The sequence below is a fragment of the Haliotis rufescens genome, unplaced genomic scaffold (genome assembly GCF_023055435.1).
Source record: "Haliotis rufescens isolate VD_foot unplaced genomic scaffold, xgHalRufe1.0.p SCAF_13, whole genome shotgun sequence".
NCBI classification, from domain to species: Eukaryota; Metazoa; Mollusca; class Gastropoda; order Lepetellida; family Haliotidae; genus Haliotis; species Haliotis rufescens.
The window spans coordinates 39,793,792-39,865,880 of NW_025963813.1; the positions used below are offsets into that span (position 1 = coordinate 39,793,792).

The 72,089-nt window shown below is 43.0% G+C and overlaps 3 protein-coding genes across 3 annotated transcripts; 1 reads left to right on the plus strand and 2 right to left on the minus strand.

Annotated features, from left to right (window-relative positions):
- Nucleotides 1-487: 487 nt before the first annotated feature.
- LOC125378678 (ankyrin repeat, PH and SEC7 domain containing protein secG-like) lies at nucleotides 488-2,177 on the minus strand. Its single transcript, XM_048394602.1, has one exon. The coding sequence runs from the start codon at nucleotides 2,158-2,160 to the stop codon at nucleotides 871-873; it is 1,290 nt and encodes a 429-aa protein (XP_048250559.1). The 5' UTR covers nucleotides 2,161-2,177; the 3' UTR covers nucleotides 488-870.
- A 560-nt stretch (nucleotides 2,178-2,737) lies between these two features.
- LOC124121787 (serine/threonine-protein phosphatase 6 regulatory ankyrin repeat subunit A-like) lies at nucleotides 2,738-31,712 on the minus strand. The gene is made up of 6 exons (XM_048394601.1): nucleotides 31,599-31,712; nucleotides 10,983-11,336; nucleotides 10,293-10,442; nucleotides 9,025-9,192; nucleotides 4,649-8,056; nucleotides 2,738-4,357 (listed from the first exon to the last, which is right to left on the minus strand). Exons 2-6 carry the CDS (start codon nucleotides 11,188-11,190, stop codon nucleotides 2,745-2,747), a joined length of 5,547 nt encoding a protein of 1,848 aa, XP_048250558.1. The 5' UTR covers nucleotides 11,191-11,336; nucleotides 31,599-31,712; the 3' UTR covers nucleotides 2,738-2,744.
- A 579-nt stretch (nucleotides 31,713-32,291) lies between these two features.
- Nucleotides 32,292-40,196, plus strand: LOC124121783 (heparanase-like). The gene is made up of 10 exons (XM_048394708.1): nucleotides 32,292-32,516; nucleotides 32,946-33,073; nucleotides 33,930-34,103; nucleotides 34,843-35,017; nucleotides 35,825-35,875; nucleotides 37,075-37,275; nucleotides 37,731-37,851; nucleotides 38,539-38,651; nucleotides 39,314-39,457; nucleotides 40,034-40,196. Exons 1-10 carry the CDS (start codon nucleotides 32,332-32,334, stop codon nucleotides 40,194-40,196), a joined length of 1,455 nt encoding a protein of 484 aa, XP_048250665.1. The 5' UTR covers nucleotides 32,292-32,331.
- The last annotated feature ends 31,893 nt before the right edge of the window (nucleotides 40,197-72,089 follow it).

Sequence of the window (72,089 nt, forward strand, 5' to 3'; positions counted from 1 at the left end):
GATCCACGCCTTGATGCTCTATGAAGTGAAGTGTCGCCTGTTTTATTCTCAACATTCACATCAGCTGCAACCTTCAGTAAAATATCAACCCACGTTTGAGATCTACACCCTGATGCCTGTCTCGTTTTGTGCTATGAGTTATGAAGTGGTGTGTCGCCCGATCTATTCGGTACCTGTATATCAGCCCAAGCCTTCAGTATCAGGTCAACACAGTCTTTCGATCCATGGATTGATGCTGCATGGAGTGCCGTGTAGCCTGAACAACACACTTTTGAGATCCACACCTGGATGCTTCATGAAGTGGAGTGTCGCCTGTCTCGTTTCGTACTTTAACATCAGCTCCAGCCTTCAGTAACATATCAACACACTTTTGAGATCCAAACATTGATGCGATATGAAGTGGTGTGTCGCCTGTTCTATTCTGTACCTGTATGTCAGCCCCAGCCTTCAGTAACAGGTTAACACAGTCTTTAGATCCATACATTGATGCTGCATGGAGTGCTGTGTAGCCTGAGTTGTTTTGTACTTTTACATCAGCCCCAGCCTTCAGTAACAGGTAAACACACTTTTTCGATCCATGGATTGATGCTGCATGGAGTGCTGTGTAGCCTGAGTTGTTTTGTACTTTTACATCAGCTCCAGCCTTCAGTAACAGATCAACACACTTTTGAAATCCACACCTGGATGCTTCATGAAGTGGAGCGTCGCCTGTCTCGTTTTGTACTTTTACATCAGCCCCAGCCTTCGGTAACAGATCAACACATTTTCAGATCCACATCTCGATGCTTCATGAAGTGGAGTGTCGCCTGTCTCGTTTTGTACTTTTACATCAGCCCCAGCCTTCAGTAACAGATCAACACACTTTTGAGATCAACACCTGGATGCTTCAGGAAGTGGAGTGTCGCCCGTCTCCTTTTGTACTTTTACATCAGCTCCAGCCTTCAGTAACAGATCAACAAACTTTTGAGATCGATACCTCAATACTTTATGAAGTGGTGTGTCGCCTGTTCTATTCTGTACCTGTATATCAGCCCCTGCCTTCAGTAACAGGTCAACACACTCTTTCGATCCATACATTAATGTTCTACAGAGCGGCGCGAGTCCTATCTGATCCCCGACATTCAGGCCAGCCTTCTGTAGCAGGTAAATACGCTCTTCCAATCCGAGCCCTAATACGTTATGAAGTGGAGTGTCGCCTGCCTCGTTTTGTACTTTAACATCAGCTCCAGCCTTCAGTAACATATCAACACACTTTTCAGATCTGCACATTGATGCGTTATGAAGTGGTGTTTCGCCTGTCTTGTTTTGTACTTTTACATCAGCTCCAGCCTTCAGTAACAGGTCAACACACTTATGAGATCCACATCTGGATGCTTCATGAAGTGGAGAGTAGCCTGTCTTGTTTTGTACTTTTACATCAGCCCCAGCCTTCAGTAACATATCAACACATTTTTGAGATCCACATCTGGATGCATCATGAAGTGGAGTGTCGCCTGTCTCGTTTTGTACTTTCACATCAGCTCCAGCCTTCAGTAACAGATCAACACACTTTTGAGATCCGCACATTGATGCTGCATGGAGTGCTGTGTAGCCTGATTTGTTTTGTACTTTTACATCAGCCCCAGCCTTTAGTAACAGATCAACACACTTTTGAGATCCGCACATTGATGCTGCATGGAGTGCTGTGTAGCCTGATTTGTTTTGTACTTTTACATCAGCCCCAGCCTTCAGTAACAGATCGACACACTTTTGAGATCTACACCTGGATGCTTCATGAAGTGGAGTGTAGCTTGTCTCGTTTTGTACTTTTACATCAGCCCCAGCCTTCAGTAACAGGTCAACACACTTTTCAGATCCACACCTGGATGCTTTATGAAGTGGAGTGTCGCCTGTCTCGTTTTGTACTTTTACATCAGCCCCAGCCTTCAGTAACAGGTCAACACACTTTTGAGATCCAAACATTGATGCTGCATGGAGTGCTGTGCAGCCTGATTTGTTTTGTACTTTTACATCAGCCCCAGCCTCCAGTAACAGATCAACACACTTTTCAGATCCACACCTGGATGCTTCATGAAGTGGAGTGTCGCTTGTCTCGTTTTGTACTTTTACATCAGCCCCAGCCTTCAGTAACAGGTCAACACACTTTTGAGATCCGCACATTGATGTTGCATGGAGTGCTGAGCAGCCTGATTTGTTTTGTACTTTTACATCAGCCCAAGCCTTCAGTATCAGATCAACACACTTTTCAGATCAACACCTGGATGCTTCAAGAAGTGGAGTGTCGCCTGTCTCGTTTTGTACTTTTACATCAGCTCAAGCCTGCAGTAACAGATCAACACACCTTTGACATCCATACCTCAATACTTTATGAAGTGGTGTGTCGCCTGTTCTATTCTGTACCTGTATATCAGCCCCAGCCTTCAGTAACAGGTAAACACACTTTTTCGATCCATGGATTGATGCTGCATGGAGTGCTGTGTAGCCTGAGTTGTTTTGTACTTTTACATCAGCTCCAGCCTTCAGTAACAGATCAACACACTTTTGAAATCCACACCTGGATGCTTCATGAAGTGGAGCGTCGCCTGTCTCGTTTTGTACTTTTACATCAGCCCCAGCCTTCGGTAACAGATCAACACATTTTCAGATCCACATCTCGATGCTTCATGAAGTGGAGTGTCGCCTGTCTCGTTTTGTACTTTTACATCAGCCCCAGCCTTCAGTAACAGATCAACACACTTTTGAGATCAACACCTGGATGCTTCAGGAAGTGGAGTGTCGCCCGTCTCCTTTTGTACTTTTACATCAGCTCCAGCCTTCAGTAACAGATCAACAAACTTTTGAGATCGATACCTCAATACTTTATGAAGTGGTGTGTCGCCTGTTCTATTCTGTACCTGTATATCAGCCCCTGCCTTCAGTAACAGGTCAACACACTCTTTCGATCCATACATTAATGTTCTACAGAGCGGCGCGAGTCCTATCTGATCCCCGACATTCAGGCCAGCCTTCTGTAACAGGTAAATACGCTCTTCCAATCCGAGCCCTAATACGTTATGAAGTGGAGTGTCGCCTGCCTCGTTTTGTACTTTAACATCAGCTCCAGCCTTCAGTAACATATCAACACACTTTTCAGATCTGCACATTGATGCGTTATGAAGTGGTGTTTCGCCTGTCTTGTTTTGTACTTTTACATCAGCTCCAGCCTTCAGTAACAGGTCAACACACTTATGAGATCCACATCTGGATGCTTCATGAAGTGGAGAGTAGCCTGTCTTGTTTTGTACTTTTACATCAGCCCCAGCCTTCAGTAACATATCAACACATTTTTGAGATCCACATCTGGATGCATCATGAAGTGGAGTGTCGCCTGTCTCGTTTTGTACTTTCACATCAGCCCCAGCCTTCAGTAACAGATCAACACACTTTTGAGATCCGCACATTGATGCTGCATGGAGTGCTGTGTAGCCTGATTTGTTTTGTACTTTTACATCAGCCCCAGCCTTTAGTAACAGATCAACACACTTTTGAGATCCGCACATTGATGCTGCATGGAGTGCTGTGTAGCCTGATTTGTTTTGTACTTTTACATCAGCCCCAGCCTTCAGTAACAGATCGACACACTTTTGAGATCTACACCTGGATGCTTCATGAAGTGGAGTGTAGCTTGTCTCGTTTTGTACTTTTACATCAGCCCCAGCCTTCAGTAACAGGTCAACACACTTTTCAGATCCACACCTGGATGCTTTATGAAGTGGAGTGTCGCCTGTCTCGTTTTGTACTTTTACATCAGCCCCAGCCTTCAGTAACAGATCAACACACCTTTCAGATCCACGCCTGGATGCTTCATGAAGTGAAGTGTCGCCTGTCTCGTTTTGTACTTTTACATCAGCCCCAGCCTTCAGTAACAGGTCAACACACTTTTGAGATCCAAACATTGATGCTGCATGGAGTGCTGTGCAGCCTGATTTGTTTTGTACTTTTACATCAGCCCCAGCCTCCAGTAACAGATCAACACACTTTTCAGATCCACACCTGGATGCTTCATGAAGTGGAGTGTCGCTTGTCTCGTTTTGTACTTTTACATCAGCCCCAGCCTTCAGTAACAGGTCAACACACTTTTGAGATCCGCACATTGATGTTGCATGGAGTGCTGAGCAGCCTGATTTGTTTTGTACTTTTACATCAGCCCAAGCCTTCAGTATCAGATCAACACACTTTTCAGATCCACACCTGGATGCTTCAAGAAGTGGAGTGTCGCCTGTCTCGTTTTGTACTTTTACATCAGCCCCAGCCTTCAGTAACAGATCAACACACTTTTCAGATCCACACCTGGATGCTTCATGAAGTGGAGTGTCGCCTGTCTCGTTTTGTACTTTTACATCAGCTCAAGCCTGCAGTAACAGATCAACACACCTTTGACATCCATACCTCAATACTTTATGAAGTGGTGTGTCGCCTGTTCTATTCTGTACCTGTATATCAGCCCCAGCCTTCAGTAACAGGACAACACACTCTTTCGATCCATACATTGATGCTCTATGGAGTGTCGCGAGTCCTCTCTGATCCCCGACATTCAGGCCAGCCTTCCGAAACAGGTAAAAACGCTCTTCAGATCCGAGCCCTGATACGTTATGAAGTGGAGTATCGCCTGTCTCGTTTTGTACTTTAACATCAGCTCCAGCCTTCAGTAACATATCAACACAATTGTGAGATCTGCACATTGATGCGATATGAAGTGGTGTGTCGCCTGTTCTATTCTGTACCTGTATATCAGCCCCAGCCTTCAGAAACAGGTCAACACAGTCTTTAGATCCATACATTGATGCTGCATGGAGTGCTGTGTAGCCTGAGTTGTTTTGTACTCTAACATCAGCCCCAGCCTTCAGTAACAGGTAAACACTCTTTTGAGATCCGCACATTGATGCTGCATGGAGTGCTGTGCAACCTGAGTCGTTTTGTACTTTTACATCAGCCCCAGCCTTCAGTAACAGATCAACACACTTTTGAGATCCAAACATTGATGCGTTATGAAGTGGTGTGTCGCCTGTCTCGTTTTGTAATTTTACATCAGCTCCAGCCTTCAGTAACAGGTCAACACACTTTTGAGATCCATACCTCAATGCGTTATGAAGTGGTGTGTCGCCTGTCTCGTTTTTTACTTTTACATCAGCTCCAGCCTTCAGTAACAGGTCAACACACTTCTGAGATCCATACCTCAATGCGGTATGAAGTGGAGTGTCGCCTGTCTCGTTTTGTACTTTTACATCAGCTCCAGCCTTCAATAACATATCAACACACTTTTGAGATCCAAACATTGATGCGATATGAAGTGGTGTGAAGCCTCGTCTATTCTGTGCCTGTATATCAGCCCCAGCCTTCAGTAACAGGTCAACACACTCGTTCGATGCATGGATTGATGCTCTATGGAGTGCTGTGTAGCTTGAGTTGTTTTGTACTTTTACATCAGCCCCAGCCTTCAGTAACAGATCAACACACTTTTCAGATCCACACCTGGATGCATCATGAAGTGGAGTGTCGGCTGTCTCGTTTTGTACTTTCACATCAGCTCCAGCCTTCAGTAACATATCAACACACTCTTTCGATCCATGGATTGATGCTACATGGAGTGCTGTGTTTCCTGTGTTATCCTCTATATTTACTCTAGCTGCAGCTGCCGGGTTGTCTCTTGACTTGATATTTGAATTATTGTCAGCTTTCTGCTTTCTGAAACCTTCAGCCGATTCACCAACTTCTCTTTCGTCTTCTTCGTGAGACGTATAAAGCTTTTCAAGTAAAAATAGAACAACCTCTTGGCTTCCTCCCTTACACGCTGAGTGCAGTGTAGTATTTCCATTTGGAGCCACCATGCTGACATTTGCTCCTTTCCCCGTCACAACTCTCACGACATCCATCTTTCCACTTTCGCATGCTGCATGAAGAGGGAGTTGTCCATCCTTCGATATCATATTGACTGAGGCTCCTTTATCAAACAGCATCTCAACAACATCCAGATTCCCACTTTTACATGCAGCACACACTTCATCGCCACTAAGTTCTGCTCCTGCCACAAGTAAAGTCTTAACAATGTTTGCATGTCCATGTGTACATGCTTGATACAGAGGCTTAAAATGGATATCCCGACCAGCAATATTTGCTCCTCCCTCCAACAAAGCTTTTACTATTCCCTCAATGCCGCAAGCACATGCCCAACCCAGAGACCTATCCTTCCATTCACAATTAACATCAGTTCTATCCAGCACCAGTTTTACAACTTCTTCCTTGCCATTGAGACAAGCCGCAAGTAGAGGAGACTTATGATAGTTATCCACATAACCTACTGCTCCTCTATCGAGTAACAGTTTCACTAGGCCCTTGTGACCAGACAAACACGCTAGAAAAAGTGAAGATTGACCCATCTGATCTGGTACATCAATATCTACACCCTTGTCAATGACATACTCCACAGCTGACACAAGACCATGTTCACACAGGTAATGCAGCACAGTTCTGTCATAGCTGTCAGATGCATTCAGATCAGGAAGAAGGCGAAGTATCTGGTGTACAAAGTTACAATCTCCAGTCTCAGTTGCTATCATCAGCGGGGTCTGCTCACGGTGTCTGTATGTAGCATTGATGTCCAGTTTTAAATGTTTTGTAAGATATGTCAACACATCACCTGCAGCATGTTTGCACACACCAAATAAGATCTCATCTATCTCCGTCTGATGCAGTGTAATGTTTCCCTTCTCCAGTATGTATTTCACCATGGTTGAAGATTTGTTGCTTGGCAGCAACTCCAAACAGGATTCTAGTGTTTCTTCATCAGTCTTCCTCAGAAATGTATTTACAGATATTTGATATTGTTCTTTCAGTATGTTCATCAGTTTATCAATGAAGTCTGGATCACAACAGATTTGATGTGAGATTACATATGCCAGGTTGCCCCGCTGAATCGCCAAGGCAAATCTCTGCACCAAGTTGTCAATGCAGAAAGGTGGGATTTCTGCAACCAAACCTTGGGTTTCAACAGTCCCATGTCTAAGTCGCTGGTTGATGAATGAGAGACTACAATTCTCAATGACAAATACTGGATCTTTTTCAGTCAGAAGAAATGCAACACTGTCATAGATTGATGGATGGTCAAACATGTATGTACCATCTTCCAGCTTCAGATATGACCCAACAAGCTCATTGGCAGATGATACACAGTCATGCATCTTGTATTTGTCTTTATACAATTCAGACTGCGACACTTTCCCATCTCCTTGGATCATTGCCTTCAGGAGTTGACACTTTGATTTATTGTTTATTAATTTCTGCAACGTTTGGTTTAGAAATTCAAGAGGACTCACGAAAAACTCCTTTGCTGATACCTTGTCATTCTGTTTAAAGGCTGTGACAAATAGTCTACAGACATGTGGAAACCCATGTGGACACGCGATGTGACTTAATTTAAAAATGACTTTTTTCTCAATGTCAACACCTTCCATTTGAAAAATTGATTTCAAAATATTCAGTTTTTCTTCATGATCTCTGGTTGGTGAGAGTTCGACTAGATGTTTACTGCTTGTAACATATTCCCTCGCTCTTCCAAGGTCTGGTAAAGAGGATTTTAGTACATAATCACGTCCCACAAGAATAAATAAAGATTGTTTCTTTCGATTTTGCTCTGGATTGATGTCAGTTGAACCATTTAAAGTTAGCTCCAAGTCAGGATTTTGCAAATCAAGAATGGGACGAAGAGAGGGTCTCCACTTGGTCCACTCTGCAACGTCAAATTCCAGATCACCAAATATATCATCCATCATAATCACAGGGTTGGTACAAGTCCTGGTTACCTCATTGAATTCGTCTGGGGACACAACTTGGAATACTTGTCTCCCTTGGCTGTGCAGATCTCCGAGGGCCATGTAGGCAACTGTAGACTTCCCCTCTCCTGGTCTTCCCTTTATTGTCACCCATGTTGCTCCCCTGTCAATCTTCTCCATCACCTCCTTATGTGCCTGTGTCTTAACCATACCTTGGGTCCATGACTGTATCCTTGATTCTGTTCGTTCTGAAAAAATATAATACAATCGATTGAACTGTACAAATCCGATCCACCTTTCACACATACTGACCTAGTGGTATTTTTACAAACAACCTCTCCTTATTGTGTAAATACATTTCACATTTGCTCCACTTGATAATAAATTATTAATACTAAGAACTGATCACTGTGATATATATCAGTAAATGAGCTGAGAAACTGTGTTAACAAATCTGAGAGTTATTATTTTTTGCTACTCAAAAGTAAATTTGTAAAACAACAAAAAAGAAAGAAACAAGAACATTTTCTTCAGACAAAACTTGTTAACAAATTAAGCATGCCATTAATGGTCATATTGTTTTACATTGACATCCGTTATCTACTATTCCTATCATTTTCATGTTAACTTCTACGTTCGAGAAATTAATGGCTCAGTGAGTTAGTGAGTTGGGTTCAACGCCACTTTTAACAGTATTCCAGTTACATCATGGCGTGTCAGCTTAATGTGGTTAGGAAAGCCTGAAGTGATGCAGGTCTCAGACGTTTAGCACATCGGTGAAACCCACGAGCACGGGTATGGTGCTGACAAACCTAGAAACATAATCGGGACGAACCGGGATTCGAACCCACAATCAAAGGTTTCTGGCGTGCCTAAGGGACGTAACTCTGCACAGCAAATCGCGGCGCCTCAGACGACTGTAATGGCTCAGAATTGTCGAAATAGTACGTGATGAAGAAATGGAACACGTTTCAAGAAAATTAAAAATAACATTTACTATATAGTGCACATATATTATATTGCAGAAGATACACGTAGCGTAAGTCTCTTGTCCCTGTTTCTGCATATACCTCTTGCATCACTGTATTGACCCTTTCATCATGTGCACGGTCTAATACTTGACGACTATTTTATCCAAAAAAATATAACTCTAAATTACTACAATGATGCTTGTACATGAAGAATCATCTATCTTGCTTTATCCACTGGAACTCACTCCTGATCTTCTGTACTGTAGTCAGCGGTTTCTCCTCCTCCTCCTCCTCCTGGGGACAGGGCTGCGATTTACCGATGTTTTGAGTCCCTCCGATGGTCAGATTCCTGCCGCCCTTCACCGTCATTTCTCCAATGTGCTGTTGGACTTGGAGAACGTTATACTGAATTGCTGTAAAGTACATAATTATTTAGTAACCTGACACTTGTGAAACGGCAATTTCAAGGAACAAGGCCACAACCATTCAGATATCAGAACTTCTAATTATATAACTTGAGTGTTTAAAACAATTTAATTGCCAACATGTTATATTACTCATATATGGAGGGAGAAACGAAACACAAATGAAGCCTTATTGTAATTAATTATTTATCAGGTTTATGATTATAATGTAAAACGTATTCATTGATGAAAACGAATTATGAACAAGCGTCTGAATGTGTTCATGTATGATGACAAGTTGACGGCTTGCCATATGTTGATCTGTCAAATTGTGGTATGTAAATAGCTCAACTTACTTTGTTTACAACATAGACAAAATTACGTACTTAGCATATCAGTTACTTGATTGTTGTACAAGCATGTTACAATTTACCTTCAATATTACGGTTGTTACGGGAAAATGTTTTTTCTATCATTTGAAAATACTGCCTCCGTGGTTGTTCGATCCCGGCGCCAACGTAAGAATATGTTACTTGTTGTTTCCCTGCCTGGTGCGTTATCATTAAGACATAAAACATCGATTTTGTGAGTATCTGAGTGGGTTATCCATGTTAAACTGCTGGGTGATATCTCAATGGGTTCGCAATATAAATCCGGCATCAGCCGGACTAGTACAAACAGCCTCAAACATGCATCAAAGTCCCTATATATATATGCAATTACTTTGAACGCAACATCATACCCCATTCATTTCATGATGATGTTAGGCCATGTAATATTCAGGAGTAGGATATGTGTGTTGGGGCGTGGGGGTACATATTTCTGTTAACTGAACGATATATACTTTTTTTAAAGTAAATCCTTAGGTCAAATAATTTTGCAGCATTTTCGGGAAAAGATTATATTTTTTCGAGAATATGAATTACCCTAAAATATACACAAGGGGCATTGAATGCTAGATGAATAAATGTTTTCCTCATTTTATGTTAACCTAAATGTTCTTGATTACATACGCTCAGAGGTTTTGTTAACGTCTTTAAGTGAAGATACTTTATCTTCATCAATGTCAGCATCTAGTGTGACTAAGTCAAGAAGGCAAATCTTCTTACTTGAAGCAGCACCAGATGATGGTGCTGTCTCAGGCACCCAGTTTGTGTCCATCTCCTGTGTATTGGATTGTGAAGGCATCAATGCCATGCTGGAATCCTGGCAGGTAGATGAGCCTTGTGTGGCAATATGATGCGTCAGCGTTTTTAATGCTGTGGGAAAACAAGGCATACTTATTGTGAAGTATTCTTAAAAGAGAACCGCCTCCGTGGTCTAGTGGTAGAGCGCCCGCCCGGAGAGCGGAAGGTCCGGGGTTCGATGCCCGGCGGTATTCATGTTAAATTGCGGCATGGTATATCAGTGAGCATCAGTCCAGACTAGTACAAGCAGCCACACAAACACACACACGTACATGCACGTCGCTGTATAAGTGCAATAATCTTGGACCCGACATTAAACCCCATTTCACCTCACCTCGCCTGTTAGAAGTGAGCATTCGTTGGAAGCTTCGAAACTGTCATGAGGATCTGATTTGATGAACTGTCTTGGCGCCCACATGGTTAATAAGAACAATGTTTAGAGGGGTATTATTAAACGTGACACGTCAGTCAAGACAATAATACTTGACTTTGGACTGAATACCACAAAGCATTCTATGTAGCTACATGCCAAGTACATAAGAAGAAAACCACTTTACAAAAGTGCCGGAATCTTCTGGAAAATATATCTACATCACGGTTCCCATTCCTTACCATCATGGATACTGTGAGAGTTCTGACGCTGGCCAGTCTCAAGCACGACTTTTGAAAAAGTTGCTGCCCCCAATGTAACATTCCCGCCTTCCTCATCATTTTCATCTGTTTCTCCTTCTTCTTCCTCCAGATTGTCCGCTATTTGAACGTCCTCTGTCGCAACACCATCAACATCGTGTTGTTTTCCCTTGACTACTGTGTTATTCATCCTTACTCACTGCACTTTGTAATCGTTTTCCTTTGACCGGGATATTTCTATTTCTGGTGCTTGTTGTTTCCTTCAGTACCACCAGAGTGAATAAATACATTCATATCAAGACCTATCTCATTATTGAACCGTGAATTCTCGGACACCTGCACGAATAATAAAAAAAACACAATTTAGTTTGTAAAGAGACCTCTGCAGAAATAGTCTGAAGAAGTGTGATGGGTCTTGGTTCCATTCCCCTTTGGTAAAAAAGAATTCAACTGCTGTACACATATCCAAACATATTTAACATCTAAGAAATGAATATATACGGTTTTCAAAGTAGCAACATCAACCTTTTTAGTAAATGCAATCAGACCACCACAGGGAAGAGATAGTCCAGGGTGTAGTGGGGGCTGTTTCCAATGTGTCGGGGAGAGTGAAGAGGGTGCATTGGAGGTAATGTGTATTGGAGAGAACATCCAGTGTGAAGAGAGCGTCCAAGGTATAGTTGGGGCTCTTTTCAGTGTAGGGGTGTAGTGGAGGCAGTGTTCAGTGTGTATTGGAGAGAACTCCAGTGTGAAGAGAGCGTCCAAGGTATAGTGGGGGCTGTTTTCAGTGTGTATTGGAGAGAGCGTCCATGGTGTAGTGGAGGCAGTGTTCAGGGTGCATTGGAGAGAACTCCAGTGTGAAGAGAGCGTCCAATGTATAGTGGGGTCTGTTTTCAGGGTGTAGGTGAGAGAACGACCAGGGTGTAGTGGAGGCAGTGTTCAGGGTGTAGGTGAGAGAATGACCAGGGTGTAGTGGAGGCAGTGTTCAGGGTGTAGGTGAGAGAGTGACCAGGGTGTAGTGGAGGCTGTGTTCAGGGTGTAGGTGAGAGAGTGACCAGGGTGTAGTTGAGGCAGTATTCAGGGTGTAGGTGAGAGAATGACCAGGGTGTAGTGGAGGCAGTGTTCAGGGTATAGGTGAGGGAGTGACCAGGGTGTAGTGGAGGCAGTGTTCAGGGTGTAGGTGAGAGAGTGACCAGGGTGTAGTGGAGGCAGTGTTCAGGGTGTAGGTGAGAGAGTGACCAGGGTGTAGTGGAGGCAGTGTTCGGAATGTAGGTGAGAGAATGACCAGGGTGTAGTGAAGGCAGTATTCAGGGTTTAGGTGAGAGAATGACCAGGGTGTAGTGGAGGCAGTGTTCAGGGTGTAGGTGAGAGAGTGACCAGGGTGTAGTGGAGGAAGTGTTCGGAATGTAGGTGAGAGAGTGACCAGGGTGTAGTGGAGGCAGTGTTCAGGGTGTAGGTGAGAGAATGACCAGGGTGTAGTGGAGGCAGTGTTCAGGGTGTAGGTGAGAGAGTGACCAGGGTGTAGTGGAGGCAGTGTTAAGGATGTAGGTGAGAGAATGACCAGGGTGTAGTGGAGGCAGTGTTCAGGGTGTAGGTGAGAGAGTGACCAGGGTGTAGTGGAGGCAGTGTTCGGAATGTAGGTGAGAGAGTGACCAGGGTGTAGTGGAGGCAGTGTTCAGGGTGTAGGTGAGAGAGTGACCAGGGGGTAGTGGAGGCAGTGTTCGGAATGTAGGTGAGAGAGTGACCAGGGTGTAGTGGAGGCAGTATTCAGGGTTTAGGTGAGAGAATGACCAGGGTGTAGTGGAGGCAGTGTTCGGAATGTAGGTGAGAGAGTGACCAGGGTGTAGTGGAGGCAGTGTTCAGGGTGTAGGTGAGAGAGTGACCAGGGTGTAGTGGAGGCAGTGTTCAGGGTGTAGGTGAGCGAGTGACCAGGGTGTAGTGGAGGCAGTGTTCAGGGTGTAGGTGAGAGAGTGACCAGGGTGTAGTGGAGGCAGTGTTCGGAATGTAGGTGAGAGAGTGACCAGGGTGTAGTGGAGGCAGTGTTCAGGGTGTAGGTGAGAGAATGACCAGGGTGTAGTGGAGGCAGTGTTCAGGGTGTAGGTGAGAGAGTGACCAGGGTGTAGTGGAGGCAGTGTTCAGGGTGTAGGTGAGAGAGTGACCAGGGTGTAGTGGAGGCAGTGTTCAGGGTGTAGGTGAGAGAGTGACCAGGGTGTAGTGGAGGCAGTGTTAAGGGTGTAGGTGAGGGAGTGACCAGGGTGTAGTGGAGGCAGTGTTCAGGGTGTAGGTGAGAGAGTGACCAGGGTGTAGTGGAGGCAGTGTTCGGAATGTAGGTGAGAGAGTGACCAGGGTGTAGTGGAGGCAGTATTCAGGGTTTAGGTGAGAGAGTGACCAGGGTGTAGTGGAGGCAGTGTTCAGGGTGTAGGTGAGAGAGTGACCAGGGTGTAGTTGAGGCAGTATTCAGGGTGTAGGTGAGAGAGTGACCAGGGTGTAGTGGAGGCAGTGTTCAGGGTGTAGGTGAGAGAGTGACCAGGGTGTTGTGAGGCAGTATTCAGGGTGTAGGTGAGAGAGTGACCAGGGTGTAGTGGAGGCAGTGTTCAGGGTGTAGGTGAGAGAGTGACCAGGGTGTAGTGGAGGCAGTGTTCGGAATGTAGGTGAGAGAGTGACCAGGGTGTAGTGGAGGCAGTGGTCAGGGTGTAGGTGAGATAGTGGCCAGGGTGTAGTGGAGGCAGTGTTCAGGGTGTAGGTGAGAGAGTGACCAGGGTGTAGTTGAGGCTGTGTTCAGGGGGCAGGTGAGAGAGTGACCAGGGTGTAGTTGAGGCAGTGTTCAGGGTGTAGGTGAGAGAGTGACCAGGGTGAAGTGGAGGCAGTGTTCAGGGTGTAGTGGAGGCAGTGTTCAGGGTGTAGTGGAGGCAGTGTTCAGGGTGTAGGTGGGAGAGTGACCAGGGTGTAGTGGAGGCAGTGTTCAGGGTGTAGTGGAGGCAGTGCCTTTACTCTGGGAACACAACCGTTATACATAAATACCCAGGTTTGAAAAGTGATTGTAATTACACATTTGAACCTGCGTATCTCATAAGCAATATAATCAACTTAAACCTAGTTTTGGTTTCGCCAGGGCTCCATTTTCGTGAAATAAACAACATTCAGCATGGTATAGCATATTATACACAAGCACATCTATACATATACCGCGTTCTCAAATTAATTAGAATTGCTAGCTACTTTAGATTTACATACTGTCAATGAAGTCACTGATACATTGCCTCGGAACAGGCCAACTGTAGGGGTGTGTGCAAACCCATCTTATCTGTGACTATAAGGGAACAGGGCTCCTCGCAGGGAAGATATGTCTATGCTGTGTATGTGAGTTTTATAATGCGCTACAATGCAATGTGGATTTCGTGTTGATTCATATAACAACAGCTCGGTAACATATAACTACCGCTTGGAGTAATGATCTGAAGAGTTACTTGCCTTGACTGCGAAGACAGTCTCTAAGGATTAAATTTCTTCGAATAATTATCATATACACAGGTGGGGATGGGGGATTTGGGGTGGGGGGTGGATGCGGGAGGGGGGGGGGGGGGGGAGGGTAGTCCTCCGAGTCATTTTCGGAGGCAGTATTCAGGATGTTGGGGAGTGAAGGGTGTAGTGAAGGTTGTGTTCAGGGTGTAGACGGGTGCGTCCAGGGTGTAGTCGAGGCAGTGTTCAGGGTGCAGGGAAGAGAGAGTCCAGGGTATAGTGGAGGCAGTTCTCAGGGTGCAGGGAAGAGAGAGTCCAGGGTGTCGTGGAGGCAGTACTCAGTGTGCAGGGTAGAGAGAGTCCATGGAAAAGTGGCGGCAGTATTCAGGGTGTAAGGGAGAGATTAACCAGGGTATAGTGGAGGCAGTATTCAGGGTGTAGAGGAGTGTGCGTTCACGATGTTGTGACGGTTGTTTTCAGGTTGTTGGGGAGAACCTTACTCCGGTGTATCGGAGGCAGTATTCAGAGTGTATGGGAGAGATCGTCCAGGGTGTATTGGCCGCTGTTTTCAGGGTGTAGATGAGAGAGTTCAGGATATGGTGGAGGCAGTATTCAGTGTGCAGGGGAGTGTCCAGGGTGTAGTGGAGGCAGTGTTCAGGGTGGGTGTATGGGAGAGAGCGTCCAGGATGTAGTGACGGACGTGTTCAGGGTGTTGGGGAGAGATTTACCAGGGTGTTGTGAAGGCAGTGTCGGGGTGTAAGAGGGTAAGAGGTATGTTTATGACCCCCATGTCAACATATTGACACTGAAATATAAAATGAACGAGATGGGTCTACGGCTTGGGTAATAGTGTTATGACATACATGTATATCTGCATCTGCATGTATAGGGTGTATATGACCATATCTATTTTTCAGGCATACATCTATAGGAGGTATCTTTATCAAAATCTCAAGAATGCACGAGGGGTAATCACCACGATATGCATAGTAATGAAGGAAGTATTCTCCGCCGTAATCTCGAGTCATGCCTTCTCCGTCCGTTCACATCGATTCTCGGCTCTCGTCTACCACCTGACCTAGATAAATGTCCGCCATGTTTTAAGTTGTGTATTCATTCTTCCGGGTTTGTACTCCGGACAAGACATAGCTACAGGTTGTTCCATAGGATTATATACATTAATATCCCGATTTGAAATGAGATTATTAATACACATTTGAACCTGCGCGTCTCATAAGCAATATAATCAACTTAAACCTAGTTTCGGTATCGTCAGGGCTTCAATTTCGTGACATAAACAACATTCAGCATCGTATAGCATATTATAGACTAGTACATCTATACATACGCCGTTCTCTCAAATCAATTAGAATTGCTAGCTACTTTAGATTTACTTACAGTCAATGAAGTCACTGATACATTGCCTCGGAACAGACCAACTGGAGGAGTGTGGACAAACCCAACTGATCTATGACTATAAGAGAACGGGAAGATCGCAGGGAAGATATGTCTATGCTGTGCATGTGAGTTTTGTAATGCGTTACAATGCATTGTGGATTTCGTGTTGATTTATATGACCATAGCTCGGTAACTCATAACTACCGCTTGGTGTTATGCTCTGAAGAGTTACTTGCCTTGACTGCGAAGACAGACTGTTAGGATCGTCGGGGCAACTTTCTTCATATAATTATCCTATATACATGTGGTCGACCAAAGCGGTGCAGCTTGGGTGGATGGGGGTTGGGGTGCGGTGGAGTGTGTGTGTGTGTGTGTGTGTGCGGCGGAGTGGTGGGGGTGGTGGGGGGGGGGGGGGGGGGAGGAGAGAGGGGGGGGGGGGGGGAGGGGGGATCCACACGCCATCATATTCGGAGGAAGTATTCAGGGTGTTGGGGACGGATTTACCTGGGTGTAGTAGAGGCAGTGTTCAGGGTGTAGGGAAGAGAGAGTCCTGGGTGTAATGGAGACAGTATTCAGTGTGTAGTGAAGGCAGTGTTCGGGGTGTAGGTGAATGATTGACCAGGGTGTAGTTGAGGCAGTGTTCAGGGTGTAGGGAAGAGAGAGTCCTGGGTGTAATGGAGACAGTATTCAGTGTGTAGTGAAGGCAGTGTTCGGGGTGTAGGTGAATGATTGACCAGGGTGTAGTTGAGGCAGTGTTCAGGGTGTAATTGAGAGATTGATCAGGGTGTAGTTGAGGCAGTGTTGGGGGTGTAGGTGAGAGAGTGACCAGGGTTTCAGAGGAGGCAGTTTTCAGGGAGTAGGTGAGAGAGTGACCAGGGTGTAGTTGAGGCAGTGTTCTGGGTGTAGATGAGAGAGTCCAGGGGGATAGTGAAGGCTGTGTTCAGGGTGTAGGGACGAGAGAGTCCAGGGTATAGTGGATGCAGTGCTCAGAGTGGAGATGAGAGAGTGACCAGGGTTTTAGAGGAGGCAGTGTTCATGGTGTAGATGAGAGAGTGACCAGGGTGTAGTGGATGCAATGTTCAGAGTGTAGGTGAGAGAGTGACCAGGTAGTAGTGGAGGCAGTGTTCAGAGTGGAGATGAGAGAGTGACCTGGGTTTTAGAGGAGACAGTGCTCAGAGTGGAGATGAGAGAGTGACCAGGGTGTGGTGGATGCAATGTTCAGAGTGTAGGTGAGAGAGTGACCAGGTAGTAGTGGAGGCAGTGTTCAGAGTGGAGATGAGAGAGTGACCTGGGTTTTAGAGGAGGCAGTGCTCAGAGTGGAGATGAGAGAGTGACCAGGGTGTAGTTGAGGCAGTGTTGAGGGTGTAGGTGAGAGAGTGACCGGGGTGTAGTGGATGCAATGTTCAGAGTGTAGGTGAGAGAGTGACAAGGTAGTAGTGGAGGCAGTGTTCAGAGTGGAGATGAGAGAGTGACCGGGATGTAGTGGATGCAATGTTTAGAGTGTAGGTGAGAGAGTGACCAGGTAGTAGTGGAAGCAGTGTACCGAGTGGAGATGAGAGAGTGACCGGGGTGTAGTGGAGGCAGTGTTCAGAGTGTAGGCGAGAGAGTGACCGGGGTGTAGTGGAGGCAGTGTTCAGAGTGTAGGTGATAGAGTGACCAGGTAGTATTGGAGAAAGTTTTCAGGGTGAAGGTGAGAGAGTGACCAGTGTGTAGTTGAGGCAGTGTTCTGGGTGTAGATGAGAGAGTCCAGGGGGATAGTGAAGGCTGTGTTCAGGGTGTAGGGAAGAGAGAGTCCAGGGTATAGTTGATGCAGTGCTCAGAGTGGAGATGAGAGATTGACCAGTGTGTAGTGGAGGCAGTGTTCAGGGTGTGGGTGAGAGAGTGACCAGGGTTTTAGAGGAGGCAGTGTTCAGGGTGTGGGTGAGAGAGTGACCGGGGTGTAGTGGATGCAGTGTTCAGGGGGTGGGTGAGAGAGTGACCAGGGTTTTAGAGCAGGCAGTGTTCAGGGTGTGGGTGAGAGACTGACCAGTGTGTAGTGGAGACAGTGTTCAGGGTGTAGGTGAGAGAGTGACCAGGGTTTTAGAGCAGGCAGTGTTCAGGGTGTGGGTGAGAGAGTGACCGGGATGTAGTGGATGCAGTGTTCAGAGTGGCGATGAGAGAGTGACCAGGTAGTAGTGGAGGCAGTGTTCAGAGTGTGGATGAGAGAGTGACCAGGGTGTAGTGGAGGCAGTGTTCAGTGTGGAGATGAGAGAGTGACCGGGGTATAGTGGATGCAGTGTTAAGAGTGTAGGTGAGAGAGTGACCAGGTAGTAGTGGAGGGAGTGTTCAGAGTGGAGATGAGAGAGTGACCAGGGTGTAGTTGAGGCAGTGTTGAGGGTGTAGGTGAGAGAGTGACCGGGGTGTAGTGGATGCAATGTTCAGAGTGTGGGTGAGAGAGTGACCGGGGTGTAGTGGAGGCAGTGTTCAGAGTGCGGGTGAGAGAGTGACCAGGGTGTAGTGGAGGCAGTGTTCAGTGTGGAGATGAGAGAGTGACCAGGGTATAGTGGATGCAATGTTCAGAGTGTAGGTGAGAGAGTGACCAGGTAGTAGTGGATGCAATGTTCAGAGTGTAGGTGAGAGAGTGACCGGGGTGTAGTGGATGCAATGTTCAGAGTGTGGGTGAGAGAGTTACCGGGGTGTAGTGGAGGCAATGTTCAGAGTGTAGGTGAGAGAGTGACCAGGTAGTAGTGGAGGCAATGTTCAGAGTGTAGGTGAGAGAGTGACCAGGGTGTAGTGGAGGCAGTGTTCAGAGTGGAGATGAGGGAGTGACCGGGGTGTAGTGGATGCAGTGTTCAGAGTGTATGTGAGAGAGTGACCAGGTAGTAGTGGAGGCAGTGTTCAGGGTGTAGGTGAGACAGTGACCAGGGTGTAGTGGATGCAATGTTCAGGGTGTAGGTGAGAGAGTGACCAGGGTGTAGTGGAGGCAGTGTTCAGAGTGGAGATGAGAGAGTGACCAGGGTGTAGTGGATGCAATGTTCAGAGTGTAGGTGAGAGAGTGACCAGGTAGTAATGGAGGCAGTGTTCAGAGTGTAGGTGAGAGAGTGACCAGGGTGTAGTGGAGGCAGTGTTCAGGGTGTAGGTGAGAGAGTGAGCAGGGTGTAGTGGATGCAATGTTCAGAGTGTATGTGAGAGAGTGACCAGGTAGAAGTGGAGGCGGTGTTCAGAGTGTAGGTGAGAGAGTGACCAGGTAGTAGTGGAGGCAGTGTTCAGAGTGTGGGTGAGAGAGTGACCAGGGTGTAGTGGAGGCAGTGTTCAGTGTGGAGATGAGAGAGTGACCAGGTATAGTGGATGCAATGTTAAGAGTGTAGGTGAGAGAGTGACCAGGTAGTAGTGGAGGCAGTGTTCAGAGTGGAGATGAGAGAGTGACCAGGGTGTAGTTCAGGCAGTGTTGAGGGTGTAGGTGAGAGTGTGACCGGGGTGTAGTGGATGCAATGTTCAGAGTGTAGGTGAGAGAGTGACCAGGTAGTAGTGGAGGCAGTGTTCAGAGCGGAGATGAGAGAGTGACCAGGTAGTAGTGGAGGCAGTGTTCAGAGTGTGGGTGAGAGAGTGACCGGGGTGTAGTGGAGGCAGTGTTCAGTGTGGAGATCAGAGAGTGACCGGGGTATAGTGGATGCAATGTTCAGAGTGTAGGTGAGAAAGTGACCAGGTAGTAGTGGATGGAATGTTCAGAGTGTAGGTGAGAGAGTGACCGGGGTGTAGTTGAGGCAGTGTTGAGGGTGTAGGTGAGAGAGTGACCGGGGTGAAGTGGATGCAATGTTCAGGGTGTAGGTGAGAGAGTGACCAGGTAGTAGTGGAGGCAGTGTTCAGAGTGTGGGTGAGAGAGTGACCGGGGTGTAGTGGATGCAGTGTTCAGAGTGGCGATGAGAAAGTGACCAGGTAGTAGTGGAGGCAGTGTTCAGAGTGTGGGTGAGAGAGGACCAGGGTGTAGTGGAGGCAGTGTTCAGGGTTTAGATAAGAGGGTGACCAGGGTGTAGTGGAGGCAGTGTTCAAGGGGTAGATGAAAGAGTGACCAGGGTGTAGTGGAGGCAGTGTTCAGGGTGTAGGTGAGAGAGTGACCAGGGTGTAGTGGAGGCAGTGTTCAGGGTGTAGGTGAGAGAGTGACCAGGTTGTAGTGGAGGCAGTGTTCGGAATGTAGGTAAGAGAGTGACCAGGGTGTAGTGGAGGCAGTGTTCGGAATATAAGAGAGAGTGACCAGGGTGTAGTGGAGGCAGTGTTCGGAATGTAGGTGAGAGAGTGACCAGGGTGTAGTGGAGGCAGTGTTCAGGGTGTAGATGAGAGGGTGACCAGTGTGTAGTGGAGGCAGCGTTCAAGGGGTAGATGAAAGAGTGACCAGGGTGTGGTGGAGGCAGTGTTCAGGGTGTAGTGGAGGCAGTGTTCAGGGTGTAGTGGAGGCAGTGTTCAGGGTGTAGGTGAGAGAGTGACCAGGTTGTAGTGGAGGCAGTGTTCAGGGTATAGGTGAGAGAGTGACCAGGGTGTAGTGGAGGCAGTGTTCAGGGTGTAGGTGAGAGAGTGACCAGGGTGTAGAGGAGCCAGTGTTCAGGGTGTAGGTGAGAGAGTGACCAGGGTGTAGTGGAGGCAGTGTTCAGGGTGTAGGTGAGAGAGTCACCAGGTTGTAGTGGAGGCAGTGTTCGGAATGTAGGTGAGAGAGTGACCAGGGTGTAGTGGAGGCAGTGTTCGGAATGTAGGTGAGAGAGTGACCAGGGTGTAGTGGAGGCAGTGTTCGGAATGTAGGTGAGAGAGTGACCAGGGTGTAGTGGAGGCAGTCTTCAGGGTGTAGTGGAGGCAGTGTTCAGGGTGTAGTAGAGGCATTGTTCAGGGTGAAGTGGAGTCAGTGTTCAGGGTATAGGTGAGAGAGTGACCAGCTTGTAGTGGAGGCAGTGTTCATGGTGTAGTGGAGGCAGTGTTCAGGGTGTAGTGGAGGCAGTGTTCAGGGTGTAGTGGAGGCAGTGTTCAGGGTGTAGATGAGAGAGTGACCAGGGTGTAGTGGAGGCAGTGTTCAGGGGGTAGGTGAGAGAGTCACCAGGTTGTAGTGGAGGCAGTGTTCGGAATGTAGGTGAGAGAGTGACCAGGGTGTAGTGGAGGCAGTGTTCGGAATGTAGGTGAGAGAGTGACCAGGGTGTAGTGGAGGCAGTGTTCGGAATGTAGGTGAGAGAGTGACCAGGGTGTAGTGGAGGCAGTCTTCAGGGTGTAGTGGAGGCAGTGTTCAGGGTGTGGTGGAGGCAGTGTTCAGGGTGTAGGTGAGAGAGTGACCAGGTTGTAGTGGAGGCAGTGTTCAGGGTATGGTTGAGAGATTGACCAGGGTGTAGTGGAGGCAGTGTTCATGGTGTAGTAGAGGCATTGTTCGGGGTGAAGTGGAGTCAGTGTTCAGGGTATAGCTGAGAGAGTCACCAGCTTGTAGTGGAGGCAGTGTTCAGGGTGTAGTGGAGGCAGTGTTCAGAGTGTAGTGGAGGCAGTGTTCATGGTGTAGTGGAGGCAGTGTTCAGGGTGTAGGTGAGAGAGTGACCGGGTGTAGTGGAGGCAGTGTTCGGAATGTAGGTGAGAGAGTGACCAGGGTGTAGTGGAGGCAGTGTTCGGGGTGTAGATAAGAGGGTGACCAGGGTGTAGTGGAGGCAGTGTTCCAGGGGTAGATGAAAGAGTGACCAGGGTGTAGTGGAGGCAGTGTTCGGGGTGTAGTGGAGGAAGTGTTCAGGGTGTAGTGGAGGCAGTGTTCAGGCTGTAGGTGAGCGAGTGACCAGGTTGTAGTGGAAGCAGTGTTCAGGGTATAGGTGAGAGAGTGACCAGGGTGTAGTGGAGGCAGTGTTCAGGGTGTAGTAGAGGCATTGTTCAGGGTGAAGTGCAGTCAGTGTTCAGGGTATAGGTGAGAGAGTGACCAGCTTGTAGTCGAGGCAGTGTTCAGGGTGTAGTGGAGGCAGTGTTCAGGGTGTAGTGGAGGCAGTGTTCAGGGTGTAGTGGAGGCAGTGTTCAGGGTGTAGTGGAGGCAGTGTTCAGGGTGTAGGTCAGAGAGTGACCAGGGTGTAGTGGAGGCAGTGTTCAGTGTGTAGGTGAGAGAGTGACCAGGGTGTAGTGGAGGCAGTGTTCAGGGTGTACGTGAGAGAATGACCAGGTTGTAGTGGAGGCAGTGTTCGGAATGTAGGTGACAGAGTGATCAGGGTGTAGTGGAAGCAGTGTTCTGAATGTAGGTGAGAGAGTGACCAGGGTGTAGTGGAGGCAGTGTTCAGGGTGTAGTGGAGGCAGTGTTCAGGGTGTAGTGGAGGCAGTGTTCAGGGTGTAGGTGAAAGAGTGACCACGGTGTAGTGGAGGCAGAGTTCGGAATGTAGGTGAGAGAGTGACCACGGTGTAGTGGAGGCAGTGTTCATGGTGTAGGTGAGAGAGTGACCAGGTTGTAGTGGAGGCAGTGTTCAGGGTATAGGTGAGAGAGTGACCAGGGTGTAGTGGAGGCAGTGTTGAGGGTGTAGGTGAGAGAGTGACCAGGGTGTAGTGGAGGCAGTGTTCAGGGTGTAGGTGAGAGAGTGACCAGGGTGTAGTGGAGGCAGTGTTCAGGGTGTAGTGGAGGCAGTGTTCAGGGTGTAGTGGAGGCAGTGTTCAGGGGGTAGTGGAGGCAGTGTTCAGGGTGTAGGTGAGAGAGTGACCAGGGTGTAGTGGAGGCAGTGTTCAGGGTGTAGGTGAGAGACTGACCAGGGTGTAGTAGAGGCAGTGTTAAGGGTGTAGGTGAGAGAATGACCAGGTTGTAGTGGAGGCAGTGTTCGGAATGTAGGTGAGAGAGTGATCAGGGTGTAGTGGAGGCAGTGTTCGGAATGTAGGTGAGAGAGTGACCAGGGTGTAGTGGAGGCAGTGTTCAGGGTGTAGTGGAGGCAGTGTTCAGGGTGTAGTGGAGGCAGTGTTCAGGGTGTAGTGGAGGCAGTGTTCAGGGGGTAGTGGAGGCAGTGTTCAGGGGGTAGTGGAGGCAGTGTTCAGGGTGTAGGTCAGAGAGTGACCAGGGTGTAGTGGAGGCAGTGTTCAGGGTGTAGGTCAGAGAGTGACCAGCTTGTAGTGGAGGCAGTGTTCATGGTGTAGTGGAGGCAGTGTTCAGGGTGTAGTGGAGGCAGTGTTCAGGGTGTAGTGGAGGCAGTGTTCAGGGCGTAGATGAGAGAGTGACCAGGGTGTAGTGGAGGCAGTGTTCAGGGGGTAGGTGATAGAGTGACCAGGGTGTAGTGGAGGCATTGTTCAGGGTGTAGGTGAGAGAGTGACAAGGTTGTAGTGGAGGCAGTGTTCGGAATGTAGGTGAGAGAGTGACCAGGGTGTAGTGGAGGCAGTGTTCGGAATGTAGGTGAGAGAGTGACCAGGGTATAGTGGAGGCAGTGTTCGGAATGTAGGTGAGAGAGTGACCAGGGTGTAGTGGAGGCAGTGTTCAGGGTTTAGATAAGAGGGTGACCAGGGTGTAGAGGAGGCAATGTTGAAGGGGTAGATGAAAGAGTGACCAGGGTGTAGTGGAGGCAGTGTTCAAGGTGTAGGTGAGAGAGTGACCAGGGTGTAGTGGAGGCAGTGTTCAGGGTGTAGGTGAGAGAGTGACCAGGTTGTAGTGGAGGCAGTGTTCGGAATGTAGGTAAGAGAGTGACCAGGGTGTAGTGGAGGCAATGTTCGGAATATAAGAGAGAGTGACCAGGGTGTAGTGGAGGCAGTGTTCGGAATGTAGGTGAGAGAGTGACCAGGGTGTAGTGGAGGCAGTGTTCAGGGTGTAGATGAGAGGGTGACCAGTGTGTAGTGGAGGCAGTGTTCAAGGGGTAGATGAAAGAGTGACCAGGGTGTGGTGGAGGCAGTGTTCAGGGTGTAGTGGAGGCAGTGTTCAGGGTGTAGTGGAGGCAGTGTTCAGGGTGTAGGTGAGAGAGTGACCAGGTTGTAGTGGAGGCAGTGTTCAGGGTATAGGTGAGAGGGTGACCAGGGTGTAGTGGAGGCAGTGTTCAGGGTGTAGGTGAGAGAGTGACCAGTGTGTAGTGGAGGCAGTGTTCAGGGTGTAGGTGAGAGAGTGACCAGGGTGTAGTGGAGGCAGTGTTCAGGGTGTAGGTGAGAGAGTGACCAGGATGTAGTGGAGGCAGTGTTCGGAATGTAGGTGAGAGAGTGACCAGGGTGTAGTGGAGGCAGTGTTCGGAATGTAGGTGAGAGAGTGACCAGGGTGTAGTGGAGGCAGTGTTCGGAATGTAGGTGAGAGAGTGACCAGGGTGTAGTGGAGGCATTGTTCAGGGTGTAGATGAGAGGGTGACCAGGGTGTAGTGGAGGCAGTGTTCAAGGGGTAGATGAAAGAGTGACCAGGGTGTAGTGGAGGCAGTCTTCAGGGTGTAGTGGAGGCAGTGTTCAGGGTGTGGTGGAGGCAGTGTTCAGGGTGTAGGTGAGAGAGTGACCAGGTTGTAGTGGAGGCAGTGTTCAGGGTATGGGTGAGAGATTGACCAGGGTGTAGTGGAGGCAGTGTTCAGGGTGTAGTAGAGGCATTGTTCGGGGTGAAGTGGAGTCAGTGTTCAGGGTATAGCTGAGAGAGTGATCAGGGTGTAGTGGAGGCAGTGTTCAAGGGGTAGATGAAAGAGTGATCAGGGTGTAGTGGAGGCAGTGTTCAAGGGGTAGATGAGAGGGTGACCAGGGTGTAGTGGAGGCAGTGTTCAAGGGGTAGATGAAAGAGTGATCAGGGTGTAGAGGAGGCAGTGTTCAGGGTGTAGACGGGAACGTCCAGGGTGTTGTGGAGGCAGTGTTCAGGGTGCAGGGAAGAGAGAGTCCAGGGTGTCGTGGAGGCAGTACTCAGTGTGCAGGGTAGAGAGAGTCCATGGAAAAGTGGCGGCAGTATTCAGGGTGTAAGGGAGAGATTAACCAGGGTATAGTGGAGGCAGTATTCAGGGTGTAGAGGAGTGTGCGTTCACGATGTTGTGACGGTTGTTTTCAGGTTGTTGGGGAGAACCTTACTCCGGTGTATCGGAGGCAGTATTCAGAGTGTATGGGAGAGATCGTCCAGGGTGTATTGGCCGCTGTTTTCAGGGTGTAGATGAGAGAGTTCAGGATATGGTGGAGGCAGTATTCAGTGTGCAGGGGAGTGTCCAGGGTGTAGTGGAGGCAGTGTTCAGGGTGGGTGTATGGGAGAGAGCGTCCAGGATGTAGTGACGGACGTGTTCAGGGTGTTGGGGAGAGATTTACCAGGGTGTTGTGAAGGCAGTGTCGGGGTGTAAGAGGGTAAGAGGTATGTTTATGACCCCCATGTCAACATATTGACACTGAAATATAAAATGAACGAGATGGGTCTACGGCTTGGGTAATAGTGTTATGACATACATGTATATCTGCATCTGCATGTATAGGGTGTATATGACCATATCTATTTTTCAGGCATACATCTATAGGAGGTATCTTTATCAAAATCTCAAGAATGCACGAGGGGTAATCACCACGATATGCATAGTAATGAAGGAAGTATTCTCCGCCGTAATCTCGAGTCATGCCTTCTCCGTCCGTTCACATCGATTCTCGGCTCTCGTCTACCACCTGACCTAGATAAATGTCCGCCATGTTTTAAGTTGTGTATTCATTCTTCCGGGTTTGTACTCCGGACAAGACATAGCTACAGGTTGTTCCATAGGATTATATACATTAATATCCCGATTTGAAATGAGATTATTAATACACATTTGAACCTGCGCGTCTCATAAGCAATATAATCAACTTAAACCTAGTTTCGGTATCGTCAGGGCTTCAATTTCGTGACATAAACAACATTCAGCATCGTATAGCATATTATAGACTAGTACATCTATACATACGCCGTTCTCTCAAATCAATTAGAATTGCTAGCTACTTTAGATTTACTTACAGTCAATGAAGTCACTGATACATTGCCTCGGAACAGACCAACTGGAGGAGTGTGGACAAACCCAACTGATCTATGACTATAAGAGAACGGGAAGATCGCAGGGAAGATATGTCTATGCTGTGCATGTGAGTTTTGTAATGCGTTACAATGCATTGTGGATTTCGTGTTGATTTATATGACCATAGCTCGGTAACTCATAACTACCGCTTGGTGTTATGCTCTGAAGAGTTACTTGCCTTGACTGCGAAGACAGACTGTTAGGATCGTCGGGGCAACTTTCTTCATATAATTATCCTATATACATGTGGTCGACCAAAGCGGTGCAGCTTGGGTGGATGGGGGTTGGGGTGCGGTGGAGTGTGTGTGTGTGTGTGTGTGTGCGGCGGAGTGGTGGGGGTGGTGGGGGGGGGGGGGGGGGGGGGGGGAGGAGAGAGGGGGGGGGGGGGGAGGGGGGATCCACACGCCATCATATTCGGAGGAAGTATTCAGGGTGTTGGGGACGGATTTACCTGGGTGTAGTAGAGGCAGTGTTCAGGGTGTAGGGAAGAGAGAGTCCTGGGTGTAATGGAGACAGTATTCAGTGTGTAGTGAAGGCAGTGTTCGGGGTGTAGGTGAATGATTGACCAGGGTGTAGTTGAGGCAGTGTTCAGGGTGTAGGGAAGAGAGAGTCCTGGGTGTAATGGAGACAGTATTCAGTGTGTAGTGAAGGCAGTGTTCGGGGTGTAGGTGAATGATTGACCAGGGTGTAGTTGAGGCAGTGTTCAGGGTGTAATTGAGAGATTGATCAGGGTGTAGTTGAGGCAGTGTTGGGGGTGTAGGTGAGAGAGTGACCAGGGTTTCAGAGGAGGCAGTTTTCAGGGAGTAGGTGAGAGAGTGACCAGGGTGTAGTTGAGGCAGTGTTCTGGGTGTAGATGAGAGAGTCCAGGGGGATAGTGAAGGCTGTGTTCAGGGTGTAGGGACGAGAGAGTCCAGGGTATAGTGGATGCAGTGCTCAGAGTGGAGATGAGAGAGTGACCAGGGTTTTAGAGGAGGCAGTGTTCATGGTGTAGATGAGAGAGTGACCAGGGTGTAGTGGATGCAATGTTCAGAGTGTAGGTGAGAGAGTGACCAGGTAGTAGTGGAGGCAGTGTTCAGAGTGGAGATGAGAGAGTGACCTGGGTTTTAGAGGAGACAGTGCTCAGAGTGGAGATGAGAGAGTGACCAGGGTGTGGTGGATGCAATGTTCAGAGTGTAGGTGAGAGAGTGACCAGGTAGTAGTGGAGGCAGTGTTCAGAGTGGAGATGAGAGAGTGACCTGGGTTTTAGAGGAGGCAGTGCTCAGAGTGGAGATGAGAGAGTGACCAGGGTGTAGTTGAGGCAGTGTTGAGGGTGTAGGTGAGAGAGTGACCGGGGTGTAGTGGATGCAATGTTCAGAGTGTAGGTGAGAGAGTGACAAGGTAGTAGTGGAGGCAGTGTTCAGAGTGGAGATGAGAGAGTGACCGGGATGTAGTGGATGCAATGTTTAGAGTGTAGGTGAGAGAGTGACCAGGTAGTAGTGGAAGCAGTGTACCGAGTGGAGATGAGAGAGTGACCGGGGTGTAGTGGAGGCAGTGTTCAGAGTGTAGGCGAGAGAGTGACCGGGGTGTAGTGGAGGCAGTGTTCAGAGTGTAGGTGATAGAGTGACCAGGTAGTATTGGAGAAAGTTTTCAGGGTGAAGGTGAGAGAGTGACCAGTGTGTAGTTGAGGCAGTGTTCTGGGTGTAGATGAGAGAGTCCAGGGGGATAGTGAAGGCTGTGTTCAGGGTGTAGGGAAGAGAGAGTCCAGGGTATAGTTGATGCAGTGCTCAGAGTGGAGATGAGAGATTGACCAGTGTGTAGTGGAGGCAGTGTTCAGGGTGTGGGTGAGAGAGTGACCAGGGTTTTAGAGGAGGCAGTGTTCAGGGTGTGGGTGAGAGAGTGACCGGGGTGTAGTGGATGCAGTGTTCAGGGGGTGGGTGAGAGAGTGACCAGGGTTTTAGAGCAGGCAGTGTTCAGGGTGTGGGTGAGAGACTGACCAGTGTGTAGTGGAGACAGTGTTCAGGGTGTAGGTGAGAGAGTGACCAGGGTTTTAGAGCAGGCAGTGTTCAGGGTGTGGGTGAGAGAGTGACCGGGATGTAGTGGATGCAGTGTTCAGAGTGGCGATGAGAGAGTGACCAGGTAGTAGTGGAGGCAGTGTTCAGAGTGTGGATGAGAGAGTGACCGGGGTGTAGTGGAGGCAGTGTTCAGTGTGGAGATGAGAGAGTGACCGGGGTATAGTGGATGCAGTGTTAAGAGTGTAGGTGAGAGAGTGACCAGGTAGTAGTGGAGGGAGTGTTCAGAGTGGAGATGAGAGAGTGACCAGGGTGTAGTTGAGGCAGTGTTGAGGGTGTAGGTGAGAGAGTGACCGGGGTGTAGTGGATGCAATGTTCAGAGTGTGGGTGAGAGAGTGACCGGGGTGTAGTGGAGGCAGTGTTCAGAGTGCGGGTGAGAGAGTGACCAGGGTATAGTGGATGCAATGTTCAGAGTGTAGGTGAGAGAGTGACCAGGTAGTAGTGGATGCAATGTTCAGAGTGTAGGTGAGAGAGTGACCGGGGTGTAGTGGATGCAATGTTCAGAGTGTGGGTGAGAGAGTTACCGGGGTGTAGTGGAGGCAATGTTCAGAGTGTAGGTGAGAGAGTGACCAGGTAGTAGTGGAGGCAATGTTCAGAGTGTAGGTGAGAGAGTGACCAGGGTGTAGTGGAGGCAGTGTTCAGAGTGGAGATGAGGGAGTGACCGGGGTGTAGTGGATGCAATGTTCAGAGTGTATGTGAGAGAGTGACCAGGTAGTAGTGGAGGCAGTGTTCAGGGTGTAGGTGAGACAGTGACCAGGGTGTAGTGGATGCAATGTTCAGGGTGTAGGTGAGAGAGTGACCAGGGTGTAGTGGAGGCAGTGTTCAGAGTGGAGATGAGAGAGTGACCAGGGTGTAGTGGATGCAATGTTCAGAGTGTAGGTGAGAGAGTGACCAGGTAGTAATGGAGGCAGTGTTCAGAGTGTAGGTGAGAGAGTGACCAGGGTGTAGTGGAGGCAGTGTTCAGGGTGTAGGTGAGAGAGTGAGCAGGGTGTAGTGGATGCAATGTTCAGAGTGTATGTGAGAGAGTGACCAGGTAGAAGTGGAGGCGGTGTTCAGAGTGTAGGTGAGAGAGTGACCAGGTAGTAGTGGAGGCAGTGTTCAGAGTGTGGGTGAGAGAGTGACCAGGGTGTAGTGGAGGCAGTGTTCAGTGTGGAGATGAGAGAGTGACCAGGTATAGTGGATGCAATGTTAAGAGTGTAGGTGAGAGAGTGACCAGGTAGTAGTGGAGGCAGTGTTCAGAGTGGAGATGAGAGAGTGACCAGGGTGTAGTTGAGGCAGTGTTGAGGGTGTAGGTGAGAGTGTGACCGGGGTGTAGTGGATGCAATGTTCAGAGTGTAGGTGAGAGAGTGACCAGGTAGTAGTGGAGGCAGTGTTCAGAGCGGAGATGAGAGAGTGACCAGGTAGTAGTGGAGGCAGTGTTCAGAGTGTGGGTGAGAGAGTGACCGGGGTGTAGTGGAGGCAGTGTTCAGTGTGGAGATCAGAGAGTGACCGGGGTATAGTGGATGCAATGTTCAGAGTGTAGGTGAGAAAGTGACCAGGTAGTAGTGGATGGAATGTTCAGAGTGTAGGTGAGAGAGTGACCGGGGTGTAGTTGAGGCAGTGTTGAGGGTGTAGGTGAGAGAGTGACCGGGGTGAAGTGGATGCAATGTTCAGGGTGTAGGTGAGAGAGTGACCAGGTAGTAGTGGAGGCAGTGTTCAGAGTGTGGGTGAGAGAGTGACCGGGGTGTAGTGGATGCAGTGTTCAGAGTGGCGATGAGAAAGTGACCAGGTAGTAGTGGAGGCAGTGTTCAGAGTGTGGGTGAGAGAGTGACCGGGGTGTAGTGGAGGCAGTGTTCAGTGTGGAGATGAGAGACCGACCAGGGTGTAGTTGAGGCAGTGTTCAGGGTGTATGTAAGAGAGTGACCAGGGTGTAGTGGAGGCAGTGTCCAGGGTGTAGGTGAGAGAGTGACCAGGGTGTAGTGGAGGCAGTGTTCAGGGTGTAGGTGAGAGAGTGACCAGGGTGTAGTGGAGGCAGTGTTTAGGGTGTAGGTGAGAGAGTGACCAGGGTGTAGTTGAGTTAGTGTTGGGGGTGTTGGTGAGAGTGTGACCAGGGTGTAGTTGAGGCAAGGTTTAGGGTGTAGGTGAGCGAGTGACCAGGCTTTTATTTGAGTCAGTGTTCAGGGTGTAGGGAAGAGAGAGTCCTGGGTGTATTGGAGATAGTATCCAGTGTGCAGGGGAGAGATTTACCAGGGTATAGTGGAGGCAGTGTTCAGAGTGGAGATGAGAGACCGACCAGGCTGTAGTTGAGGCAGTGTTCAGGGTGTATGTTAGAGAGTGACCAGGGTGTAGTGGAGGCAGTGTTCAGTGTGTATGTGAGAGAGTGACCAGGGTATAGTGGAGGCAGTGTTCAGTGTGTAGGTGAGCGAGTGACCAGGGTGTAGTGGAGGCAATGTTTAGGGTGTAGGTGAACGATTGACCAGGGTTTTAGGTGAGGCAGTGTTTGGGGTTTAGATGACAGAGGCCAGGTTGTAGTGAAGGCAGTGTTCAGGGTGTAGGGAAGAGAGAGTCCTGGGTGTATTGGAGACAGTATTCAGTGTACAGGGGAGTGATTTACCAGGGTGTAGTGGAGGCAGTGTTCAGGGTGTAGGGAAGAGAGAGTCCAGGGTTTAGTACAGGCAGTGTTCAGAGTGGAGATGAGAGAGTGACCAGGGTGTAGACGAGGCAGTGTTCAGGGTGTATGTGAGAGAGTGACCAGGGTGTAGTGGAGGCAGTGTTCAGAGTGTAGGTGAGAGAGTTACCAGGGTTTTAGTTGAGGCAGTGTTCAGGGTGTAGAAGACAGAGGCCAGGTTGTAGTGGAGGCAGTGTTCAGAGTGGAGATGAGAGGGTGACCAGGGTGTAGTTGAGGCAGTGTTCAGGGTGTAGGTGAGAGAGTGACCAGGGTGTAGTGGAGGCAGTGTTCAGGGTGTAGGGGAGAGATTTACCATAGTTTAGTGGAGGCAGTATTCAGAGCGTTTTGGAAAGAACGCCCACGTTGTAGTGGGGGCTGTTTTCAGGGTGGGTGTTGAGGAGAGTGCGTCCAGGGTGTAGTGACGGATGTTTTCAGGGTGTTGGAGAGAGATTTACCAGGGTTTAGGGGAGGCAGTGTCAGGGTGTACATGTAAGTGGGTAAGAGGTATGTTTATGACGCACCGTGTCAACATATTGACACTGAAATATAAGATGAACGTGTTCCAAGTCTATAGCTTGGGTCAAACTGTTATGACATGCATGTATATCTGTATCTGCATGTATAGGGTGTATATATCTATATCTATTTTTCAGACATAAATCTATAGGAAGTATCTTTATCCAAATCTCAGAATGCACGAGGGGTAATTAATCACCACAATAATCACGCATAGTAATGAAGGAAGTATTCTCCGCCGTAATCTCGAGTCATGCCTTGTCCGTTGGTTCCCATCGATACTCGGCTCTCGTCTACCACCTGACCTAGATAAATGTCCGCCATGTTTTAAGTTGTGTATTAATCCTTCCGGGTTTGTACTCCGGACAGGACATAGCTATAGGTTGTTCTGTAGAATTATATACATAATATCCCGATTTGAAAAGTGATAACTAATACACATTTGAACCTGCGCGTCTCATAAGCAATGTATTCAACTTAAACCTAGTTTCGGTATCGTCAGGGCTTCATTTACGTGAAATAAACAACATTCAGCATTGTAACCAAATACATTTATTTATGCCGTTCTCTCAAATTAATTAGAATTGCTAGCTACTTTAGATTAACTTACAGTCAACGAAGTCACTGATACATTGCCTCGGAACAGACCAACTGTAGGAGTGTGGGCAAATCCAACTTATCTGTGACTGTAAGAGAACGGGGCTCCTCGCAGGGAAGATATGTCTATGTTGTCATGTGAGTTTTGTAATGCGTTACAATGCAATGAGGATTTCGTGTTATATAACCATAGCTCGGTAACTCATAACTACCGCTTGGTGTTATGCCCTGAAGAGTTACTTGCCTTGACTGGGAAGACAATCTGTAAGGATCGTCGGGGACACTTTCTTCGTATAATTCTGACATACACACGTGGTCGACCAAAGCGGTGCAGTTGGGGTGGATGGGGGTCGGGTGGGGTTGGGGGGTTGGGGGGATGTGTGTGTGTGTGTGTGGGGGGGGTTTTCCACACGCCATCATATTCAATCATCTGTTGCTGCAAAATGATTATTTCCTCAAGATTAAACTCTGTTTGTTTGTTTGTTTGTTTGTTGTTTAAAGCCGTATTCAGCATTATTCCAGCTATATGACGACGGTCTGTAAACCTTGTAATGTGTTTTGTCTAATTATTTAGCTGGCCAGTTGAACCTGCACTATCAAAATGTATTATGGAATGTTCCACTGTGCATATGGAAACCAAGGCTGTAGATAAGATGATAGTCTCAAATGAAATGCTCAGATAAGTATTCAGCCATGATTGTTATCTGTTTGAGACAGTGAAGAACTGGTTGTGGACGACTTTGTACATGGCTTTGCTGGGCCATCTGCTATTTTTGACCGTGGCTTTATTCCCTGATTCTCGGGGATTAAATGTCAATATCTACATCGACACCAACGTTGTCCTCAACAGAGTTCAGGACAACTTTGTTGGCGTCACCCTCGACTCCGGCATTATTCAAACTGGTTTGGAAAAGAGTGGTCTCAACTTGTCGTGAGTTTTCTTTTTTTCTCAAGTTAGCTGAATATGCGTCCTTAGTGGTCCACTTTCGCCTTGCAGAATTGTGTGTTCAATGTTTTTGTTATCATTGACATGGCACAATGACGGTCACAAAAACACCTGAGCTCATTCTATCATGGGTGGGTGCTTACTCTCTGCATCAAACTGGAGTTTCTCGAAATATTAACCTGAGAAGCTGTAGTACTCGTATCAGCGATAACAGTGGCGTTACACTCATTCACTTACTCACTCACTCACTCACTCATTCACTCACTCACCCACTCACTTAAGCTGATTCTGTGCCAATTGTTTGTGCAATTCAAGGTATGTTAATGACATTTCAACTAAAGTTCGAATGGCTTTCTCACATATCATTTTCACCTCTAATCGAGTCGTTTCTTAATCCATGCTATTTTCAATTAGATCACCCAAATTGCTTAATCTGGCTGGGGGCTTCCAACCGAACATCCTTAGAATCGGCGGGACTGCCGAAGATGGCATTTCCTTTGACCCGAATAGCGTCACAGAAAACAACCAGGGGGATCTTTCAGGTATATATTTCTCCTTCTTATTTATCTTTGAGATCAGGTTAAAATATTCGAAACTGGACAAAATATTTCAGTTGTTTGTTTATTTGTTTGCACTCAACAGTATTCTAGTTATATGACGTCAGTCTGTAAATAATCGAGTGTGGACCAGGCAATCCAGTGAGTAAGATCATGAACATCGACCTTTGCAAATGCGATACGATGACATGCAATCAACCAAGTCAGTTAGGCCGAAACCTGATCCATTTGTCACCTCTTACAAGTAGTGGTTGTTGGGGACTTATATTATTCTTACCTGAACCCATCAACCCGCAACCAAACTGGAAGAACACCTCTAACGCATCAAGGAAGATTATTTCCTATTTTTGTACTGAATTCCAAGCTCCATAAAAATCCGTACAAAGTTATTGCTGGGTCCAGCAAATGTACTATCATCCAGAAAAAAAAGCAAGAAATTAATTTCTTTAAATTCATAGAAAGTATTGGAGATAAATGGATTAAATATCATGATGATTCTCAAAATTGCAAATGGTTCGCTTATTTTGTTTCTAATCTCAGAAAAGACCAAATGTCATTTATGTCCAAATGTTGTTTTTTTATTTTTGTTCACCGCGGATCCACATGACAATCTTAATGAAAAACTTCATTCTTTGATCCAAACGTGATGGCCATTCATATAGTTACATCTCTCTTCAAGGTTTATTGAGAAAACAATGTGTGATATGATGGAGTCTGGACCAGACGATCCAGTGACTGACATCACGAGGAAACGATCTACGCTTTTGAGATCCGATGACATGCATCAACCAAGTCAGCGAGCCAGTTGCTCTCTTATGAACGTATGTATATGTTTTTCCAGCTTCTGTTTGGGATGAAATCAACGCTTTCACATCCCTTGTTGGATGGGATCTGATATTTGGCCTGAATGTCCTTGAAAGACGAGATGGGCAGTGGGACCCTACCAACGCTGAGCTATTCCTAAATTACACATCCAAGAAAGGATATCAATTATATGGCCTAGAACTTGGCAACGGTAGGTGGGGCATAAGAGTGGTAGGGTTCACGAGTGAGTGAGTTGGGTATAACGCCGTTTTAAACATTATTCCAGTTATATCACGGCGTGTCAGCTTAATATGGGAGGAAACCCTGAAGTGATGCAGGTCTCAGACCTTTACCAGTTCAGTGAAACCCAAGAGCACGGGTATGGTGCTGACAAACCCAGAAACATAATCAGGGCGAACCTTCATTCGAACCCACAATCATAGGTTTCTGGCGTGCCCAAGGGACGCAACTCTGCACAGCGAATCGTGGCGCCTCAGACGACTGGGCCACCCGTGCCCCCCGGTAAGGTTCAGGACGAAGAGAAGCACAAACCATACTGTAAATCTTACCGGAGAATGTCATGTAAACAACGTACATGTGTGGACCCTCTGCATGCCAAAAAAATGGTTAGGGGATTGATTGTAATTAACGTGGTTTGAAACCCGTTCATGGTGTCACCTTCCGTGATATGACAGGAATAGTGCTGACGGGGACATGAAACCAACCCCACTCACTAGTTCATTCAGGACTATGAAATAGGATCTCAAAATCCTGCTCTCTAAATATTTTTCATATTTCTATATATTTCTTGCAGTCTATTCGAAATTTGATTATCAGTGATATTCATGTTTCGTGGCTTTTCTGCGAGTTTTATATGGGTAATGTGTAAGTTTTTATTCAAATGAGTTTGATATTTGATCTGTGGTATCTTAGACTAGTCACTTTCCTAGAGCCTCGGATGTTCCCCAAAAACTTTAACCAGTCAGTGTCGGCCCAGCAACTTGGAAAGGATTTTGGAACACTAGAGAAGGTGCTCAGAGATCGGCCACACTTCAACAACACTCGAATTCTAGGGCCAGATGTTGCGGGCATTTTATCAAACGCTACCATCTCATATGTGGAAGAGTGAGTTTGTTTTCAAAGATTCAGTGTAAAATATCTTTGTGTGGATGGACCTCAATTTAACATGGTGCATTTAAACAGCAAGCATACACTACTGCCCCATGCAATGATAACGTCTATTCGAAGGAGAGCGGGGGGATGGCTGTTTCGGTCCACTGGTCGCGGCACACGAAATTGACGGTAAGAAGATAGTACTTGTTGTTACCCTGCCTGGTGATAGGCATTAAGGGGATCGGAAAAAAACTGGCCTGCTGGAAGAGTAATATTTCACCCGACCACATCTTATTCGAAATATGCAACACCACATGACCGTTTTGTGTATTGAAAATGTTTTTTATCCTGTTTGGTGAAAAAGATTATAATCATTTTTGAAGGAATAGGAAAACTAAAATCTAACTATGTTGAGTGTATATTTTTTTAGTATTTCTATAATTAACAATCATTATCCATATCTATTTATAATAGCAGTATTGGTTCCTTGAAGGAATATGGATCTTACAAATAACAATGACAATTGTATCTGTTGTCAACTTTCTCATTGAAAAATGGAGTGAGTTAGTGAGTGTTGTTTTACGCCGCTTTTAGCAATATTCCAGCCATATCACGGCGGGGGACACCAGAAATGGGCTTCACACATTGTACCCATGTCGGGAATCGAACCCGGGTTTTCGGCTCGACGAGCGAACGCTTTAACCACTAGGCTACCCGACCGGCCCTTGAAATATGGAAATGAATGCTCCTTATACATATGCTGCTTGGTATTTCTGTAAATATCTCACATCTGTTGTTTTTTTTAATTTCGCATATAAGGTTTTTAGCTGCAGGCGGAGCCAGTGCGCTGGATGGGGTAACGTTCCACCAGTGAGTATGAATAAAGTCGATGTTGTCATCAGCTCATCAAATGTTTGTTTGATGTATCCAAACCCCTTTTGCAGTCAGCCGTAACTGCCTACGAGATGCGTGTTGGGATTGAGAAAAGAAAATATGAAATACATTACGACATTGAAGGACAAAACACTCAGGTTATTCGCCACTAATGAATGCATACACAAGTCTACAGCACATGTTTCTTGTATATGTACAATTGACTCCTTAAAAGTAAACATTATCGTGTACGTGACACATGTTCCTTGTATTTGTCTGTATAAACGACTCCTTAATAGGAAACATACTCGTGTACATGACACATGTTCCTTGTATTTGTCTGAATAAACGACTCCTTAAAAGGAAACGTACTCGTGTACGTGACACATGTTCCTTGTTTTTGTCTGTATAAACGACTCCTTAAAAGGAAACATACACTTGTACGTGACACATGTTCCTTGTATTTGTCTGTATAAACGACTCCTTAAAAGGAAACATACTCGTGTACGTGACACATGTTCCTTGTATTTGTCTGTATAAACGACTCTTTAAAAGGAAACATACTCGTGGAAGTGACACATCTCACTTGAATGTGTCTGTATAAACGACTCCTTCGTATGAAAATACCTACTTTATGCGAATATATTTTTAAACAATGAGGTGTATTGTACTGAAAGAAAACAAGGGTGTCGTCTGTTATTAAATGTCATGGTCATTGTGTAACAACTTACTAAATCATGGGGGCACGGGTGGCCCAGTCGTCTAAGGCACCGCGATTCGCTGTGCAGAGTTGCGTCCCTTGGGCACGCCAGAAACCTATGAGCGTGGGTTCGAATCCCGGTTCGCCCCCATTATCTTTCTAGGTTTATCTGCACCATACCCGTGCTCGTGGGTTTCACCGAAGTTGTAAAAGTCTGAGACCTGCATCACTTCGGGCTTTCCTCCAAAATTAAGCTGACACGCCGTGATACAACTGGAATACTGTTAAAAGCGGCGTTTAGCCCAACTCACTCACTCACCCACTACTAAATCATGATTGTAGTTTAAACTCGATGAATGTAATATATACTCCCCCTTACGGTAGTACAAACGAGTGATTTATTCACAGTAAGTAAAGTACACACCTTTCTTCCTTCTGCTTGTTTGAGTTTTATACTTTCAGTGATACAAGCACACTGACATTTTATTATCTCAAGGTATTTTGGAAATGGGGACAATACAACCAAAGAGATGTTTACAGACCCAACCTTCATGGATACACTGAATGCTTCATTTGCGTCTGCACACAAGGCTACAGGAGCGTTGGCGTCCAACAAACCTCTTCTCCTGGGCGAAACAGGTTCCTTTTACAATGGCGGAGTGCTGAACATGACGGACACCTTTCTGGGGGGATTTTTGTGGGTATTTCAGACAATAGTCACGAACAGCTTCACAGTTGGGTGACCCGTGAAGATCCGGGGTAGAATAGGTCTTCAGCAACCCATGCTTGCCGTAAAAGGCGACTAACGGGATCGGGTGGTCAGACTCGCTGACTTGGTTGATCACTGGATTGGCCAGACCGCCGTCATAAAGCTGCAATATTGCTGAGTGAGGCGTTTAACAACAACCCAACCAACCAACCAACAAACCAAGCACCAACCAACCAATCAACCAACAACAGTTTGGTACTGTTTGACCCTGTCCATCATTATCTAAATGTATAGAAGGATGTGCTTTTTCATTTGCTGTGATATCTAGCCATGCTTCACGTACAGAATATCTGTACCTTCTTGCTGAAGACGATTCCACTCCATGAGTCTCCAGCGCATATCATGAAGGTGATTGAGATCTATGTATTAATGTTCACCTGTAGATGGATGGACAAGCTCGGCATGGCCGCCCAATCAGGCATTCAGAATGTGTTCAGGCAGGACTTGTATGGACTTGGATCAGCCAATCGCCTGTTGGAGTCATTCACATACGAACCCCTACCGGTGTGTATACATTACATGTGCTTCAATTACGACGGGCTTTTTCTAGAGGTAGGATCTTTGGGTTATTTACACACACACACACACACACACACACACACACACACACACACACACACACACACACAAACACACACACACACACACACACACACATATGAAATGGTTAATGGTTAGTCTCTAGATGTTTCATAGATAATGCATTATATGTGTTCTCAAATATAGGCACCGACGGTGTAGTTGTCTAAAAGCAGTGCAGTTCGCTGTGCCAGAGTTGTGCGAGCATCCCAGATACCCGTGCTCATGCTAGTCGGGATTGGTGGGATAGCCTAATGGTTAAAGCGTTCTCTCGTCACGCCGAAGGCTCTGGTTCGACTCCCTACGTGGGGACGTTTGTGTCCATCCCATTTCGGTGTCCAACGCGTAAAATTTCTGGAATGTTGCTTAAAGCTGCGTAAAAATCTTACTCACGTACTCACTCGTGTGTTTCACTAAGACATGCATTCACCTGACATAAAATACAGTTCAAAGCTGTGTAAATCACAACACACTCACTTGACAGCATCTTATCGCATCTCAGTTTCGTGGTTCGATGCTCTTGATGCTGATCTCTGGATTGTCAGGTGCAAACTCGATTTATCAACAAGCAAAAAATGATCATTGTATAACACCTAATTTCCTTTTTGGTAGGACTACTGGTTAACCTTTCTCTTCAAGAAGCTTGTGGGCAACGCCGTGTTCAAGCCTCGAGTCGTGGGCCCGCCCACCGTAAGAGCGTACTGCCACTGCATGAGGTCCATAAAGTAATTATGATGAATCTTTTTGTTATCACAAGTGTTCTGCACAGGAATAACGAACATCATTTGGGAAGGTTCTTGTTTGAAATCCAAAACATTGCTAGTATTTAAATTAATGAATATCATCTGGTTACATTACCAATGATTGTACTATTGGATGTTAGAAGCAGTGACAGGGCACACTCCACGTGTTCATCTCAGGTTTGTTTGAGTGTCAACGATTGAAAATCAGTAGAACATTAGTCTCGTGGGAGAAAGACAAGCAATAATAGAACAATAAGAAAATGGTGTTTTACCTTTCAGTTCATATTACTATCCACGTTGGAGAAAGACAAGCAATAATAGAACAATAATAAAATGGTGTTTTACCTTTCAGTCCATATTACTATCCACGTGGGAGAAAGACAAGCAATAAATGAACAATAATAAAATGGTGTTTTACCTTTCAGTCCATATTACTATCCACGTGGGAGAAAGACAAGCAATAATAGAACAATAATAAAATGGTGTTTTACCTTTCAGTCCATATTACTATCCACGTGGGAGAAAGACAAGCAATAATAGAACAATAATAAAATGGTGTTTTACCTTTCAGTCCATATTACTATCCACGTGGGAGAAAGACAAGCAATAATAGAACAATAATAAAATGTTGTGTTACATTTCAGTCCATATTACTATCCACGTGGGAGTCTGACTGTGTTTGCAATGAACCTGGACATTGTTGCAGTGAACTTGACTTTCCCAGAATACAAAGGGGGATATATGGACTACTTCCTGTTGTCACCGGAAGGAGGTTGTGTTCAGTCGAGGTATGACATCCTAACAAATAATTTGTTTTATCTGTTGGCATCCGTGTTCGTTTAATGCACAAGAGCAGCTAATTTTCTGAGGGGATGAAGATAAAGACAAACACATAGTAAAAAACAGCTTTGTTCCTAGTTTCGGCAGTTTTCGCTTATTTTAACTATTGGTTTGTTCTTTGGTCATGCTAGACGTACACACATACAACTGGAAGGGGAAAAGGCTCCGATAAATTCATACTAATATTTTAGTATTTTCGTACATCTAGGGTTTGCCATTCCCAGTGGGTGAAAAAGATCCTTAACGTACCTCCCTATTTATCACTGGATTGTCTTGTCCAGACTCGATTATTTACAGACCGCCGTCATATAGCTGGAATATTGCTGAGTGAGGCGTTAAACAACAAACCAACCAGCACACCTAAACATAGCCCATTAAGTAATTTCTTAGAAATATACAGACCTTGTGTTACACGTGGAATGGCATTACTAAAGAGAACCCACATCATGTAATGACACAAAATCTCTCTATCCCCGAGAACATGTACTGAAAGGCTACTGAGACATATCTTTTGTCTCTTGCAGAACTGTGATCCTCAACGGCCACCAGCCTATCCATCTGGTTGAAAACGAGATACCCTTTCTGGTTCCTGGTGGTGTCAGCGCAAACACCATCACCCTCCCCTCGCTCACATACGGATTCTTTGTACTTTACGCTGACGCCCGTGTTTGTAAACCTGGCAACTAGACAATCAATGTGAAGGGTTGCTTAACGTCACAATACATTGTCTTGTTTCCATCCGATATTTATATGTCATTGACGAATGACTTCCGGCAGATTGTTCATTGTGTTGAAATGTTCCGACCAAGGATGTTGCTTATTCCTTTGCAAATTGTTAAGAGGTGGTCTACGGAGATCAAGGGAGAAGGAGAGAGCCTCAAGGATGGTCAAAAAGCAGGATGACTTTCCACTACCATCACTATGGAAAGTGTTCATAAAATATATATGATATTATTGTGGATGATCGACTTCTCACAACACGTCATATACCAAATATAGTAGAGACATATGCAGTAAACTACGTTTATAGCGAACACGCTTATAACGAACACTGCAAAAAAAATCCATATATACAAGCTTGTATATCCTTTGGAAAGATGATATTTCCAAAGGATATACAAGATTGGAAAGATGATATATACAAAATATACAAGTTTGTATATATGACATATACAAAATATACAAATTTGTATATATGGTGTATCCAAATTTGTTTTGTTTGTATATATTGGTAAAGGGAGATAATTATTATGTATTTGTGTATAATTATGATATACAGTGTGTGCAAATTGAAGTGTTTTAAGTTGAGCACTGTGTTTCTTTGTATATGTTGGTAAAGGAGGATAATTGCTATGTATTGCTCTATAAATGTTTTGTATGTGCAAAATAGTATCAGCAAGTTACAAAAAACTGATTTAGTGGCGGGTAACATTACTGGAATGTTTAATTAGTACTCCACACTGTTAGCGGGAGTACATACTGTCCTTGCAATGATATTGACGGGTTGGCGGTTGAGTCGTCTGGTATGTGAGTAGACTTTATGGTCAAATGCACAGAGGGGATTAGCTGTCGGGGTCGATTGCTTTGGCGGTAACTTCTGTATTGAAAGTGTTTGAGCTTGGATTTGTTTTACGGGGAGGCCGCGGTGTGTTTTGTAACATGCTCTGGTGCACATATGCCAACAGAGTGGATTGCACAGAAGATGAAAACTATTTTATCACTACTAAAAAGTGTTGAATTTGGTTTGTTCTGAGCTGTCGGTTTCATTGTAGATATACATTGTTATAATGTGAAATCTCGGCGGAAACGCGGAAAATCGCGTTTTGTAAAACGGTAGTCCGTGGGGAAAATTGTATTATGAGCAACCGGATGCGTAAATAACGTGTGTAATATATTCCCGTATTATATTTTATAATACTTGTTCTTTAAATATTGTTATCAATGCGAGAACGAAGATTACCTTGAAAAAACACAACAGCATGCATATGTTCTAGCAAAAGGAAACTTGATATATATTCATTTGGCTTAATTTCTACTTTGGAAAACTTAGTTGGCGCTCTAAAAGCTTGACGCTGTATAATTTGGCACGCGCATGGTTGGGTGCAAACCATATGTACATCAATAATAATAGTAAAAATAATAATAATAATAATAATAATACATCATGATGGCAGTTTCAATGTAAAGATTAAGTATTTTTAAAGATATGGAAAATAAATCTTGATAACTGCTTTAATCTTTGATCTTTGGGAAAATAATAATGGAATTGGTTGAGTGACTAACGTATTCTACTTTAAAAGTGACAGGAACGTGATTTACATAATTAAAATATAGAATATTATACAAATTATAAGAGAGGGTTTGTGATTTATTTTGGGATGAAGTCAGTATTTAACTTGCGCTTTCCGACATTATGCGTATTTCGCACACGGTTAAGAAAAAAAATGCAATTCATTTATTTATAAAAAGTACGAATGCATCAATCCTACATCACGGGACCATGTACATAATTTGTTGAATGTTATTTCGTGAATACACAAATTGCATAACACATTCCCTGAGGACAAACCCAAATTGCCCGTCCCTTTGTGACAGGTGTTAATTAGAGAATGTATTGCCACCATATTATGTCCCGGCACTTTTATGACATGTAATGAACCTAGTCAATCCCTGGGTCTGTAACAACAACATATGGGTCTAATAAAATCAAAGTAACATAAATGTTACGTCATTCGAATTAAAAAAGAGACTGAAAAAATGTAACATGAATATAATTGCCCTTTTGAGGGTAATATAATTTTGGGAAAATATACGTTTTCTTGTATTTATGGACGACTTCACACAAGCTGAAAAATTAAACATATGTTTATATAGCTATATTTACATACATGGCATTAACATGTAATAATAATATTGATCATGTTTGTTAATTTGTACATTTCGTTGTTATTGGTATCCTGAGTATGTTGTAATAATGCATGTGTTCTGATCTTATTTGACGTAGATTACATGAACTAGTAGAGTGACTTTCTTTCATCAGCGTGGAAGGATTACCCAGACATATACCCTTAATCCTTTGTCAAACAGAAAGAAGTCATATAGATATCATATCTAACTGGTACTAAAAGTTCACTATCAATCTCCTCTGATAACAAACTTACATTTAATATCCCCAAGCTATAATACCAAGCATGCTCATGGAGTAATTATGAGAAACCCGAATGATATCCTGTCTACGTGGTCACACCCGGTGATTGTTAAGACATTCAGACAATATGGCAGTCTGTATTCATTTCTTATATCCCAAAAGTCCCCACCAAGCTTCCTTTTATTAACATTGGGATGAGGGGAGATATACATATTGTATTAAATAATACATCAATACATCAAAACAGAACAAAAAAGATAGGTCAACAGTGCGGTTGATGGAAAGGGGTTTCCTAAGAAAAGTTATTTAACTCTTTAATACTTAATACGTGTCTCAAAGTATGTATTAAGTCTTACTACTAGTTATTATATATGTGCAAATCCACCCGAATGTCGGATGTACATGGCCGATTTCAAAATAGCTAAATTAGGCACTGTTCAAATTGTTTCCAATAAACCACTGATTAGAAACTCACTTAACCTTTAGAATAGAATCGTTTCTAAATATATTGTAGTTGGGGCATGTGTAAAAATTAATGCAGTGTACCATTGTGACAGCCACAAGAGCATGCATGATGTATTATCTGAGATGTGTTTTTAAGCCGATGGAAGTTTAAAGTGACAAAATCTGGTATCATGGCTTAACTGAATATAACATTGTCTAAGTTTAATAATCCTCTTTTTCCGGTGACTATTCCAATTATTAATGGTATCAGGTAGGAATGACTTGCATTCAGTTCTACAACGTATAGCCTGTGAATTGGTTAGATTTCTTTATATGTAATCACTAACAGCAAAGATGTTTTCCATCTTGTAAAAAGGTGTAATGGCTACGTTGGTCTCACTCTACATTTTCACGTGGCTTGTACCTCTTATTGGCCCACAAATAGTCCGTAATCAGTGAGTGGGCGAGGTAAAAATTAACGTCTCATCGGCATTATTTCAGCGTCCGTAATGAATTAATGTGTAGACATTCTAGGATTAATTCTTTTTCTTTGGTACAATTATCCAAAACATGGGAGCAAAATATTGGCAATATATATATGCTTGTTCATGACTTATGTAAAAGGGGTTATTTATCTGAGTGATTGAGTATGGTTCACGGCGGTGGACACCAGAAAGGTATTTAAGACAATTAATCATAGGGCTTACCTCGTTAACTCGCCAATATCATAATCTGACTGAAATATTAATACCAAAGTCCTTTCATTTTAAGATTAGGTTTTGCACTTGGGCACACTTTGACGTGATATTGAACAGTTTTCTTTTTCCCTGGATTAAGTTTTACTTGCATTCATTCATTTGGTAATATTCTCCAAATTGGCATTAATATTTTATGCAGTAGTATTTGGAACTGTCCATTTTGGGAATAGGGTTGACCCCACCGCAAGCACAGTAAACAGAAATTCCAAGGTGAATAATATGTACTATAGTTTGTTGGCTCGACATGCAAGACTCCATAATTTTAGCTATAAATTCATAGTAATATTAAATTAAAATTTTTTAATAAGAATTTATTGATGTATTTGACATGAGACGTAGCGACACTCATGTATTTTATAATAATGTACAATTTCAATGCCTTAAATCTGTTGCATTAAACAAATTCTTTGATTTGATGTTGTCATATTGTGACTCAATTTGTGTCTAGTCTTCCAAATGTTCTATTGCGAATACATACAGTGTCAGCGCTCATGATCGCCATATCTATGAATGGATGAAAATATCATCATTAATAAACTTACCTGAGCTCAATATGTGTTCTGAAGACAAATCGCTGTAAGGCATCTTGCACGGCTTCGTTCACGTTCACCCTCAAATGTACGAAAGGAAAATCTGCAACTGTGCGTGTTCAATGTTCGTTTGCATTTTTGTGACAGGCGGTCGTTATTTTCATTAAGATTCATAAATTCATAAATCACAACTGATGTAGCTGCCTTGGTTAACTGGAGTCAGGATATAACTAATTACAAACTCTGTTCTAATTATGCTAATCGAGGAAGTGCATTATACTGGATGACAAACTTAGTAATCCTTTCACACTAATCCTTGTTTACAATGAACGCATGTCAAATGACTAAATAAACATCCTTTTTTATTTTCTTAAGTAGAAGTATCACAATGGGCGGTGAACACAACTGTTTGTAGAATGATAGTTTCAGAAAGGAATACAAATACAAATATACAGAAAGGGGTTTAAAATGGTTTCTTTCTTTGCATCCACGCATTGTTGTTGTGGATGCGGTTATTTGCTGTCGGAATTGTTTTTGCAATTCAATTAGTTAATTACATGTCACATGACAACTGCATGTCACGGGGGCCTGGACATAAATCATGTGGTGCACTATTAGGCCTATAATAACCCCCAACCTTGATTCCGCATCAATTCAAAAACTCCTGAATCCTCATCGACTCCTGAACACTTAGATTTTGACGTTGTCATCTTGATCATCAGAACCATCAAAGGCGGCAAAATACAGTAAGCAACTTTTCTCCCACTTTTTTCAATTCAGATGTAGACAAGTACAACACGTTTAGTAATGATTTAAAAAATTGTACGAGTTTCTTAGTGTCAATAATTAGTAGAACAGACGTAAAACAGACATACGAATGGACACGTTATAGACAACAATCCTATATATTTTAGTAACAAAGATTAGTTGGAGTGACCAGTATATATTTGCACAAAATAGTCATAAAAGTTCAGCTTATTAAGTACAATACACCCATCAAATAGAGCTGCATGTGTCAGGGACCCAATCTAGATAGCGCCAACATCTAGAACCGCTGCGCCGGAAGTAGGTAACGTTTCTAGCTCTAACGTCGAGTAAAATCAGAAATGATTCGCGTGATACATATATGATGTACATATATGTGAACAGCCTCTCGTTATTAATGCCCTTTAATTGTAGTCATCTTACTATTTGATCGTTTGTGCCACACAAAGCTATAAGTTCCGTAATAAAAATACGGAAAAATGAACAGATAAATCTCATGGACATATATTCAAAAATGGTAGCATAACGAATGAAGTAATGTTTTAATTTCCGTTCCCATAATACTGTTTAGATGAAACACCGTTAGCAACTTGAATGGGAATAAACAGTGGTAGCTGTCACTAGCCAAAGGATACTAGACTATACAAGAACAGTTTTAGCATCTCACACCGTCCCGACAGGCGCCAACCTCTCAAATATTGCACAACATATATTGATGGCGTAGTATGATATTAATATTACATTGTTTCTTGAATACTGTGCGAAGAATATTTTGTACGATGGCAAGATTCAAAACAAGTATCATTATCTTCTTTGCGAGGAATTTAGAAGTTGGAGTATTGAGAGAGGATAAGATCTGTGGATGAACAACATCACTTGCTTGATAATGGTGTTACAACATACACCTAAGCGTCGCTCCTAACTGTAATAAAGACGTTGTTCATCAATATATTTTATCTCTACTCAGTTTTCATTATCGCTAAAATTAGACAAAACTGTAAAAATGGTTTAACATGTGTGGTAGCACAGCTAGTCCCTGTAAAATTTTCATTTTAAAAAAAATAATAAAAAATCACAGCGCACAGGGAAATTGAGCGAGGCTCAATTCGAACGGTATTCCCATGTTATGATATGTTTTTCTGAAAATGTACATGAAGCGGATTGGTAAAGAAGTTTATATGAAGACCACTCCGGAATACAATGATTCAAAAATGCATACATGATATTGTAAATATATCTAGATTTTTAGACAGGATAATGCATAGATAATATTCCAACAGTCAGATTAACCAGATTAAACAGATTCCTCTACGCTGGGCAAACACTGTTCTATGTAGAATCATATCGTTATCTGGGACTACGGGTTGACGAGCATCTAGATATGTGAAACTGTGAAAGAGTTGTACAATTCTGCCAGCCATGCTTTGTCTCTGTTGGGTGTATGTCTTATGATGTTTTTTATGAAACTGTATGAAAGTCTTGTTGAGCCGGTAATGATCTATGGCTCTGGTATATGAGGATAAAACATTAATCTAATCCACAATAGAGCCCGTAATTATTTCTTGGTGTTAGTAACGGTACCTCCATGTATAGCCACTAATGGAGACATGGGTCTCTCCTCCCCGTTTGTTACATTACATGCTAATGTTTTTAGACTACCCCAAGATTTAATAACAGTACTTGTAACGCTTTGATGAAGAAAATGGTTACTATGTAAAAGTTCATGGAGTACTAAAGTTGTTAAAATTGCCTGTAATCTTAATATTTATGATGTTATGAATATTATGACTGCTCCAATGTCCCGAAAGAAGAAAATTGCCCATATTAAAAACGTTCTCGTAAACAAAGATGAACTGAGCTGGAGAACAGAGCTTTGGAACGATAAACATAACGTTAAGGGCAATACATTAAGAACTTTCATGATCGTAACGTTGTTGCTCCTTATGTTTTAAATACAGGGACCACCGTCGCATTTTAGCTAGTTTTAGATCTGGATCGAAACAGGACGATTTACAACCCCCCAAACCTTTTAGAAAATAGAATCTGCCCGCACTGTTTTAAAATTGTTCATAAAAGTTTGTCGAAAATGAATTTCACTTTATTAAATGTTATGTCCTTTATGATCTTAGAAGTATTTTACTTCGATAATGGTCATCTCTTTTGAAACACGTGACGCATTCATAAAATAACTTCCTCTGTAAGGTTCACACCCAATTGTCAGACATCCCATTTGGCAGGTGACCGAATCATCAGACAGACCAGTCAAGTGTGACCAGTGTATTCGCCTGGTCTAAACTACTAATTACTGTGCTGCTCTCGACTGTGGGCAGAGTAAGCTATTCAAACTCGTTAAGTGATACAGATTAACCAGATTCCTCTACGCTGGGCAAACACTGGTCTATGTAGAATCATATCGTTATCTGGGACTACGGGTTGACGAGCATCTAGATATGTGAAACTGTGAAAGAGTTGTACAATTCTGCCAGCCATGCTTTGTCTTATTCTGTTAGGTGTATGTCTTATGATGTTTTTTTATGAAGCTGTATGAAAGTCTTGTTGAGCCGGTAATGATCTATGGCTCTGGTATATGAGGATAAAACGTTAATCTAATCCACAATAGAGCCGGTAAATTATTTCTTGGTATTAGTAACGGTACCTCCATGTATAGCCACTAATGGAGACATGGGTCTCTCCTCCCCGTTTGTTACATTACATGCTAATTTAATGTTTTTAGACTACCCCAAGATTTAATAACAGTACTTGTAACGCTTTGATGAAGAAAATGGTTACTATGTAAAAGTTCATGGAGTACTAAAGTTGTTAAAATTGCCTGTAATCTTAATATTTATGATGTTATGAATATTATGACTGCTCCAATCCCGAAAGAAGAAAATTGCCCATATTAAAAACGTTCTCGTAAACAAAGATGAACTGAGCTGGAGAACAAAGCTTTGGAACGATAAACATAACGTTAAGGGCAATACATTAAGAACTTTCATGATCGTAACGTTGTTGCTCCTTATGTTTTAAATACAGGGACCACCGTCGCATTTTAGCTAGTTTTAGATCTGGATCGAAACAGGACGATTTACAACCCCCCAAACCTTTTAGAAAATAGAATCTGCCCGCACTGTTTTAAAATTGTTATAAAAGTTTGTCGAAAATGAATTTCACTTTATTAAATGTTATGTCCTTTATGATCTTAGAAGTATTTTACTTAGATAATGGTCATCTCTTTTAAACACGTGACGCATTCATAAAATAACTTCCTCTGTAAGGTTCACACCCAATTGTCAAACATCCCATTTGGCAGGTGACCGAATCATCAGACAGACCAGTCAAGTGTGACCAGTGTATTCGCCTGGTCTAAACTACTAATTACTGTGCTGCTCTCGACTGTGGGCAGAGTAAGCTATTCACCACTCGTTAAGTGATACAGATTAACCAGATTCCTCTACGCTGGGCAAACACTGGTCTACATCATATCGTTGTCATAATGAAAATAGTATTAAAGCATTATTGTCACATGCAATAATTATACTGTTCGGTATCATTAGTAAACTTTGCAACCACATATTATGTGAAACATTCTATAAGAGGTGAGGAAATTGAATGAAGCAGTGGTAAAATCTAACCATATATACAAAATTGTATATTTTGGAAATACCAACTATACAAAATTGTATATTTTGGAAATATCAAATATACAAAATTGTATATTTTGTATATATGGGTATTTTTTCTTGTGGAACTGACCGATATTACGAACTTATTTTGTGGTCCAGGCCAACTACTGTTTATATGTTGTATATATGCTTATAAAACGAACTGCGATTATAACGAGCTGAAATAAGTGGTCCCTTTTTGTTCGCAATAACAGTAGTTTACCATAGATAAATATCACGGGAGACGTGAGAACTCTCTGAAGAATGAACTGATCATGACAAAGGTTTATCTGCACGAGGCTTCCTGATACAAAACTCTCCAGCGATTTGCAGCCATGGATAAGTCTTGAACCCACTATCAGCAGCTTATCTGTTCAGGCAACTGCGTAAGAATATCAAGGTTTAACGTCGTTAGAGCATCGTCCATATTCTCCAGAGTTGGCAGCATCAGACTTCCGCCTCTCCCCAAACCTGAAAAATATTGTATGGTAAGCATAATGCTAGCCTGTACGGATATCATGACGTCCTACATTGATGTCACACGCTTGTCACATTACAATTGACACTCTTTATAATTCCAGTAACCAGACATATAGTATAATTGTGGTTGCAAGACTGATTTTATTGTGAGACACACATATTTCACCAGGTGTCAGATAGTCTCAGTTTATCAACTCTAACGAAAATGATAAGACACTGGGGACATGTTTTGACCCAAATCCGGACAGATGTTATCTTGTGTAATATTTCTTACAAACACGAGTGCCAATGTCGTGTCAAATGACAGGAGTTATATTTACCTCAAGGACAGTCGTTTTACTAAACGTTTTACAAAATGATTAATGAAAGACTGATTCTAACATACATGCATGAATTTATCTGAGAACACATTGTCAGTTTAGTGCATGAGCTCCAAACACACATGAGTGACAAATAGATTGATATCACGGGAGACTTGAGAACTCTCTGAAGAATGAACTGATAATGACAAAGGCCTATCTGCACGAGGCTTCCTGATCCGAAACTCTCCAGCGATTTGCAGCCATGGATAAGTCTTGAACCAACTATCAGAGAGTAAACAACAGTCAAAGCTGTTGAATTACCTAACGTCTTCTCCTCCGAAGTCTGTTCCATCCTCTGGCAAGGTGATAGCTTCGGTTTACTGGGATTGCAATGGAATTCTTCTAGTGGACTAGCCTCCAGAATGTCAGACCATTAGCAGTTAATCTGCTCAGGCAACTGCATAAGAATATCAAGGCTTAACGTCGTTGAAGTTAATAGAGCATCGTCCGTATTCTCCAGAGTTGGCAGCATCAGACTTCCGCCTCTTCCCAAAAATGTATAGTAAGCATTATGCACAGGATGATGACGTCATTTGTGCGATGGAGTATTCACACCGCCTGCAGGAAACCCTCCACCAGTGGGTCCCTGGCACTCACGCTTGTGTGTCCCTCAAAGGGGATGATGTTGAAAAATCATTTGCAACGTACGAGTACTTCGTCAAAGCAGCCTATCATACAATGACGATAGACTAAGGACTAAGGACTCAGCCGCCTATCGTAGTATGATCACGATCGCCGTCTTACATACAGAAGTGTCGATGGTATGTGTTACCATAAGTGGAAATCACAACTTCCAGTTGACAAAAGACAGACCTACATGTTTCTCTGCTACGCTGGAATGGTGCATTGACATAAAACAATCAAATCCTCAGTCGCCTTGCAGAAGAAGCAAGGGTTTCTAGAGACCAATTCGAACCCGGAATCACAACGAGATACATTCAGTGTGGATTGCAAACAATATAACATAAGATATGTACCATGCCGAACATACCAGGGAATTGCATGCAAGACATCACACGTATATTATATCAGACCTCCTTAAAATATCTACGTGAATTGCATACAATACAATAACACACCTATCATATTGATGTAACCCTTGCCACCACACCTGAAGAAGAAACAATATATCTTTTGTTAATATCAGAGATATTCAATACCTTTTATAAACGACCATGACAATCATTTCACATGTGTGTGTCCCTTTATTTGGTCGAAGGTGGAAATAAAGTATAAAAGGCATAAATATTTTGAAAACCTGTTGAATTGTGATTCCAGCAATGATTACTTTCATGAGTGAGTGAGTGGGTATGGTTTTACGCCGCTTTTAGCTATATTCGAGCAATATCACACCAGAAATGGGCTTCATGCATTGTACCCATGTCGGGAATCGAACCCGGGTTTTCGACAGGGATTTGGTTGTACATTTGCTGGAATCAGCAATACATATATCTTTGTTCAGATTTTCCCCTCTTGTTTTGATGATTAATGTGTATTTTAACGTCGCGATATTTAGATATTCCTGACATATAAATTGGTACATGTAACACCTCAGCCTCGGAAGGATATACTTATGAGAATATCACTTTCTTTCTTTCTCATTCCCTTTTGTATAGAACTGCGGGCTGACAAAAATGTCACACCATGGATCGCCTTTGGGGTGACCACCGCTATCCTGCTTTCTGTCATCATAATCCTTGTCATATATTTGTGAGTATTATACCCTGCCTAGATAATATTATTCTCAATATATAATTATAAAATTAAATTCCATGTATCGAGTGAAACATGAAATTGCACGAGACACATGGCGTTTCCTATTTATAACATATCTTTTGTGTAATTGTCAACCGAAAAATTACATTTTTTAATTACAAATATAAAACGTGAAAATCTCAATCCCCCTTGTAATTGCAAAATGTTAAAAATATAAACAATCTCGATTTACGAGTTAAATGAGATATTTACAGTTTATATAGAAACATTTTCATGAAAAAAACGAACGGTAAGAGCAGACTCCATAAATTACTTATTGTCATTATTTTGCCTTGTCGAAATAAAACTAGCGTAAACAGAATGTAAAATAGCTTGTTTTCTGGCATAAGACACAAACGATTTGGGGGAGATCACGCTTGTAGGCAAATATGTTATGTTAACTGCAGTGGAATATCATGTGTTATGACCTTTTCCCAACTTCATAAAACCCACTCTATCAAGCTGAAGCATACATGTATGATAAACCTTCTATTCTAAATTGCTTCTTACGATGTGAAATATCGTATGGTTTATGTAATAAATAACTAACTAGAACACTAGAACGCATTTCAGAATCTCGTTTGAGCAAATATGGTTCCTTCATGTCGGCCATGTACCTTTTGTCCTTCACTTCTGTTGTATCTGAACTTTCAGTAAGGTTGTTCAGCCAGCAAAGACATTGAGATCACGAGGAGAAAGCCATGCACTGAATTTGACGGTTCGAGGTAAAGACGGCACAGGGCATAGAGAAGACACTCCCTACGATGAAGTACCATGTGGATATACCAGTGATAACCCGAATGCATTGGCGAATAATTATTATGAGAATGTAGATATCAGAAAACAAGAGACGTATGAATCGTTGACTACTCAAATAAATAATCACGACAAGCATTTGTACGACACTGTGCAGGCACACTTGTGAAGAGAAATACAAACATACAAACACGTGCTTCAATAACAATACATATATACTGCGTATTTGATTAAAGGCACTAATTACTTGAACTGGAACCATATTCTCTACGTCATTTAACATGTTTGACTAACATGTTTGTCTGTACACCAGTCCACCCCTTTTTAATCACATGTAGTGTGTGTGTGTTGCTTTCAAAGGTAATGAAATGTATAGCAGATGTAACTGCGATTATTCATTTAAGTTGATACGTGTTGCCAATATTGTAGAGATATGACATTCTGTAATTGTTTTAAGCAAACTATTTCTTTGGGGCTTAACAGAATATACAATTATAATGTAAAGAAGAGGTGAAAAATTTCACACATGTTTAACTCGTTAATTCTTGTCGTCATTAATGAAGTAACTAATTTGCATTTCAGCAAAGCATAAAGACTAGTGACGCTATAGATGTCTGAAGTCTTTGCCACTGATTTCTTTGATTCGAATGTTAACATATATTATTACCAGTCAATGGAAAGGTTTTCACCAAAATATTAAACCAGAGACTCCAAAATTGGTCTCATGAAAATAGTGTTATTTACATAAATCAAGCTTGATTCAGGAAAGGTTATTCGACATGTTTCTCTTGATGGGATGATACCTCTTTAAATCAACAGGTGGGAGAATTATGTTTTCTCCATAGACTTCTCAAAAGCCTTTGACTGCGTAAATCACACTTTACATTGCCATCGACTTATTAGCTGTTGAATACATGAAAATATTATAACTGATGTAAGAAATATGTATTCAAAACTACAGACTTGTGTACGGACAGATCAAGGTTTCACAGACTTTTGTCAGTGCTGGGTTGGTACTCGCCAAGGATGTATGGTAAGCCCACTGTTATTTCGCAGGCAAACTGCGTTAGCAACTTCTGTGAAAAAATGGGTATGAACCTAGATATACAAAATCTAAGATTTTTGTATTCCGAAATGGCGGATATCTGTGTATGTATGAAAAATGGTATTACAGGGCCTCTCAGATCGAAACCGTCCCCTTATTGATCTTGGTCTTTATTTTACACATAACCTAGTTTAGACGAGATCGAAACAGATGTTGGCAAAGCAGGTGGAGTAAGTATATATATGCACTCAATGTGTTGTGACTTACCAATTACGACTGCACTAAAGATTTGCGATAGCATGGTTCTGCCCATCCTTACATACGGCTCCGAACTTTTGGGATACAAAGTTGTGGATCAAATTGAGAAAGTTCAGACTTAGTATGTGAGTGCTTGTAATGATGCTGTTCTTGGAGAAAGTAGTCGACCTTTATTATTTCTCACCTATGTGACATAGTGTGTAAAATATCGGGCTTACCTAGTCATTATGAATAATGGCCGATTACCGAAGCAAACGTATCTGATGCTGTATTGATACAATATAACATATCTTATTCCAGTTTGGCTTTGGCTACGCCTGGATGATGCCATATGTTGGAAATGTATATCTTTTTATATATCAGTTTAAACAACGTGTATCCGATTATAACATGCCAATGCAAACCTTGGCATTCATCAATATCAATAACATATAAATCCATTGGAAAATGAATACCGCTTTGCACTGGTATGTCCCGCTTTTAATGATTTGAGAAATCGATACATTGATCCTAAATACTTTGTATCCGTCACTGGAATCCTTTGTTCGCCTGATGCCTTCTGATCATAAACCTACTATTGTACAGTTATTGAATGCAATGAAATTGTATAAATCACTTTATCAGTAATTGTATTCCTGTAATGTTTGGTTCTATGGGCCTGTGGCCTCTTACTTGAATTAAAACTTTAAGTTGTTACTTACTTATATATATTATTCTGTATATATAGTGAATAAAAAGACCCCAAGGGATCATAAATCTTGTTTGGGTATTTTTATGAAATATAAAAAAGAAAATGCCCGAAATATTCATGATCCCTTACCTTTTTTGTTCAGTATATTGAATGTGATCCTTGTTGTTATTTAATATATCTGTAAGTTTACTCCGACCGGAAGTGAAACATACCGCCTAGCAATATATCCCGTTGACCGGATCCCTTAGCCTGCCTTTGAGCGCATCAGAACATCTTTAAAAAAAAACAAAAACATGCAAAGCTACTCACCTGTGGACATCATTATCCTGAAAATAAATGGTTACAATAGTGGTTGTAAATATCGCTTACACAAGCAGTTCCTCAGAAGGCAGCGAAAGGGTTGCTCCTCCCTGGCAATCAATCAGTTTATTCGGTAATAAGGCATCAGGCCCACGTACAGATATATACAATTTAGTTTCACATCAAGTATTGACACAATTCCAATATTCTGTCTTTAAGGAATCAAGTGCTGCATGAAATAATATTTACAGGTTAGAAGTACGAAGACAGATAGCATCTTTAACATAATGGGCTAAGTTCTCAAGACAGTTTACATCGGAAGAGTTTAACATTCTAACTATTATGTCTTTCCGATTATTACCAGTAATAAAGTCTAAATATGGGAAATATTTTGTGCGAATATCTTCATAAATAGGGCAAACAAGAATGAAATGAATTTCATTTTCAACTGCCCTTTACTTGCAGAATCGACAAAACCGGTGCCATCCCTCCTTCCTGTGTTATGCATAATTCCCAGTTCTCCAATACGTAAAAGGTAAAAATATACATTTAATAGATACCTCCCTATGGTAAATATCATGATCAACGTCGTGGGGTACTATGACATTCTATCCACCAAGTCAGAAAACCTGAACAGCCGATTCAATGTAGTTGCCTCTCAAATTGAATCAAACAAAAGACTGTGCGGGGTCGCTTCTAATCTTCACATTATGATCAACTTGGATAGATGTGTAGAAAACGCAACAGCTTATTGACAAAAATGGGGACAATAGGGGTAAAACTCCGACGAACAGACAGATGTTTTCAGCCTACAACTGTCCTGTTGCTAAAGGTATTTGTTCACCCAATAATTGCTGACAACTATCGATGCGACCGTGTGCTATCCTTTTGAGAAAGGATGAAGGTAACCCACTATGCATTTACCAAGGGCAAGTCATACCATAAAATGATTTTTAATCCGTCTACCCAGGTTGACTTTTGTGACTGCAAGGGAATGTGCACATTAATAGTTCAGTATGTCGAGTTTGTTTGGCAATGACTCCACTACATGAAGAGTTCTATCTACTTCACCTCACATTAAATACAATTGTTTGTAATATCGATCATCAAGAATGCGAATAATATGACCAATGAAAACGGAATACAACCGTTCTGCTCCACATGTCAGGAACTTAGGCTACTGGACCACCACGTGACCCCAGAGTATCTAGATTAAAAAGGTGACGTGAAATGCGGTTGATGAACGCGTCCAAGTTTATTGCCCTTACAAAGCAACGTGCATTGGTGTGTGGCTGCTTGCTTCCGGATTTAAGCCAGTTTGACAGTCCGAGTTCACTGAGATGACATGCCTCAGTTTAACATGGATATTCCACTCAGATATTATACCGATCACTCCTTAGTGTTTTTTTCCGTAATGCCGAGCACCAGGCAGGGTAACAGTTGTTGGTGAAGTAAAGTTGACGGAGTTGATAACTTGTGTAAAGATATGCTTTGATCTTCAGTGCATGTCAATTGTGCAGTGTTTGTGTTATCTGAATTGTCGACCTTATCACAAACTTCTGTTAGCCGGGGACGTCTCTGGGCTGTAATATCTTGTCAACTTCACAAAGAGGAAGTAGTTTACAACAAACGCCTACTGATTCTTACATGCAGTTGTGTGTGGTCATGTAAGCAACTAGCACCTCTCATAGGATGTACATTGCCTCCAAAATAAGTCTGGGATCAAAACTATGTTTTCTCCTGCTATTCCTGGTGGCCTGTGAGATAGGGTGTTTCACGCATGCTATCTCCACGTCCTAGTTCAAAGTTGTAAACCTAGCAACATGATACGTGATCTTTCTCGATATCAACATTTCTCGCCGACTGCTGGTACCCAATCACAACACAAAACACCTACTGTCACTTTGCTGGTTTCAATATAATCACATACTATGTAGCATAAATTGCAAATATTGTCACGGAAGAAAACTAATGATTTGAGAGCTGCATTGACAATGTGGTTTGATAACGAGTCAGTCAAATATGTCCTTATCAAACGAGTCAAATGTTGGATGCACATAAGACTTCCTATTCGTGTTTTATTTAAGACTGCTGTTCTAAACAACAAACACTGACTCACTTACGTGGTATATTCCTGTTTATTAGCAAGGGTTGTCAGGGGAAAAGTATTCCCTGTGGATTCTAGGTCAGAATACATCCCAAGTACACCATGTCTTGCCAGATTGCTCATGGTAACAGTCACTGGTTTCCCTAGTTTAGATTCGATTATGTACAGACCGCCTTAGCCGAATGTCGTTGAACAACATTCCATCAGTCTCTCTGAAAGTTTCCAGTAGTTTCCAGGCTTAACTTTCAAATCAGTAAACATTAAAAGTAACAAAATATATTCTTTCACCTTCTTATACAATTACTATGCATCCGACAACTAATTTTGAAAAGAATTATCAGATCCTTTAGCATTGCTGGAATAAGCATTATCGTGCTTGTATACATTTTCATTTTTCAATATATAATACTCGATTTTGATTGGTCAGTCAGAGGTTATCAAATCACTATAAACCAACTCAAAGAGCGGAAGCTAATATTTATAGAACAGTACTTCTTTTCAGTCATTGTCGGCAGTCATTGTAGTGAGTTAGTGAGTGAGTGAGTTGGGTTCAACGCCGCTTTTTAACAGTATTCCAGTTATATCACGGCGTGTCAGCTTAATGTGGGAGGAAAGTCCGAAGTGACGCAGGTGTTTGTGTGTGCTATCTAAGTTATCGACTTATCGGAAACTTTTGTCAGCTGGGGACGTCACTTGTCTGTAATATCTTGTCAACTTCACAATGAGGATGGGGTGGGAGGAAAGTCCGAAGTGACGCAGGTGTTTGTGTGTGCTATCTAAGTTATCGACTTATCGGAAACTTTTGTCAGCTGGGGACGTCACTTGGCTGTAATATCTTGTCAACTTCACAATGAGGAAGTGGTGGTGGTGGTGGTGGTGGGGGTGGGAGGTGTAGGAGGTGGGATGGTGGTGAGTGTGTGTGTTTTGCTACCTGTGTTAGCTGGAGGAATGCCGGATTTATAGTGTTAGCCAGCTGACACAATACTGACTCCAAAGTAGGGGGATAGGAAGGAGACAGATTACATTCGATAGTAGGGTCTTTAGTTGAGCCATTGTGTACATTTGTGCTGATACATTCTGAACTTAATAGTTTCTGCTTTATCAGAGTTGACCCATCCATACTGTTCATAACGCGAAACTAGTTTATGCATTTGTTATATATACTTAACAAATGACATGCACATACATGTACACTGCTCATCATTTGCTTCATGCTATTTACTCGGGGTGACTAGCCAGGGTATTTCTGATTTATCAATGCTGTAGCGATGCCATTGCAGAGACACTGCGAACCCCTGTAAAACATGCTTTAGAATGTTGACATGCAAGACATGTATAGCTCTACAGGTATTCAGGAATGTATTTAAATCTCACATGGAATACACATTTGTTATTTTCTATTTAAACACGTTTAGTGTACAAACACATGAAATGAGACATCGTCTCACAGTCTAAACACCGCAAACAAAAATATATCCACAATCTAAACATGTTTACAACAAATGTAATACCATTTACTATTACGTTAAATATATACAGAATGTATTATGAATTTTGGTATAGGTTTTGGGTCAGATCAATACAATTACATCTATGCTTCACAATCCCAAGTTCTGAGATGGTCATTTATATATATATCAAATATGATTAACAAACAATATGCATGCATAATAATTACATCACAGTTGAGTCCACCTCCCAACTTTATAATATTCAGAGTTAACATATTTGTAGATCTGTATAATAGTTTACTGAGAGGGAATAGCTGAGGATTCGATCTTGAGTTGTTAAACATGGTGAAGTAGCACTCATTGTGGAAGCCGATTAGTTACCCCCCTTTCCGGAAGTGACATTATACGTGTACAACTGATTTTTTAAACAAAGGCGGTTAACTGAAAAATGAATTAGAAAAGTTCAGGTGAAGAGGATTTTCTTTTATAAAAACGGAATTGTTTTTCTTACAACCATCAGCCACACACACTTGTGATGCAAGTCTTAGACTTTCACTAATTAATGAAATCCACGAGCATAGGTATGTTGCTGATTTTAGGACCATCATTTAGTTCAGATTGTTTACATTATAATAGTCTTACACAATACTGGCCTACCTGGTACAATGTAATACGAAAAGGGCATGACCAATGTCATATCAATTAATTATTTCGGAATACGTTTGCTCATCTGTTGTCTGTTAGTCGATGGTTAGGCGCCGATTTTGTATCACGAGCCTAGATGCCCAGATATATTTCGATTCTGCTATATCCTGTATTGTCCTGGAATTGATTTGATTAAATGTTATTATTATTTCATCTCCACAAACAAGGTTGCACAAGCGATATAACTTAAGTTACTTATTGTCGGTATAACATCCATTTTGTTGATCAAATGGAAGGCAAATCAATTTTTCAATGGCACTGTGTTTCTAGAATGTGACTATACTTTGGATTACTGTGGCCAGTGACGGAAATTGTTACACACACACATTGCACAAGTAAAACATGCTGGTGACACATCCTGGTTACTTGAAGGAGCCAAATCTTTAATATCTTTAATTTGAAGATTGAATTCTACAACGTCATTTCATCACACTTCACTTCAATCATTGGTCCTTGTATATCTAATATACCTTGTAAAGTAATATAAAGGGATACATGTCTAACCACGTTTAGCATCTAAACACTTCATAAACATGTTAAGACTTAACGCGTCAAAATTATAGGACAAGAAACGCGCTTAGGTTTGTGTTGACGACCTTTTTGCACCCAATGGATCTGTTTCGGTGGGTTATAGAGACTGGTTGTTCTCTGGCTTTGAGGTTTTATATTTACTTGAACTTGGTCGAAATGTATGCTGGTGTACTGAAGTTTCTTCAGAACCTCAGTATCATTCACCAATTAGGTTGTATGTAGAGTCAACTACGCAAAGAAGGTTTGGGCCAAGAAATTATAAAACACACCCACTGTGTTGCAAAACGAACATATTTCTTAAACGCTTTAGTTTTCTTATACACACCAGACGTAATTCAAAATTAACATCGATTAAAATCAGTATGTACACTGGATTTTTAGACCTGTGAAGATCCGGGGTAGAATAGGTCTTCAGCAACCCATGCTTGCCATAAAAGGCGACTATGCTTGTCGTAAGAGGCGAGTAACGGGATCGGGTGGTCAGGCTCGCTGACTTGGTTGATGCATGTCATTGTATCTCAATCGCGTGGATCGATGCTCATGATATTAATCACTGGATTGCCTGGTCCAGACTCGATTATTTACAGACCGCCGTCATATAGCTGGAATATTGGTGAGTGCTACCCAACCAACCAGCCCCTGGATTTTCATGTCCATCGATTATTTTATTGTCTGGTAAGTTCACAGTATTAAGTGATAATAAAACACTTAGATTGTTTATGCAAATCGGTAGGGCATGACCTGTTTACCCTTTCAGCGACAACCCGATGTCATTGCTGATTTTATGTGATCCATTCATATGAGTTTCACTATCATTTTGCCTTTGACACCAAATTGAATCGGCATATACTCGAGACTGGATATTCTCTGGCGTTGACGCTTTATTTTTATAGTGTAGCTTGAGATGTACCTGTCCTGTTCTACAACGTAGATTTCCTTGATTGATGTTGATGTCTCAATTTGATGCATTGCCATTGACAAATGTCATGTATCGATAGTTCGATCAGTTGTAGGTCTATCTTCTTGTAATTCTATTGTTTCCCCACATTTCAGATGCATATAAAAGAATTGGACTCATCACATGATCAAATAATTTAATCTATCTATCTATCTATCTATCTATCTATCTATCTATCTATCTATCTATCTATCTATCTATCTATCTATCTATCTATCTATCTATCTATCTATCTATCTATCTATCTCGTCAATACTCTATCCATATTCCATGGCATAGTTTGGAGTACCTACCATTATCCAAAGAAATCTTCAAATGTCTGCACCATAAGGCAACATGGGGTTTATTTTGTCATCAGTGTTCTGAAAACAATTCTGATTGAAATAGCCTTGACAGTATTTATGTCCTTCGTGATACAAAGAAGAAGCGTTGAACCATGTTACACACATGACGATTTGATATTTATCCTGTCTGAGATAATGTTAATCAGTACAAATGCAAAGTATAATGTGTGTTGGCAGGTATGAATGGACCTTTTTTAAACTCTTTTTCAAAATATCTTTGGGAAACGCTCAATGTTAATGTTAACCTTACTGCTACCAGGTTTTAAGACATCGGCTCACTTCAGCTGTATGTGACAATTGGAATGAACAACGTTTTGATCGGTATCATGGCGTGTCAGGTAACAACGGGCCGATTGTCCAATGGGATGCAATATAGGCGTTGTCAGTTTCGTTATACACACTGTACAGATGCCAAACTGTTGATACCACGTTTTACTTTGTGAAAACCAAATGACAAGGACGGCACCCCCGACAACCCTGAGGATCAGATCCCGGGCGTAAAAGGGGTTGACACCATTACCAGCGATCCCCACCAACCAGCAGCTTGGACAAATTGTGCTACACAAACGATGTATTCATTTTGTATATTTGAAGATAGAAATGGCTTGTATTTGCCAAAGTGTATGACAATCGTTTGAGCATCTCTCTAAGGACCGTGGACATCATTTTGTAAACAGACACATATCGTGTCCTGAAAACCTGGTTGTTCCAACTCCAAAAATACAACTTAGGAGTAAGAGCGATTTGAAATTTGTAATGCTTGTATTTTTAGATGTTATTCCATCTCCACTGTGTTTGATACTTACACAATCAAAACATGAACCGTCCATGCCTGGTCAGTCTGTAAGTCAAGTGGAATTAAATGTCATATATGTTGGGTCATATATCAAACGACAATAATTACAAAACAAACAAATATATATTTGGATCTAAACCACAGACTGGATTTCATTCACTTTCTTTTGATTTCAGATACAAACATTCAGCGATAAACAGAATCATGTTACACCTGCTGGATGTATGTTAAACCTTTCCTGATCAATACTGTTTTTAAGCGGGAGGTCAACTTCTGTTTATGTTTGCTCAATTCCGCATTGAACAATGTGCCACCTTAGTATGTGAGGAATGTTAAAGTGGTGCAAGTCCTAAACGTTCACTAATTGGTGAAATCCACGAGCATAGGTGTATTGCTAATAGGACCATCACTATCGTTTACATTATAATAATCTAAAACAATAGTGGCCTATCTGGTACAATGTAATACGAAAATGACATGACCAATGTCATCTCAATTAATTACTTCGAAATACGTTTGCTCATGTGTTGTCTGTTAGACGATGGTTAGGCGCCGATTATTATAGTTCGATCACGAGGGCCAAAGCCTAGGTGCCCAGATATATTTCGATTCTGCTATATCCTGTACTATCCTAGAATTGATTTGATTAAATGTCTCACACACACACACGCACGCACGCACGCACGCACGCACGCACGCACGCACGCACGCACACTAACACTAACACTAACACTAACACACACTAACACTAACACTAACACAAACAAACACAAACACAAACACCTGCTCCTCCACCTTACATGAAATATACCAGGAGCTGTCAACTGGTATTGTTATGATATAAGATTGTGTACTTCTTTTCATTGGTTGTTCTCGGTATATCGTTTGGATTTTGAAAATATGTTTATAGTTTAATTGATATTGATTTTCCACGGTTCACAAATTGTTTGCGAGAATACACAAAACACGTACAAATGTGACTGTCCCCAGGATAAAGGAGAGTCTCCCTATGCTGGGATTCCAGTATTTCCACAATATTCCGAGCAAACCTTCTACAAGATTTTATTCTTAAAATATAATTTTATCTAAAAGTTAGCATAATAGACAACTGCAACTTGTCTTCGCAGATAAATAAATTGGCTTTTATTGGCACAGTTTTCAACATTTCTAACATGGTAGATGTCATGTGGTTGCCAATGCAAGTAGTTTAAGCCAGGTTACACAATTCAAGGCATCAGTAAAGCTTTCAAAAGTCTTCGAATTGTTTCCTTCACCAAGTTGCAATACTGTCCAACGCGACGTTAATCTGACCTCACGCACTCTTGGCGACCTGAATTTCCTTACTATCTGATGACAAACCACTACCTGTGATTGCGATTAGGTGCCTTACTTTGAAAGTGTTGGTTCGGATCCCGGATGGGACTCAACACAAACAAATACAAGAATTTGTACCTTAAAAGAAAGTGCAATCCAAAATATTACATATGTTACACCACCGTTTAGTATAAATACTAATTTCAATGGTTTCATGATTACTACCGGGCGGCGATGATACTTTGTTTCTTGCAGGGACTTGCAAATTGTTTTCCGACTTTGCTTAAAGCAATGTACTTTGACTGCAACTGTAATATATTTATATGACTAAGTAATTAAGATAACAGTTATATAAGGACAATCGATACACCTTTTGTCCTCAAAATTGTTAAACGCAACGATGTGCTTTGATTGTGTTGTTATCGATAAAGATGATATTTCAGTCATAGCTCATTGGAAGGTAGAACATCTTCACATCATAATCATATACGAAGCAATTTTACGCAACATATTTCATAAGAAAATCCATTGTTTATGCAGTATGTATATGAAGGGCATACTGAAGTCGAGTCTTTCATTTGTAAGGTGTTGACCAAGTCGTGACAAATTAAGAAATCCATTGTCATGTAGATATAACGTCTATCACGCAGGGACGTTACAATGACAAAGGTATGACCATGTTTCGTTATCATATCGATTAAGCAATCCAAACGGACAGTTCAAGAGTGAGAGAAAGGCAATTAAAAGCATAATGTGTAAAAATATGATTGTTGTACCACTCTTACCTTTGTTGTTCAGTTCAAGCTACCGATGTTAAATGTTCGGGCACTGTATATTTCTTAACGTTTTTCTTTACTTTAAGGACTTTTTATTAGTTTCAACAAAATGGTACTTTCGTGTCACCGGATTTTCTAGCTCATTGATCACTTGATTGTCTGGTTTGTTCACAGGCTGACATCGCATTGCAGGAATACTGCTGTACTGCGTCAGGCAATAAATACTTACTTTTTATGCAAATTGTATGAATGGCGAGTGCTATTGGTACCCAAAGCAAAACCAGGTGTCATCACTGAGTTTCAGTGGTCCATTGATATAATTTCCACTGCTATTTACACTCAACAAGTGGAGTCTGTTTCGACAGAAGATCCAGATCTGAGTACCGTTGTCATTGCGTTATAAAACAACTCACTATTCTACATGATTAGACCGAGACATTCCACATTGGGTCCGAGTGTTATATGTTTGCATAACATGAATGTAGACCAGTCTAAACAACTATGTTCGTTTCCCTAGCGTCCGGCCCCGTGGCGAGTTTGGATGTATTAAGTACAACGCCATATTCCATCACTGTACAGTGGTCCTAGCCATCACTTCCAAATGACAACATCCTTGGGTATCAGATAGACGTTATATCGGACGTCAACCCTGACCAAGTTATAAATGTAACCTGCCACCAGCTTAACAGCGAGCACGGAGTGAGTACAGCCATCAGTTACTCTTGCCCATTTTCTGATCACAACGTGAAGAGAAAGATACATTCGTACTGCATTAATGGAAAATTATCAATCTAAAGAAATAAACGAAAAAGTTGCACATTTACAGGACAATTACAATGACTATGCCTGTGGATATATATTTCATGTTACAGAAAAAACATAACTGTACAGAAGTTGACAGTTTCAACACGAAGTCTGATTCTGCTGTCAATGAAGACGCAAATGAGAAATACGACTACTACATTACAGGCTTACAGCCCTACACGAACTACACAGTAGCCATATCTTGTGTCAACATAAACGGAACAGGGGAGGAGAAGAACACCACAGTTCAAACCAACAGTACTGGTACTGTGATGAAGTTAATGTTAATTATACAATGTCACTGCTTGATTCTGATTGATCTATATGTGATTAACATCAGGTATCTAATTCATATTAGAAACACAAAAACTTACAAGTCTTGTCACACAAAACCTTCAGTTTGAAAACATTGATATGTCAATCGCCTACATATTGATGCATATGTATGTTGCTGATAATACGCCATTAGAGCAGTCTATATTCGATATGGGAACAACAACTTATCAATCATGACGAAATCTATTTCAGAAGACGCACGCACATTTGAGTACAACATACACCGACAACTGTATTAGGTCCACATGAAAGAGCAGTCATGTCTTGACCGTCTCTGAGGTCTTTTGGATAGAATGGGCTGCCGGCGAGCGGAAGATCGGGGCCTCGATCCCCGGCCGTCGTGTCATAACAGAAGACGTTAAAAGCTGGTTCTTGTTATCCTGCCTCGCACTTGGTATTAGAGGACACAGACACAGACACAGACACAGACACAGACACACACACACACACACACACACACACACACACACACACACACACACACACACACACACACACACACACACACTAACACACACACACACTAACACATACCAACATTTTTTGAGTCGGTCAATAATATAAGAAATATATCTTGAACTTTAGTCATATTTGTAAAGTTTTTCACAAACTGTGACCCCTATTTGTAATGTTCTAAGATAGCTGACCTACTTGACCTATTTGCCCATGTTCAATAACGCGTTCCAAAAGAGTATGCTAAAGCATTTGATTTTGTCATATGTAATATAATTACATTTCGTTTTGAGATAATAGTTATTTAACGACAATCAAGACACAGAATACCGTTTTTTCGACAGTATCCTAAAATGCGCCATTCCATCTTCATTATATTGTTATCAATAAAGAGTCTGTTTCGATTATAGCTCCTGGACAGGTAGAAAATCTTCACATTGATCAGATTCCAGAAAACTTTACGAGTGTTGAAGTTTTCTTCTCTTGTCCAAACGAAACAGAAAGACACGGCGACATAGAATACTACATACTGTCGTATGATGCTCAGGTATGTGTTTTTGGTAGTAAATATGTATTTACACGCACACAGACTTTTGTTATCTAAGTTTTAAAAAAGAGTACGAATAGCGAATATTTTTATTTAGTACTAACTACTAAATGACTTTATCGCGCGTATCCAAACCATAGGCTAATTACGTCTGTAACCCAATCACCCCGGGTCACCACTCGGCACCGTGCCCGGGGAATAATCCCGCCCAAGCATCATCCCGCCCTTTGTTAGTCCGTCATTCGCGAACAGCCCTTCCCCAAGTACAAACGTGTGTCACTGTATCTAATCGCTTTCGCTTTGTACGTTTCCTTTGTACCCAGTCGCGACCGTTTCGCATCTATTCCAACACTCGCCCTATCGCATTTACACAATCGCGACCGTTTCGCCGATTACGCTTTGAATACCACCTATTTCAGCACTCGCCGTATCGCATTCCGTTCTACTCCCGAACGTCACCCATGAGACAATTTTTACGCTTGTGGAATACCAACTCACCACCTCGACCTTTCGTGATGCCTCCCAAGAGAAGAGCAGCCATCAACCACAAGCTTGTGAGGGGAGCCAAGCAGGCCAGGACAACCAGAAGACAAACCCCGGGAGTACACATTGTACAGGAGGCAACAGCTGATGGTGAGTCTGCCAATTACGGAAATATCGAAGGTGGCAACAGAATTAACGTACAATCGGCGCAGCTTGTAAATGCCGCGCAGGCTGCCAACTCGGCTACCCAGGTAAATGAGCAACTGGAAAAAATACTCCAGTTGCTGGAACATTCAGCGCCCGGCCCGGTTAGCGCAAACCAACAGGTAAGGTTTGGTTTTAGTTCTCCCGCCATTTCGCCCAACATAGGGAGAATCCCCGATCCTCACAACGAGGCCGACGGTGACGCAGCTTGGCCAGCCAATCACATCGCAGGATACTGGGATTCCCTTTCCTTCCGTGCGGACGGAATAGACGCGCACGTCAAACAACAGGTGAGGGAAAAAATCTGTCGTGGCGAGTATGTCGACCTCGGCACAATCCTACCAAACACCGAGGGAAGTCACGAGGACGGTACGATTACCATGGCGTACGACTCCTCAGGTAAGGTAATTTTTAAACCAATAAAGCAGCAACCAAAGCGCCTGTCCCTGGCAAGCTGGACTTCAGCTTTCCACATTTTCATGTGTATATATGTTAGTAGGCACTCCGAGGTCCGCACAACCCAGGGGTTGCTGTCCTACATGGAAACCATAAGAACGGCGGCACTTCGATTCGGGGGGGATGCCTGGTCAACCTACGACCAACAATTCCAACACAGAATGTCAAGGGACCCCTCACGACGCTGGGACAACATCGACGAGGAGTTGTGGCTGAAGTACATGGTAACACAGCCGGTACTACAACCAGAATCAGGCGGACGGGGCGCAATGAAACGCGTACAGGGGAACATCGCCAGTCAGGTATGCTGGGATTTCAATAAATTTGGCTGTAGCAGGGTCAACTGTAAGTACACTCACAAATGCGGTAAGTGTGGCAAACATTCCCATAGCTCTAGGACCTGCTTTCGAGGGAATCGGGTCCAGCCGACCCCATAAAAGCCCAATGGTTGAACGGCGCATGGCCACCACAGTGGGTGACGGATGGAACTACACGGGACTTGACGCTCCTCGAGCTGTTCCCAATCACACTGGCCATCCAAATCTGGGGCAAGCAACTCGCAAACAAAAAAGGTCCTCTTTTACTGCGACAACCAAGCCGTCGTAACAATAATCAACAAGCAGTCAACCAAGGCCCCCAGAGTGATGAGCCTACTCCGTCGCCTAATCCTGCAGTGCCTCCGATATATAATATTATGTTTAAGGCAAAGTATGTATGTTCCACTGCTAACACTATTGCCGATGCTCTCTCGAGTTTCAGCTCAAACGCTTCCGAGAGGCAGCACCAGCCCCGGACCAGAACCCCACACCTATCCCGTGCAACATATGGCTGTAAACTTTATTGCTTATCTGTCAGTCACTCACCACTCCCCTACCACAGTCAAGACTTACATTGCAGCACTGTCTTCACACCACAAATTCCACGGGCTCACCGACTGTACAAACCATTTCCTGGTAGCCAAGATTTTAACCGGCTTACACAAATCAGCAGGCCGACCAGACACCAGAAAACCGATCACTGCAGATCTGCTGCAGGTAGTAACCAATAATCTGCCTCACGTATGCTCATCAGCATATGAAGCCAGGCTGTTCAAGGCAGTCTACTGCACAGTCTTCTTCGGTTTCTTTAGGGTTAGCGAACTGGTCCAAACTGGACCCTCAAAAACAGGTTGCGCCATCCAGTATTTAAGCTTCTCGGGCAACCCACAGCAGCTTTCAATCCATTTACTACACTCAAAGTCTGATCAGTACAGGATGGGGACAACAGTTACAATGTCATCTATACCAGGTAATTCGCTATGTCCGGTAGTCGCCATCAAGCACTACCTGGAGCCCTTCCCCAAGTACACACGTGTGTCACTGTATCTAATCGCTTTCCCACCCACCCAGCTTGCCACTCCTTTTTCTTTCCTTTTCAGCCTGACGTGTCCTCTTCACCTGGAATGCTAATCACTTCTTTTCTTCAGCGTTTATTCTATTACAGGTACCAGCAGAGCGGATTGTATATATGTAAATTAACCTGTACATATGTAAAATAGGTTTTCAGGGCGCTTGTATATATGTACATACTTTTAAACGATTCTGATATATGTAAATAAACATGACTTCTTAATAGCTGTATATATGTATATATGCAATACCTGTCTCAACAATAAACTATGTCGAGGTGTGCGGGGTTCTTGTGGGCTACACTGCTAGTAACAAATTAACTTGCTTCCAAATTAATACTAGTGCTTAAGGCTACCTGCTTTTCAGCGGGAACCTTTCCGGGATTACCTGCTTCTCAGTGGGAACCTTGTCTTTCCCGACTTTTCAGCCGGGGAATCGTCAAATAACATACGTTGGGGCAAACAATTGCCACGTATATGGGCCCGGCGGCGGAAGTCGTCTTGTCAAGCGGTAGCTGACAGTTGGGTCCGCGGCGGGAGCCGCACAATGGTTTTGCTAATGGGGCCGGGCAGTGGGATCTGCTTTGGCCGGCTACCTGGGGCCGGGCAGCGGTAGTCTGACTTAGGCCAGCAGCGTGGAACTGCTTTTGGCAGCGTGGGAGTTGCCAAGCAATGGTAGTGGTTAAATATGCTACCGTGGGGGCCGGACAGCGGTAGCAGTCTCAGGCCAGCAGCGCTAGCTGCAATCGCCGTTGGCCACGCGCGTGGCCATGGCAACGGTAGCATTTTGGTATACACAATTAGCAGCTAAGTAGCCCACTAGTACCTGCACACCCTCGGCCATTTAACCCAATCTCATCTTCTGTTTTTATTATAGGCACGGGCATCCACGGCTCGGTGGCCCGTGCCTCCCCTTGGCATATTGCGGGATAATTACATTAAGCTTACTTCAGCTTCAAACCGCACAGATAACAGATAATGTCCTGCCGTGCATCATGTTTAGATATAACACACACACACACACACACACACACACACACACACACACGCACACGCACACGCACACGCACACACACACACAGTGATGGTGATGAACATGTATATAATACGGGTGTCTTTTACGTTAAATTTGCAGTGTTTCGGTGACTATTTTCAGTCGAATAACGTTTTCATAAAGTTTGTAATGTTTTGGTCATATCCAATTTTCAAGCGTACACTTTCTTTTGCCCGGCTGTTTAGAGACACAATTATGGAGGAAGATTTATGAATAGGATGGATATTCATGATGAGTACATGTGCATTGCAAATAATATATATTGTGGTGATTACTTTGTTACATTTTGACAGGGAGAATATAATGACAACGTGACAGAAAATGCCCAAGGATTAAACATTCCAGCTGAACCTCAGTCGAACTGTAACTACTCACGGGTTGTACCCGTCACAACATAGGAAGACTACATATTCTCGGTGAGTTAGGGTAAACTGTGTGTACAAAGAAGGTTAATTATTTTATGTTCTCGTATGTGAATCATCCCGTTCCCCTTAAATGCCTTTAAAACCCAAAGTAACTTAGCACTAAATATCTCAGACGATTCAATATACTTGTCTGGTAAACAAAGTCCAAATCTATCAGGAAAAGGTTGTTAAAATAAAAGGTAAATACCCACATGTAGGTTGGGTACTTGATATTTATGCATTTCATGTCAGCTGAACACAACATTTTCCTCTTCAATTTCAGGTTGTAGCAGATGATTCTTTTGCTGGGAATATAGCAAATATCAGCTTCAGTATAAGCCTTGGTATACAAATCGTGTGAGGCATGCTTAGAGTGAAACGTATTGTACGTATTCCTTAAATTACCTTCACCACAAACTAAGTGACAAACTTAATTTGATTACAGGTCCGCGCATTCAACAAATACAATGGAACCGTTTCTGAAAACAATTATACCACACTTACTTGAGGTATGTTAAACTGTTCCATGGATGTGTCAAGTGTAAATATTTGATTACACCGTGCTGATAATAGTTTTTAAAGTGAAAGATCAACTAATGTGTAGTTTTCTCAATTAGCGCATTGAGTTAGTGAGTTTGATGTCCGAGTAATTTATGAGGGAAGCCCAAAATGACATGCTGACATTCCAACATAGAGGCGTCTACACAACCTGCTTAACTCCTGTGTGTTCAATTATAACAGACCTACAAAAATCTCCGAACAAATAAAATATAATAAAATATATGTATATGTATTTGCAAATGTGTTTGACTACATTCGCATTATATATTTTATACGTGACTGTATCATCATTTGTTATCTAATGTTCATGTACGTCCTGCTTTCTAATCCCTTTTCATTATCATATTGTCAAGATTCTTGACAGTCAGGGGCCACCTGATCGTTTAACTACTTTAACAGCTTCCGGTAGAGATTAGCCCTCTCACAATGCGCATGAAACATCACCAGATTGAATCTGCACTTTTTATGCACCTGTTGTAGCACAGAACGTGGATGTGCGAAAGGACTGGGAGTATATGCCGGCTATCTGAGTACCGTTGTCATTGACATTGCGTCATAAAACAACTCACTATTCTGAATGACCGAGACATTCCACCATGGGTCCGAGTGTTATATGTTTGCATAACATGAATGTAGTCCAGTCTAAACAACTATGTTCGTTTCCCTAGCGTCCGGCCCCGTGGCGAGTTTGGATGTATTAAGTACAACGCCATATTCCATCACTGTACAGTGGTCCAAGCCATCACTTCCAAATGACAACATCCTTGGGTATCAGATAGACGTTATATCGGACACAGACACAGACACAGACACAGACACAGACACACACACACACACACACACACACACACACGCACACACACACACACACACACACACACACCAGGTTTATGTTGAGCATATTTACAGAATGCTGATACGTATATTAAAGTGCCATGCTTGCCTGATGTGCTATCATTCTAATTTGAAATAATGACATAAATGTTACCACTCATCTTTCAATATTTTTCAAGGTTGGGTGAATCACAAACATATTTGAATATATAGAACAGGTAAAATTACTTATCTTTATACTTAAAGGCATCAGGTTTGTCTGTCATACTGACCCCGAAACAAATATGTCAAACACAGCCCAATATTTGGCAAAATGAAGAAAGTCTCTTGGCTCCTTGTTATTATATTTTATAACTATTGTTTAACAACTAATTTTGTTCTCTAAAATATGTTCATTTTAGAAATTAGATGTTATTCTAGCATCAGGTCTGTGTAACGTTCACTACATCAGCATTGACATTAAAACGATATTTACATAATTATATAAATACATACAGAGGAAATGCTTAGCGTTTATCTTTTAAGGAAGAGTGTTGGACGACTTGCTTTATATATATGGACATATATGTATGGACATTTGGATGATATATATATACCTCCTTAAAGATAGTGTCCGTAGATGACTGTAGAACATGCATGAAGAAAATAGAATATTTATGTGAGTAATCGGGTTAATACCACGTTTAGCAATATTCAGCCCTATTGCGATATTGGTTTCCAACATACAAGACCGACCATGAAATTATGACTTGAATTTGGACCTAGCTTTCTGGTGTGATGTAACACCCCATAATCTCCGGTAGAAAAAGAGCTTAAAGCACGAATAAAGATCACGAGATGCTACTGATGCATACATCTGGATATATATTTGCGTAGTATTACACTGTACAAAGTGTAATATAATGATCAGAATGCCTGTAACGGGTAGTATTTAAGAAAGAAAGATTAGTCAATAAGTCCCATTTTTCAGATATGCCCTTCAGTAGTATTATTGTATATCTCCAGAGAGAGGTTTACGTTGTAGTTCTCATTATTTGTGGATAATTCAAAAAGCAACATAGAACATATATATTCTACCATTACGAAAGAATACAGAGTATACAATATCTCGCAATTCT

Excerpts from the sequence above, each read along its gene's own strand:
- LOC125378678 (XM_048394602.1), bottom strand. The coding sequence starts at position 2,160 with ATGTGCGGATCTCAAAAGTGTGTTGACCTGTTACTGAAGGCTGGGGCT.
- LOC124121787 (XM_048394601.1), bottom strand. The coding sequence starts at position 11,190 with ATGAATAACACAGTAGTCAAGGGAAAACAACACGATGTTGATGGTGTT. Across the intron at positions 9,193-10,292 it reads ATCATCTGGTGCTGCTTCAA|CAATTCAGTATAACGTTCTC; the intron begins GTAAGAAGATTT and ends TGTACTTTACAG. Across the intron at positions 4,358-4,648 it reads TAAAGTACAAAACGAGACAG|GCGACACTCCACTTCATGAA; the intron begins GCGATACTCCAC and ends AAAACGAGACAG.
- LOC124121783 (XM_048394708.1), top strand. The coding sequence starts at position 32,332 with ATGGCTTTGCTGGGCCATCTGCTATTTTTGACCGTGGCTTTATTCCCT. Across the intron at positions 32,517-32,945 it reads AAGAGTGGTCTCAACTTGTC|ATCACCCAAATTGCTTAATC; the intron begins GTGAGTTTTCTT and ends ATTTTCAATTAG. Across the intron at positions 38,652-39,313 it reads CACTGCATGAGGTCCATAAA|TCCATATTACTATCCACGTG; the intron begins GTAATTATGATG and ends GTTACATTTCAG.